At 30.5% G+C, this 72,089-nt stretch overlaps 5 protein-coding genes across 7 annotated transcripts; 2 read left to right on the top strand and 3 right to left on the bottom strand.

Annotated features, from left to right (window-relative positions):
• Positions 1 to 760: 760 nt before the first annotated feature.
• LOC105121871 (stress response protein nst1-like) lies at positions 761 to 6,087 on the bottom strand. 2 transcript variants are annotated; one of them, XM_011020719.1, is made up of 4 exons: positions 5,890 to 6,087; positions 4,065 to 5,724; positions 2,308 to 3,380; positions 761 to 1,301 (listed from the first exon to the last, which is right to left on the bottom strand). In XM_011020719.1, the coding sequence occupies exons 2-4, from the start codon at positions 5,565 to 5,567 to the stop codon at positions 1,190 to 1,192; spliced, it is 2,688 nt and encodes an 895-aa protein (XP_011019021.1). In that variant the 5' UTR covers positions 5,568 to 5,724; positions 5,890 to 6,087; the 3' UTR covers positions 761 to 1,189. The 2 variants fall into 2 exon arrangements, with proteins under 2 accessions (XP_011019021.1, XP_011019020.1); XM_011020718.1 differs by lacking the exon at positions 5,890 to 6,087 and having other exon boundaries at positions 761 to 1,307; positions 4,065 to 5,732.
• A 15,990-nt stretch (positions 6,088 to 22,077) lies between these two features.
• Positions 22,078 to 24,479, top strand: LOC105121870 (U-box domain-containing protein 16-like). The gene has a single exon (XM_011020717.1). The coding sequence runs from the start codon at positions 22,305 to 22,307 to the stop codon at positions 24,342 to 24,344; it is 2,040 nt and encodes a 679-aa protein (XP_011019019.1). The 5' UTR covers positions 22,078 to 22,304; the 3' UTR covers positions 24,345 to 24,479.
• Positions 24,480 to 41,038: 16,559 nt separating this feature from the next.
• On the bottom strand, positions 41,039 to 42,605 carry LOC105121869 (transcription repressor OFP1-like). The gene has a single exon (XM_011020716.1). It carries the CDS (start codon positions 42,431 to 42,433, stop codon positions 41,204 to 41,206), a length of 1,230 nt encoding a protein of 409 aa, XP_011019018.1. The 5' UTR covers positions 42,434 to 42,605; the 3' UTR covers positions 41,039 to 41,203.
• A 15,365-nt stretch (positions 42,606 to 57,970) lies between these two features.
• Positions 57,971 to 62,396, top strand: LOC105121868 (MACPF domain-containing protein CAD1-like). 2 transcript variants are annotated; one of them, XM_011020715.1, is made up of 8 exons: positions 57,971 to 58,571; positions 59,247 to 59,485; positions 59,571 to 59,766; positions 59,866 to 59,943; positions 60,669 to 60,852; positions 60,971 to 61,134; positions 61,460 to 62,112; positions 62,225 to 62,396. In XM_011020715.1, the coding sequence occupies exons 1-7, from the start codon at positions 58,302 to 58,304 to the stop codon at positions 62,090 to 62,092; spliced, it is 1,764 nt and encodes a 587-aa protein (XP_011019017.1). In that variant the 5' UTR covers positions 57,971 to 58,301; the 3' UTR covers positions 62,093 to 62,112; positions 62,225 to 62,396. The 2 variants fall into 2 exon arrangements, with proteins under 2 accessions (XP_011019017.1, XP_011019015.1); XM_011020713.1 differs by having other exon boundaries at positions 61,460 to 62,396.
• A 2,270-nt stretch (positions 62,397 to 64,666) lies between these two features.
• Positions 64,667 to 66,183, bottom strand: LOC105121867 (expansin-A8-like). Its single transcript, XM_011020712.1, has 3 exons — positions 65,768 to 66,183; positions 65,241 to 65,553; positions 64,667 to 65,108 (listed from the first exon to the last, which is right to left on the bottom strand). The coding sequence occupies exons 1-3, from the start codon at positions 65,913 to 65,915 to the stop codon at positions 64,805 to 64,807; spliced, it is 765 nt and encodes a 254-aa protein (XP_011019014.1). The 5' UTR covers positions 65,916 to 66,183; the 3' UTR covers positions 64,667 to 64,804.
• Positions 66,184 to 72,089: the final 5,906 nt, after the last annotated feature.

Here is a 72,089-nt window from a genome sequence, read left to right as displayed (position 1 = left end):
CTACCAAAACTAGGATATACTTTGCATAGATTATGTTAAAGGTGGCGAGCTGTTCAACAAGGTTGCCAAGGGAAAGCTCAAGGAGGATGTTGCGAGGAAATATTTTCAACAGCTGATTAGTGCGGCTGATTCTGTCACAGTAGAGTTTTGCATCGTGATCTGAAGCCAGAAATCCTACTGTTGGATGAGAACAAAAATCTAAAGGTTTCTGATTTTGGATCAAGTGCTCTTGCTGAATCCAAGCGGCAAGATGAGCTGCTTCACACAACCTGTGGAAACCCTGCTTATGTTGCTGCAGAAGTGACAGCACAAGAGGCTATGATGGAACTTAAGCTTGGTCATGTGGGGTGGGGTGGGGTGGGGTGATAACATGTTCTACCGGCTGGCTATCTTAAATTCCGGGATCCAAATATTATGGGGAGTTTAGGAAGACAGCGCAGGGAGAATTAGAGCTCAGAACGGTCGGTGAACGTTGCTGCAAATCCAAACAACTAGCAGTTCTTAATCTCAACTCAACTTCATGCTTTATGTTTCATAATTATCAGCTCGCCAATGAACCCTGCTCGATCGATATAGCCCTTTTCCTGGCCTCCCATCCCAACATTTGGGAGAAATACAGGGAGATCGGGGCTCCATGACACGTTCTTTAAGAGGGAAATTTTGGTTTCCATGATTAGATAGCCTTTGACTTGGGATGGAGGGGGAGTCTCCCAGGTACATGTAAAAGTGAACCAAACATGAAAAGAAGGCCAAAATAGCTTTTTCATAAGCATAAGCAGCATGCGCTAGCATCATCTCATTGGCATTCATTCAGATGAAGATCAAGAGGTTTACAACTACGAGGAATAGCTCCATCTTCAAAAGAAGAAATTTTCCTCAAAAAGGGGACACACCCCCCTCTCCCCCAGGCAAAACCTAAAAAATTTTGAATTGTAGTCAACCTAACTGTTACCTGATGCACACGTGAATGCATGTCAAAGGTAATCCTAATTTCCTATGCATGCTAAGTACGTAAAGATCAATGCCCCTTTAAAGAACCGATGGAAGAAGATACAATCGTGTCCAGTATTCTAAGCTCCCATCCAAAGGGGACATTTGCCTCTTCAGAACAGGAGGTCTGATCAGGCGACTCATACTGTCACCCTTTTTTCTTTTTTCTTTTTCCTTTTTTTACTTTTCTTTCCTTTTTTTAATCGAACGACCACTGTACATCTGAGGTGGGGAACAAACCACCAAAATTGGGTCTTGTGACAGATGACTTCCCGAAACCTTCTCCTGAACCTTGTGCACCCCATTCATTCCTGCCAGTGGAAAAGAAATGAACCAGAGAGATTAGCATTATCAGTTTCAACACTGTAGCCAAGCAAATAGACAAACTAGTACCACTCAAAGGTTGATTAGTTGTTCTAATCATTAATGAACATAATCGTTCGTAATCAAAATATTGTATTAGTTTTATTTACATATTCAAATATAGTAAATACATCTAATTAGTGCATATATAATTATCAAATTATGTTAAATTTTATTAGAATTGTGCTTATTTTTATATATTGCTGCATCACCCGCCGAGGAGAATATCAACAAACATTTATTGCCTATGCAAATTATTTTTTTGGATCTGTATTGTGTATTTAAGTTTTGACTCAACATTAATCTTCAGTATTTTTAATAATCTTTGAAATATTTATTCATATTTCTTTCTTTGCATTCGGATGCTTCATCATGGTGTTGATTAGTTTCCTAATACTCTTGAAAAAATAGATTATTATATATATTCAGGCGGTTTAACAGTTAGGTGAGTACAAGCTCAAACTCTACAATCTAAGAGAACGAAGGCTGCAGGAGATACCTGCATTACAACAGTTTTTCTTGGTCCTAAGCCACTCCAATTAATTGTGGCCAGGAATTAGAATCCGGCCCAAGAAATGGATATTGTACATGAAAAAGCTAAGTATGACAAATACCACCGGGTGGTTATTTAAATAAGCAACCGAGAATAGTGACCATAGTAAAGGTTAAAAACCACAGTTCACTCATGAATTTATGATTTAACTGCGAAAAACTTGGGAATCCAGAGTCAAATCATTCTTTTATTGTCCAAAATAATGGAATTATTTCAGTGCATCAATCTAACACAATATTCTTTTCATCTCAGTTATCATAGTTTTAATTGATATCAAATGATCTTCAGACGTTTCAACAATGATAAAAGTCAGACTGATGGTTCCTCGTTTTAGTCATATATACATTCCAATTCCAGATTAGAGATCTAATAAAAGAGAGTTCAAATGATGATGCACTCACTTGGAACAACTATGGACTGGAGATGACCCAAAAGCATTGTCGGTTGCAGCTCCAGTGGGACTCCGATAAATCACTTCATTCTGAGCACATTCCTCCTGAGATTTCAAAGAGAATTGGCTAGTGCTGCTTGATAATGGTGGGAAAAAGGCATTCTGTAACCATGGTTCATTTTCACTTGCACCAATGACTGGACTGAATACCCCACCATTCTGACCATTGCCAAGAAAAACCTTCTGAGGAGAAAGAGTACCAGAAAGGATTTGATCATCTTTTGTAAACAGCGTTGGCATAGTTTTCTGAGATGGAGGTGGTATAATATCTTCCTTGGTTGATCTGTTTCGTTCTGGGGGTAAAAGCCAGCTTCCTGGGCCACCTACTAAACCTAAACCATCCTGACCAAGAGGAGAACTGTTCCACATTTGCCATGTTCCCTTCTCATTCCCATGCATATCATCCATAGGTAGAGTGTTAAAATCTTGGGCTATAGGAGTAGTTGGGAACCAGTTAGAACCATTATTCTTTTCATCAGCAGTTCGTAGTCTTGACAAAGGGGATTCAATTGGAGATGGCTTGTTCACTTCAGGAGATGCAGACACATTCTTTATAGCATAAGGCCTTTCCAATCCCAGTCCCATGTCTGGTGCAAAACCAGTTCCCAGGTCTAACTGAAAATTATCAAGCGACTCTGAAACAGGCCCAAGCAATGATATTGGGTCAGGAATATAACATGGATCTTCAAACAGTTCTGGTTCTTCAGGTATAAAATCACAGGACCCTTCCACAGAACGCGGAAAAATTGGTTCAATAGGAGGTGAGAAACCTAAACTAGTGCTAGTGGATACATTTGGAAATGCAGAGACTGGAAATGGTGATGGCAGCCCAAAATTGATTGGGTTATCAAATGATTGCATTGGTGATGATTGCAGAGGAAACTGTTGAGCATGAACTTCTGCTTGTTTTGAATATGGTCTACAGATGACATTTGCATTTGAGGATGAAGGAGCAGGTGATGAGCGTGCAAATAATTGCTGCCATGTTTTCTTAGGTTGGCTTGGTTGCGTTTCAGAGAGCACCTGTTGTGAATAGCAGAGCATCTTAACACTGTTTTTCTTATAAATGCATTGCTAATCCACAAGCATCCAAAATAAGCTTTCTATCTTTAACAAAAACCCTAACATGCCTTTCAATCAAAGTTACCCAGAAGTCTGGGCAAATAACCAATGATAGGAGACAAATCTCATCACAAAGCAAAAGGGCAAGCATTTAAAAAATCTAGATCGAACTTATGCACATATGACTAAAATAACAAGGAGAAATTCAATATGGGATTAAAAAAAAAAACAATTTCTGCATAACTTACTTAGCCAGCATGCCTGTAAACATAATAAAAAGAAATTTAATAGGAGACAATTTCACCAGAACCCTAGCATGCTTTTCAAACAAAGTTTCTAAGAAGAACAGGCAACTAAGCATTAACAGAAAATTTTCAAGGCAACAACACAAACATTTTAAAATCTATCTCAAATTTTTGCACAAAGTTGAAATGACAATCAATCAAGCCGGTTAACCATGACGTTCAATCAATGTTGCAAAATAAGTGCTAGACAATCAAAATTTATAATCAATAGATGGCCAGTGCAGCATGCCATGAGAATAAAATCAATATAAAGAAACAACAAATTCTGCATGCCTAAATTTTTTTCCACCTGTCAACAAGTGAAAATTGAAAAGGGTAAACATGCAGCAAGACAACTTACAGGACGATAGATGTTCCTTTCATCTCCGTTCAGACTTGCTTTCCCAGCCAGACGGTCTGGTGCATGTATCTCTCTCCTATAGGCAGAAGTATGAACAGGATCTATAGAACTGTTGGGCTTATTTTCTTTAGTGACAGTAGCAGGCGTGTTAGCAGGTTTTCCAAAGAAACCACCTCCACTAAAAGCTCTGGAAGAAGACAAAAATGTACCCTTCATTCGATCAAAATACCTAGATCCAGTATTGCCCCGGTTAAAGTTGCTTCCAGATGTATTCTTAATCCCATGTCCCAATTCAATGTTCTGACCTTTTACACTCTCTGTTCCAGATTTTTGATGTTGACGGCGCTCAATTTCACTCTTCTTCTCAACATCCCGCTTCTGATCACTTTCCTTTCCTGCTTTCTTTTCCAACTCTTCTGCATCAGAGTTGCTCTTACTAGACTCCTTGTCTTTCTCTTTCCTTCTTTCCTGACGTTTCTTTTCTGCTTCCTTCCTACTATTTCTCTCCCTGGTCAGTGGTGATGATCTACTTCGATCCCTTTCAGCCTCTGTTATCTCATCCCTCAGCTTCCTGCGTTCCTCTACCAATCTAGCAACCTCCTCCCTTTGCTTTTTCTCTCCCCCCTCTAAGAGCTCCTTCTCTACCCTAGCCTGTCTCTTCTCTTCAGCTTTCCTGCGTGCTTTCTCTCCTCTACTCTCATGAAAGTTTTCCCCATTTTCACGCCTCTTAGCCAACATCACCCTGTGCTCAGCATCAGAAGAGCCATCCTCAGAGGAACTAGTCCTAAAAATTTTCCTCCAAAGCCACCGAATGCTCAAGAAAAAAGATGTCAACAACTTGCAAGCAAAAATTACAACCCCTGAATATGATGTCTTAGTCAAACAATGTCCATCCCCTCCAAAAATCTCACTCCCATTCTTCCTCCAATAACTAGACTTCCCAGCAACAGACCCACCAGCCCAGCCACCATTATCTAACCACTCCTGACTACACATCCATCCATTATCACTCCACGCCTTGCCATTCAGTAACTTCCCACCTTTCCCCACCAAATCCTTAATAATACCAGAATTTGAAATCCCCAACCCAGGTGGTACAGGCAAATCCAAAACTGGCCGTTTCGAAATATGCCCACAATAAGAACACATAAACTTACCTGCACCTGGATTCTGATCCTTATATGGAGTCAAACAATTCCTACACTTCCTCGTAGCAGTTTTCCTAAGCTTCTGCAATTCAATGGCTTCAAACCTTTTCCTCTCCTTCAATCGTGCATTTCTACGCACCCGCCAAGCAGACAGCTGTGGCATCAAAACCTCGTACCAAAATAAAGTAACCAGGAGCACAAAAACACACGCCAGTCTCGGCGATGTAATCTCAAAACGAAATGCCGGCGGCAATAGCTGTGAAAGTGCCCATAATCCTATCAAAGGAATAACTAACCAAGGCAGCATCGTAGCAACCCGGCGAGACCACTTTTGTATCACACACAGTATACACATTATCCTCCTATTTTCCCCGTCTTTGGAAAACAATCCAACACAAACAGATGAAAGAAAGAAAAGAAAATCCCCAATTCAAAATATAGCAATGCTTCAAATTCGAGACCCTAACCCTATTTTCTCCTATTCAAACCAATTCGCAGATACTTCAAGAACCCTAAAAATCAATAAATAAATAAAATCCCAAATCAATTAAAATTTAAAAAATAACAAAACCTAATCCAAGATTAATTGACTGATTAAAAATAATTGCTAGATTAGAGTTTGATAAAACGGCGACGTAATGAGCTGGAAACAATGCGAGAGAGATTCAGGGACTTACAGGTTGAGAGACCATGGCAATTGATGGAAATGAGAGGCAGAAAATGAAGAAGATGAAAAAAGATTTTGATAATCGGGGCACGCGGGTTCGGATTTTGGAAATCGGTTCGTCGTTGTTGTTGTAGCAGCTTTTGTGTTTGTTTTTCTGTTTTAACAGAGAAGAAACTCGAGAAAGAGCGGAGAAGAACAAGAAACTATAAAAATAAATGTATGAATAAAATTTTTATAATAAATAAGATAAAAGGGAGATTTTGTTAAAAGATAAATAAATAAATAAATAAATAAATTGAGGGAATTTAAGGAAAACAAATTATACAAGCAATCTTTCAAGTTTTTTAGGGTGAATTATAGTATAGTCCTTGTAGATTATGAGATATTCCGTTTCAGGCTCTCACTGTTTAAACTTCTCAAATTTTTCAGAATATCTCAATTCATTTATTTATTGTGAAATAGCTAATAATTAATTTTTTTTGTTGTTGAGTATTTCTGTACCTTCAAGGATTATTTTGTGGAATACTATAACAAGCTTGGAAGACAAATACCAGAGAGGATCAAGAGAATATTGAAAAATAAAAAGCGTTTATCATTGTATTAGCAACGCATTTAACAATAAGAAATTGTACTGGAAAGATGATAATAAAAAAAGATAAAATTTAAGGATTGAAGTGAAAATGCTAAGTGTTTATTCCACTTAAACTAAATTGATATCCCGTGTGATTTTATTTTTAATATAAAAAATATTGCTTAGATGCTTCTCATGTATGTTAGATAAACTAGAAAAATTTATGGGCATAAATTTGATTAAATTGAATAATTTTTTTTATTTAATTATATAATAAGGGAAAAAAACAATAAATTGACTGAATTAAAAAAAATAACAAAAAGAACCCCAAAACAATAAAATATTAGCAAGCCCGAATAAGTCCACCAAATCCTATCTCATGAGTTAGATCATGCGAACAAGATAACCTAATAGATGAAAAAATAAAAAAAAATTATAAAGTTTAATTTTTAAAATAATTAAATGCTGAATGATGAAATAGAAAAAATATTTGATCTTAAAAAAAAACCCTAAAAAATACCTGAGTTAACCTGAATTAACTTGCCAAACTCGTAACTTATGTCATAATATCGATGTAACCCTATAAAAAGGAAAGCAAAGAAAATCACGAAGCTCAAACCATATAAACTCAATATTAAAAGATGAAACTGAAAGAGCATATTATTATAAAAATAAGATCTAAAAAAATTATCAATGTCAACCTGAGTTAATTTTTTAAATATATGTCTCGATTTATGAGATCAAGCCTAACTCATAAAAAAATAATGAAATTAAATTCTTAATCAACCTAGTATTAAAATAATTAAATTGGAAAGATAGTTCTATTTAAAAAAATAAATAAAAATAAAAAAATGATAACCAGATTCAATATAAAAATAAAAGGATGGAACACCTTTTAATTTTGGCTAGGATAGCGTGATTCTCAGAGAGAAGAGAGAAAAAAAAAAGAAAAAAAGAAAAAAATCATCAAAACTTCGTCGTCGCTCCTCCACCAACACACAATGCCTCACTTGAAAGTTGTCACTACAATGCTTTTAATGCCACTAAAAAATCTTTTAAGGCTTAATTATTTTACATCAAATTTTATCTTATTTTTACAAACTAAGCATTAACTAGATACCAACTTTTTATGTTGATTGAGAGATTGTCATTTCTATGCAACCAAAATAAACAACTACATTAAATCATAAATAAAAGCAATGTGAAATGATTATTTTTTAAAAAAAAAGTTAAGTGATTAAAAAAAAAAGGATATGAATTTTTTCTCTGCTCATGCAAATCAGTCCTCAATGTTATAAAAAAATAAGATTGAATATTTTGAAAAATTTCAAATCCAATTCTTGAAGCTTTAATTTTTTCAAATCAATAAAATTAAATTTTAATTTTTCAAATAGAGAAATAACCAAGGAATAAAACACTTCTTTGACACTGTGAGATCTCCGTACGCAAGCATAAATAATATATTACCCTAACCAATTTCAAATCATCGTAATTTTAAAGGGCAAATAAAAAGAAAAATAAATAAATGTCTATAGGAAAAAAACAAAAAAAAAACAAGAGACCAAAAAAGAATTCATATTAATTCCTGTCGCAAGTCATACTAAATCACTTATGGCTCTTAGTTTAATTCTTTTTATATATAATAATTGGGTTAGAAAATTTAGTCCGAAAATAATAATAATAATAATAATAATAATAATGAATACCAAGTCTAAAATGGGTGTTTTATTTTTGCATATATGCCAAATATTAGTGATTAATATCTTAAAAGGATACAAGTGCCTTCAAAATAATAATAATAAATAAAAACCTCTTTGCAATCAATTGAAGCTTTCTCTTTATTTAATTTTCTTATTCTCTATTTTATAATATCACTAGTTTACGTAGCCGTTTATAATAAAAAAAATTAACCATAATAAAAAAATATTTAGATTATAAAGAATTATTTAATATTTTTATTAAATCTAATCTAACAGATCAACCTTAAAATTTCTTCATTTAACTATTTAATTAACTTGAGTTTAAAATTAAATCATACAAGAATTGACTTGACATGACCTAATAATTTTAATTAGTTTAAAGACAATCTGATTGACTAGTTAAAATATCTAAGTATAAAATTGAGAATAAAAAAATGAAATTGACATAACAAATACTTTCTGATTCAATTTCTTGTCTAATCCAACTTTAAAATAAAATTATATGAAAATTAACCTGACATGACTTAGTCGACTTAGTTAATGCAAAAATAACCCAACCAATCCGTAAAAAAAATTCATAGAACAAAATTGAGGGGAAAAAATGTAATTAACAATAAAAAAAAATATATCAACTCAACTTCTTTCCTAGCCAAAATTTAAAATTAAAATCCGTTAGAATTGCTCCAATATGATTCAATCTACTTGACTTATCTAAAAACAATCTAAGTGATGATTAAAAAAATCTGAAAATTAAATTGAAAAAAAAATAAAATCAAAAGAAAACAAAAAGGAGAGAGCTAAACTAAATAAAAGGCTAACTTAAAAAAGAAAGAAAGAAGGAGCCAAATGAAAAAAAAGAGAGGTTGAATTAAAAAATAAAAAAATAAAGAAAAGGAGAAGTTTCACTATTAATATGAGTCGTTAAGCTCCGTTAAGTTTCCTAGTAGGGTAATAAGAAAAAAAAATCTCTCACCTTGATAAAATTATTATGTATTTGCGATTTTAAATATAAATTTGTAGACAGTACAGTAAGATTAACTCATATAATTTATATATTTCCTCGACTAGAAGCCTCCAAGGATAAATACAAGGTTTCGTATTTATAAGATTTCAGATTCAACGAAGTAAAGATCTATTTTCACAAATATATTTGACCCGTGTGTGCATGATGCACGCTAAGATTTAGGAATTAGAGACGTCTTAAAAAGCATCTTGACGAAAATGGGAGAAAAATTCAAGTTTTAGAAGAAATAGATATCTGACCCGTCTTTTATTACTGGTCAAATATTTTTTTAAAAAAAAATTAAATATATAAACTTTCTTAATATATATTTTTTATATAAATTTTTTTAAATATAATCCCTTTTTTATCGTAGATCAAATATTTTTTAATAAAAAATTAAATATACATATTTTTTTTATATGTATTTTTTACATAAAAAACATTTTAAATATAAATTTAAAAATTCATGCATATGTCTAATTAAGCAAATCAAGAACCATTTATGTTAATAAATAAAAAAATCATTAAAAATAACTAAAAATAAATAAAAAATATTTAATTTTAAAATGTAAATTATATGCCCGGTAATAAAAACCAATATATATATATATATAATTGATTGAATAAAATAAAAAGAAAAAAAACTACACAATGTTGCATATTTTATAAATATTATTTAAAAATAAATATGTTTTATTTTTTAAAATAAATTTTACTTGTATAAAATATAAATAAATAAATAAATCATAATAAGCTCTTTAAAAACTTTGTGCATAAAAAATAATTGCTATCTAAAAAAAGACTAAATAAATAAAATAAAATTATAAAGAAGGGGTATTAATTAAAATATAAATTAAAAAATTATTTAAAATAAAAATATATAAAAAAGTATTAAAGAAAAAAACAAGATTAAAAATAGAAAGAGATTAGATATTATTACGCCTGATAAGCCAAGCTAACTTAGTCCATTAGAAAAAAGATCACACACGAGCCCTTATTATCTTAAAGTTGACGGGGGTGAATGGTAAATGTTTTTGACAAAAAAAAATATAAAACATGTGCGGGTGTAGCATGTTTTTCCAAAAGGTGTCTTCTATGTAAGTGACGTGTCTTCATTGGTGTTGGAGACAATTGTATTAGTTGTTTTTTAAAAATGTTTTTATTTAAAAGTGCATAATAATATTATTTTGTATTTTAAAAAAATTATTTTTAATATTAATATATTAAAATAATCTAAAAATATAAATATGATTTGCATAGCATTTTCAAATGGTATCTTAAAGCAAGCTTATTCCCAAACTTGTGCAGGTGTGGTGATGTTCCATCGTTACTTCTTCTTCTTATAGTTTTTTCAAATTTTAAATATTAAAAATTATATTTCTCACTGCAAAATGCAAAAAAAATAGCAACTCATAAGATCTTAATATATAAAAAAGTAAGATTTTTATAGTTGTTTTCAATTAATCGTCAATGGAAAACTTTATATGGAAAAGATTTTCCATTTAAGAAATCTCAAATTAATTTTTAAGATGATCAATAAATCTTGATCGTCATTACATTGACACATTGATGTCTAGAGAAGACCTATGGAGACAAATACCATTGAGTATTAATAGTATTAATCCTGTATTCCAACTTTATAAAAGTAAAATATTCATAACATTATTAGAACCACTTGATGGAAAAACTCCATTTAATAAATTCTGAAATCTATCTCGAGTGGGTTAATAAAATATCAATCTATTTTTTTTTTAATTCAATGCGTATTATGGAGTAAATTTATAAAAGAGAAAAAATATAATCAAAATGAGTTAATTAAGATAGATTAATTGAACTTTTTGACATAGTCGTGCTACCATACAATCAATATTAATAAAAAAATAATTGTATTTCAACACGAATTAATTAAAAAATCTTTTATAGAGAGCGGCAAGTCCCATCCGTTTAACATCTTTGTTTTTCTTTCTTGGACGGCTGGAACTTCTTTTAATCTGGATTTCCTCTAACTTATCAAGCACTTGTGTGAATATAAATAGACAAATAAATATTTTTCTATCGCTCCGAGCTTTTTTTCTTTCATTGAAGCATGACGACGGTTGACTAAGGTACAATTAAATTCATAAATGTTAATCAGCACCTCTCTTGTTTTTTTAATTAATATTACTCTCCGAGCTAGCTTCTATATATTTTAATTAATTATATAAATTTTAAATTAATAATTATATAATTAACAACTAGGCTTGAACTTGCAACCTCTTATTTTAGTTCCTACTTGATGATGATAACAAGGCTAAAATTGAAGGAGCGAAACTCGAAACTAACTTGTTAAATGAAGACAAGCAGACCGGTTTTTTTTTTTTTAAATCCTTTTTAAGCACTTTGATTTTATATTTCACATCATAAACATAGAGTGAGAGAAACAAGGTCAAACTAAACAGCTTATCAAAAAAAAGAAATCAAAAGAAAAAAGAAAGAAAGGGTCAAACAATGCCTGCTCAGATAAGAAGAAATAAACGTCAAATCATGATCTTGGCTTTATCGGATTGTTCATGATCCAGGCATATTTTGCATCACATCAGGACATGGTTTAGTATTTTTGTTTTAATTATTTTTTTAATATTTAAATATTATTTTAATGTATTGGTATTAAAAATAAATTTTAAAAAATAAAAAAAATGAATTTTAATTTTTTTTTATTGCACTAAAAAACACGACCCCCAAGAGAAGGGACCCTACAGCTAAAGCCCGGTGTGGCAAGACAGAATTGCTAAAATCTGGATGGATACCCGTCTATGCATCCATGTGGCCCATAAAGGCCCAAGGTAGGAGTGAAGATACACATATAAACCGTTCATTAAGCTTCATAAATTGAAATCAAAGGGCCTAACTTTCATGAACTGTCTCAGCTATGTGGTTGGCGATGAACATTTTTGTGAAATCATGGATTACTCGCTTGAAGAAGAGGCATGTCGGTGAGTTTTAGAAAAGTAAACATTCTAGCAATCCAGATATGCGTGGGCTTAAACAATAAATAGCTTTAGATATGCATGGGCTCAAGCACCAAAACTATAAATAAATATCCAAAAGATGGAGTAGATAGATTCGGATCTCAATGTGGTGGGAGATGTTTTAGCTACTGTTTTTAGTGTTTTTAAATGTTTTTATATATTGATATCAGAATCAATTTCTAAAAAATAAAAAATATTATTTTAATATATTTTAAAATAAAAAATACTTTAAAAATAATAACTATATCAGGTTGAAACACCCATGGTATTGTAGCCACTGGGCTGGATATTGTAAAATAAATAAAGCAGCAGAAAAGGCCGAGAGAGAAAGGGCGAGGTTGTGAATAATATTATAATCTCAGTTTTCAAACGCATGGGAAGGACAGATAATGGCTTGGATGAAGTCATGCCTCTGTGTTTTTGTCTCATTGGAAAGCAAATCCAATTCTCTGTCTGCCATAGCAAGGGATAAATGATCTTTAGTTGGCACACCAAACAAAGTTAAAAAGAATATTAAATTAACTTTATCGTTCATGTAGAGTATTGCTTTAATAATTAATTAGAACAATTATTATCAAAACACTAAAGGGTAGTCACACTATTAATTGAATTTTTTTCTGTTCTTGTTTATATTTTCTTATATTTTCTGTAGGGCTATTTGATTTCGGAACTTGAATTATAGATTGGAGAGATTAATTTGAATTGATTAAATTTATTTTTTAGATTATTTTTAATTTAATATTTATTTATTTTGACTTCATGATTTTTTTTATTTACTTTCCATGAGATTATCTTGATCTCATAACCTGGATTACGGGTTAAAAAGTCGACTCGGGTTAACTTAGTTTATTTTTTTGGTTTTTTTAATTGAATATTTTTTTTTCAATTTAACTCTCCAACAACTCATTTTTTTTTCTTTAATTTCATCATTTAATATTAAGTTGGTTGAGAATTAAGTTTTGTAATTTTTTTCAATTAGCTTTATATGAAGTTATTTAATCTTAAGATCTGAATCATGAGTTTGACAAGTTGACTTAGATTGACTATATTTATTTTTAGGTTATTTTTAATTGAATATTTATTTATTTGGCTTCGTAATTTTTTTCAATTTATTTTTAATGAGGTTATCTAGATCTTATAATCTGGTCTCTGGGTTGGCAGGTTGACTCAATTTATTTTTTTATTTTTTTAATTGAACATTTTTTTTTCTATTTCACTCTCCAACAACTCAAATTTTTTTTCTAGTTTTTTTTTCAATATCATCCTTCGATATTATGTTATTTGAGAATTGAGCTTAATAATTTTTTTTCAATTTTCTTTTTATAAAGTTATCCTGATCTTATGAATTTAATTCTTTTTCTCGATTTCAATCTTCAATGTTGGATCTGTTGAAAATTGAGTTTTATATTTTTTTAATTATTTTTTTTATGAAGTGATCCTAGTTTCATTATCTAGACTTCTTATTTGAGGCAGACACAAAAGAACTCGAAACAAATGGTAATCATAATGGAAGTGTCATATTTTTTCTTTGAAACTATGGCACCGAAAAGTCAAAATTATCAAAAAAATTAGAAGAAAAAAAAGAATTGGTGGATGTTCTTATTGAAAAAAGAAATAGAGAATCAATCATTTTAGGATTAGTAGTAAAAAATAAAGACGAGGAATACAAATTTATAAGTGTATAAGAAAGATACAATTTTTAAACAAAGGGTGGAACAAGTTGATAAAATGTTTGAAGAGATATATAAGCTTATTTCTAAATAAATGGAGGATGGAATTTATGATATTCTAACAAGTCTTTTGTTAATTGGAGAGTCTGAAAGGAAAAGGAAAGTCTCTCCAAATAAATAGACAAATAAAATAATGAAACACTAAAAAAGCACAAATCCAAACTATTATTCAAGTTACTAATTTATTGAATATTCTAGACTCTAGAAAAAGGAGATTTGGAGTTTGAAGAAGAAAAACTAGATTCAAGTTAAGGATTAAAGACAAAAAATAAAATAAAATTGAGCGCAATCCAAAACCAAAATCATCTCAAGATTTAAGAGAATAAAAATTAAAGGTTTTCAATAAAAAGAAAAACTTAAATTAGAAAATATAAATTATTGTAAGAAAACTAATTGATATAAATATACATGAAGACGTTAAAGTCTCTTTAATTTTTTATTAACTTTTAATTAGAGAAATAAATAAGTTATTAATGAGCTGTTTGAGGGGAGGAATAAGTATAATATACCGAAATTGACTAAAAAGTTACAAAGTTTAAACTAAAAAAAACATGTTAAACTTGAGCTCAAAACAAATTTGATAAAGTCTAAACTATAAGATGATGAAAGGAATATATAAAGAGTTTACGATGGTGCAAGATCTTTAAAATAAGGAATGGAACATGAAGAAGTACTTGCCTTGAATAAAGTGGATATGTTGTTAATAAAACTTATCTTAAATTTTTCTATTTAAAAAAAGAATATAAGGTACATAATCAAAACATAATAACAAAATAAAATAACAACAATAATTATAATGCAATTCAGCTAAGTTCTCATAATCTTCTAAACTTGTTTATCAAGTAGGCATATAATTGCAAATTAATAATAGTAGGCTTGTAACAATAAACTTGTATTTGTAGGCAGTTTCCATTATAATTCAATTGGTTTGTAATTTTCATAATCGAAAAACCCAAAAAACATAAAAAAGATGTTTTTTTATATCAAGAACAACTCCATAATTAATTCAAAGTTCTTTTAGTTAAGATAAATATATTTTTTTATGTTAATATTTTTTTGACCTAACCCATAACACAATCAATTCTATGAAATTTGTATTAACGATTGTTTTGTTCGTGCATTTGTTTTTGTGAAGCTTTGTTCGTGCATTATCTTCAATAACCTCAGGCCAGGATAGTCACATCTGTAACGAGATTTATACCTGTATCATTTACTCACTTAATAAATATTACTATGATCCATCAACACACATGACAAGCCTGAGCTCGCGCAAATTTACTTGTTAATTAGCAATGGTCCCAAATTAATTCTATACAATTTTCTCAATAATACATGGTAGCGTCTGACATAAATCTCTTCTAGCTTTATATCAATATCAACGCACTTGCTTTTGTTAAAAGAGACAAGGAAGGACAAAATAAAACGGGGGTCTCCACATGCCTAGCTAGCTAAGACCCTATTAAAGCATGCAGGTATATGATGCCATAGCCTTTCCCATTAGGTATCAGTCGCTCTGTATGTGGAAGCAAGAATTATTGCTGTTTTGTTCTGTATGTATTCTTGATGGTATAAATACCGTATTTGTTCTTAGCCCTAGTTTGCTTTTCTGGTAAGCTCATTAACGGGAAAGTATATTGTATGAAACCCACCCCATTCGTTATAAGCTAAACTTAATTTTTGTCCCTATTGAACTATCAATGTTCCACTTCTACTCCTATATATAGTTTAAAACACCTTTTTAGTTTTCAAGAAATCTCAACGTTATCCCTAAATATTAAATAACTCAATTTTCTTTTTGGTTTTTTGTTATTTGTATGATATGTTATAATATACATGGAATTCGAGAGGAGAAATAAAATAAAAACATGAAGCGTCTGATCAGCTTTAATTAGTTATTTAGTTATAGAAACCAAGTTGGTTTATAGAACTTTTGAGACAATTCGAGTTGGCTATAATTCATATGAAAGAAAATTGACCCAAGTAATAATCCAACATTAGGTTTCTTAAGTCAATTCAAATTAATATAAAAAATATCAATGTAAGAGAAAAGAAGGTTAGAGTTTTCATTATCATTTTATTCTAAATTTCTTGTTTTAACCTAAATATAAAAAAATTATATATAAACTAAATTAAAAATAATATTTTATCCTTAACAAATAAAGCAAAATAAATATATTTATTAACATCTCTTCTCAAACTCATAATACAATAATTACAAATATTAAGAGTTTATCAACTAGAAAACAAAAAATAAAATGCAATTTGATAAAAAAATATGTAATTTGTTAAAAAAACAAAAAAACAAAATAATAATAACATGTTTGAAATAATGATGAATAAGATGATAATTGATCTTTATATGCTTGGTGTGTTTATAAAAAAATTATAAAATTAAAAAAAAAACATAAGAAGAACAATCCAAATTTAGTTTGTATTTGGTTTTATTTATTACAAATTGACTTGTATCATTTTTTTAATTTGTGTTGGGAGGGAAAACTACAAGGATGTTTAGATGCTTAAAAAAACTAACCTTAATTAAAAGGTCATTTATAAATCTAGTCTATATATCAATCAAAATCTAAAATTCTTAACTTCAAATTAATTTTAAATTTTAATTCATGTTATTTTAATTTTTTAAAAAATGCTTTTAATAATATCATGCCAAATATAAAAATTGCTTCTGATACAGTTATACCATAAATTATTTTTCAGATATAAAAATTAAGATTGAAGAAGTATGATTAAAAATCAAATTAAGATTAATACAGTCCTCTCGCACTTCAATTCCCTTGTTTGTTTTTCTGCTAATTCTACTAATTACTAATAACTTGTCATTATTAAACTCTAGAAGCCCACCAAAACAAGCAGAATAGATTGTGATTTTCGTTTCCTGGACTACACATGCTGACATGCTTACGTGGATAGATAAGCCACTGGAGGCGTAAGCCGAAAACCACTTTGCTGGTGACGTCTAAAGAAAGAAACTCTATACCTGCCGGTGCCCGTGCCCGTGCCCGTGACTTCTACGAGGTAATTTCATGTCTCTTTTAGCCGAAGGAAACGTGACACTGACAGATGATAAGCTCAAACAAGGCCTTAGGAAACAAACGGAAGCTATCAATTCGGCTGTGATTGTTTAATTACGTGAAAGAAAGATTTACACATATTTTATACAATATACATATTTTTATAAATATCTTACATATTTCTATTAAATATTTTATAACTTAACTATTTTTTAAGATATTTATTTTTAAAAAAATCTATATATATAAAGCTTTATATTTTTAGATAATAAATATGCTAGAGCTCATCTCTCTAAACAACATATTTCTAAAAAAACAAGTTTAATACAAAATTTAAATAAAGCTTAATAAACATTTCAGCTTAAAAAATATTTATTCTCCTCATAAAAATATTTATTCTCCTCGTCACATGAATAAACACTATATAGACTTAAGTTTCAACATGTTTTTCTTACAAGTTTTATCGGACCATTAAATTCTCTAGATCCAATTTTATTAGTCCATAAAAAGCATTTTTATTTTTTTTATTGAGGATTTTTCCAGCCTCATCAAGTGGCATCATCTATAAGAAATAAGTAAAAAGCCAGTTCATTCTTGTTTCTCAAAAACTCTTTCCATAACTAACGTTACCTTGATGCAGTGATAACTGACAGTTATGCCAACGACCATGTCTAAGGTTATGCCAATGACATACTAGCAGCTATGTCTAAGGCTGTGTCAATGACATGCTAATGGCTAAGTCAACGGTTATGCTTGAGCTATGCTCCACGTGACTATGCTAGAGGTTACGTTTCACTTGGTTACTTTAGCAATTATATATGGCGACACCCATAATTACATCTATGACTATGTTCTTGGCTATGCGCTAAGGTTACACCCACAAACTACTTTTATGGCATATTGTACATACAAAAAGTGTCATTAAGACTTGGGAAGCTTTGATGATACACAAAATGTAACATTACCAATTATAAGTATTTTCTCTTTCATTCTTGTTAGGTCAAGTCTTCCAACCACATCTGTTTGCAAGAATTGAGGGGCTTTGATGATACATGAAAAAACTACATGGATGTTTTATACAATAAACACACCATCATAGATATCTCTATAAATATCCTACATATTTATATTAAATATTTTATAACTGAAATATTTATAAGATATTTGATGCAGGTGGAAACTAAAAATAGCAACAAATAAAAAAAAGAACACAAGAATTTTAATGAGTAAAAGGGAAAAACTATAAAAATTTGAGTGCAATCCAACAATTGGATTAAAAGTTATGATCATTTTAAACTGTTATTCTAGTCTGGCATAACTAGACCTTTTCTTAGACCTAAACTTGTTTCACTGGGCCGTAAATAAAGAGAAAGAAATTAAGTAAGTTTAAGGACTCCTAATTAGAAGAAGAATCATAATAAAAGACAACAGTTAATGGAGGGAATAAATGAAGCAAATTGTAATAGAAACAACTTCTTTTTTTTGCACCATTTTGTTTCTATATTTTTGTTAATTTTTGAGTAGTTTTGAACTAAAATCTAGCTTTCTATTCAGAGTAGTTTTGTTCCATTATTGTTTTAGGCTGTGAGAAGAGAAGTTTCCAACTTTATTTCTAGAAATTTGAGTACTTATTTTGTCTAATTTGGTATGTAATTTATTGTTTTCATTCAAGTTTTTTGATGGTTTCTACGGTAAGTATGCTTTTCTTGTTGTGAATGTTTCAATCCATGAATTTTTATTTGGATTAAGAAAGAAGTAAAATAAATGAATTAAGTTGATTTAATTTTTAGATTAAAAGAATAAGACAAGTAAAAATCTTTAAGTTTTTTAATGATAATTTGTAATACGTGATCATTTTTTGCTCTTAAAGCTTTCATCATCGAATATGAAAATTACTTTTCAATATTTAATTCAATTGACCATTAAGGAATTAATTTGAGCCTTTTTCTAACTAATTTAATATTTTTGATCTTCTTTACTTGAAGGAATTTAATTATCTGTTTAAATTAAAAACAATACTTCTTTTACTTTGATGATTAACCTAATTCGTTGAATGGACAATCTCTTTGAACTAATCATATAAACACTAAATTATCTTTTATATTTTTCATGTAAATGTTTAATTTTCTTTAGTTTCCTTATTAATCCTCAATCTTTTATTTCAGTTTCTTGTAAGAAGAATTATAATAATTTTTCTTGAGTTCGACTTGGTTATCACTAACATGCTATAAAAATCAATTTCTTAAAAAGAAATAATAATTAGAATTAATTTTGTGGTTTCGATAGTGACCAATTATCTGCTTGACCTGGTTATGAATGCCAAGCAAGTAATTTTTCACGTCAATAGCATGGATGCCCAAGTGTCTGATGTAAAGTATGATAATTAACTCCAATACTCCAAAATGATTCTACCCATATACAATCTTAAAATGACTCAATTAGGTGGTCTGATTTCGAGAACTATTATAAGCAAACTCCGTATATAGCAATGTCATATCCTATCTTTTTGGCTTATCTCCAACTAGACTTTACAGTAAGTTGTTGAGATTGCAATTAACTACCTTTGTCTGCCTATCTATTTAAGAGTGATAAGCATTGCTAAAGTTTAACTGAGTTCTCATCCTTTTCCACAAACTGTTCTGAAATTACTTATGAACTTGATATCCCTATTCAAAGTGATGGACTTAGTAATGCCATGCAAACTAACCACCTTATTGAAGTAAAGTTGGGTTACCTGAGATGCCTTTATGGTTTTTTAGTAAGTTATAAAATGGATCATCTTTAAGAACTTGTCAACAATAACAAAAATAAAACCCATGACCTATTGTATATGAGGTAAACCTAATACAAAACTCATGCTCACATCTAGCCATGAAGTATCAGAAACTAGTAACAAGGTGTATAATCCAGCATTCAATAAGGCTCCCTCAGACCTTTGACAAACAACACATCTCTTGAAAAAATTAAAAACCCATCCCGATAACTTAGTCCAATAATAATCTATGGATACTAAAGCCAACGTCTCATCCTGTCCAAAATGCCTCTCACAATGCAATTTACTTATGATATACTTTTGCAACAAAAAAAAAACCTCCAACATAAAGTTTTAAACCATGAAAAAAAAAAACATTTAAAAGCCCATAGTTATCTTATTTGCCTTTCTTTATTAACTCAATATAAATCTGACCGAATGAGATATAACCTGAATATGTCTTATAGAAAGTATCAAATTCTAACACATAGGTGTGTATGGCACTGAGTAGAGTCACATGTCGATTAAGAGAATCAACCACCTTATATAAATTACCTGATTGGTGCCTCAATAAAAAAAAAAATTTCTGCAAAAATAAACATTTAAGTCTAGAAAATATTTATTCTTTCCATGATCTAAACAAATATTATACTGACTTAAGCTTCGGAGTGTTTTTCTTACCGGTGTTATGGATTCACCAAGTCCTTCAAATGTAGTTTTACTAGCCCATATAAAACATTCTTAATCTTTTTAACGAGAATCTTTCTGGTCTCATCACCATCAACTAACAATATAGGTCAAACATTGGGTTTATAGTGTGATTAATAAAAGTTTAAAATGGGGAAATTTCTAATTATTACAGCATTTTATCGCAATAAACAAAAAAAAAAGACTAATGTATTAACAATTGTGTCAAGAATAACTATTAGCCGAACCTATTAATTAATTAATTAATTGTTATTGTGATTAAAGGGCCGTTTTTTTTTTTTTTTTGATTTACGTGGGGTGTCCGGGCCAGCTTACGCGCACCACGACTAATCCCCACGGCCCACTGAACACCCTGCAAACCCAGCAGGCAGGTAAGGCAGCGCGGGGCTGACAGGCATGCAACTCCAAGGCTCGAACCCGTGACAGCAGAAGGCGCAAGACGCCATTCCACCGCTGGGCCGTTGCGTTGGGTGCTTAAAGGGCCGTTTCTGCTTAGCTAGGATATTACCTTACATTGACTGTAGCAGCTTGCTCATAACATATTGGCGTGCTCGTATTCTCAACTTGGCTACCCATTGGTCAGATAATCGAAGTTAATATTTATCTACTGCGCATTCTTTTAAACATTTATAACCTTATCTTTTAAAAAGAGAAAAAGAAACAAAAAGAAATGGAAAGAAACAGAGGAAAAGTGTCTTTAAATGCCCCAGCTGGCTATATATGCATGATAGAGGAGACCGATAATAATGCATTTTATTAGCGTATTGTTGATAGGTGACGACACAGATCCAGTCCCCAACTACCCCACACCAACATTACTTGCAACTTGTATAACATTATACATATAATTAATATCATATGATGAGTCAGTGCATACCAATCCATACGTTGAACAAAACACAGAATTTTATATCTAATGCACATGCCGGCGGCTACTACGGTAGGAATTTAATATTGATGGACTCTTCGTGGATGGCCGAGATGGTAAAATGAATTTGAACTAAGGTGTATGCTTTTTATATGGTTTTTAATTTGATTTTTTTCCCACTAATATATCGAGGTGTTTGAGAGTGTTTTTTAAAATTAATTTTTAAAAATATTATTATTTTTTTTATTTTTTTTAAATTAATATATTTTTAATATTTTTAAATTGGTTTAATATGTTAATTTTAAAAATAATTTTTTTAAATAAAAAAATATTATTTATATATTTTTTCAAATAAAAAATATTTTAGAATACAATCATGAATACACTTTCAAACACTTATATATACAAACCATTAAGTGTAAATTCTATTTGTAAACTTTGTTGGAGGTGTAGGTGTAGAGATCTAATTCAATGATCCTAATTGAATGATTTTAATATTAAATCCATTTAAGAGGATTAAAAGCATTAATTTAATAGTTTTTTAATTTAGATATATTTTTATTTAAGATATAGTTCAAACTCATTAATCAGCGAGCCTAACTCCCAAAAAAAAAATATTTGTTTTGTTTGGTGGACTCAATCCAAGGACACAGCCTTCCTTGATCAAGTTCAGTTTAATATGAACTCAAATCAAAACGGAAGTTGAAAATTCTTGTTAATTGCCTAGTAAACGGCCTGCCCAATCGAATACATTTTTTTTTTTATTAAAAAAAACAAGCAAAAGCAGTAAAAGGAAACACCTATTTGGCTAATATCCTTTGCAGTCTCAATCAACAGCCGACCTTTGCTTCGTTTGTTAGGTTATATTAAAAAAAATACTAAAAACAGAAGAAGAAGAACCCAACATTGTACGAAACAGCTTGTTTCAACTAACGAAACCAAACCAATAATCTCTTACAAATCTTCACCTTCAATCAAAAGCCAACAAAACTCTTATCATCATCTCTTACAATCATCTTTCTTTGTTTCTAAACAAAACTCCCTGTTATAATTCTTTCCATGGCAGTTTCTCCTCAAGTTTTCCCGCCAAGAAAACGGCGGCCGTCGGCTGGGGCATTCATACCACCAAGATTCTCCGACCAGAGACTTCTCCAAACTCTCCTTGAACTCTCCCAAGAAATCTCTTCTCTCAAACCTCTTCAATTCCTTCTAAAACGCAACTCTTCTTCAATCTTACGGAAGACGAAGATCCTTGCAATCTTATTCGAGGAACTCCTGAAAAACCCAAATCTGTTTTTATCTCCTACTCTCTTATGCTTGGAAGAAATGTACTTAGTTCTTCAAAGATTCAAGACTTTGCTTGAAGACTGCGTGAACGGAAGCAGGATGTGGCTATTGATGCAAAGCGATTCGGTTGCTAATAATTTCCTCGAGCTGACAGTAGAACTAGCAACCCTTTTGGATATCTTTCCTGTCAAGGAAGTCGAGATTAGCGAGGAAGTTGAAGAATTGTTTTTGTTGTTAAGAAAACAATGCTCTAAGGCTAAATCCTTTGTCGATAAAAGAGATTACAATTTGCGCCAAGACGTGTTAACAATGCTCGATCGGATTCAGAAAGAGATTGTCCCTGATCATTCAAAGCTAACAGAGATTTTTTATTTGTTGGGGTTTCGCAATTCCTTATCCTGCAAAGAAGAAATTGAAAATCTTGAAGATGAAGTTCAGAGCCAAAAAGATGAGAAATCGAAATCCGACTTGATTGCTTTGATAGGACTGGTTCGTTACGTGAAATGCGTGTTGTTTGAACCATCCACACCAGGCGCCGATTCCAGGAGTAAGAAATTAGCATCGGATGTCAACGTACCGGTGGATTTCCGGTGTCCGATAAGCCTGGATTTAATGAGGGATCCAGTTGTCGTGGCCACAGGTCAGACGTACGATCGTGAGAGTATTAATCTCTGGATTGAATCGGGGCACAACACTTGTCCGAAAACAGGCCAGGCCCTGGTCAACACCAACCTGATTCCTAACCGAGCTTTGAAGAATTTGATGGCCATGTGGTGCCGAGAGCAGAAAATACCGTTTGAAACCGCGGAAGGCAACAACAGAATAGACCGCGTTATAAAAAGCAAGGCGGCTCTTGAGGCCAACAAAATGACAGTTTCGTTTCTGGTTAACAAATTGTCGGCCTCACAGTCAATGGAAGCAGTTAACGGGGTTATTTACGAGCTTCGTGCACTCGCGAAGTCTAACTCGGATTCCCGAGCCTGCATCGCTGAAGCTGGAGCTATTCCCATGCTCGCACGATTTTTAGGTCCGCATATAGGTTCAGAGTTTCCAAATTTACAAGTTAATGCCGTTACTGCTATGCTAAACCTTTCCATTCTAGAAGCGAACAAAACAAAGATCATTGAAAACGGCAGAGCTCTCAACGGCGTTATCGAGGTGTTACGCACTGGTGCCACTTGGGAGGCTAAAGGGAATGCGGCAGCAACTATATTCAGCCTATCTGGCGTGCACTCGTATAGGAAAAGACTGGGGAGGAAGACGCGTGTCGTTAAAGGATTGGTGAATTTAGCGAAAAGCGGGCCCGCGAGTTCGAAGAGAGATGCATTGGTGGCTATTTTGAATTTGGCGGGAGATAGGGAGACAGTTGGGAGGTTAGTTAAGGAAGGGGTGGTGGATATGGTTAATGAAGTGATCAATGAGATGCCGGAAGAAGCCGCCGCGGTGCTCGAAATGGTGGTGAAGAGAGGAGGAATAGTGGCAGTAGCTGCTGCATATAATGCTATTAAGAAGTTGGGTGTGTTGATGAGGGAAGGAACGGATATAGTAAGAGAGAGCGCTGCGGCAACACTTGTTACCATCTGTCGTAAAGGTGGGGCAGACACGATAGCAGAGCTGGCGTCCATCATGGGAATCGAGAGAATTATATGGGAATTATTGGCATCAGGAACAATGAGAGCAAGAAGAAAGGCTTCCATTTTGTTGAGGATTCTTAGAAGATGGGCAGCTGGTTTGGATGTTGAATTTTTTTACGGGCATAGTACTGTTGCAACTGTGAGTAGCGCATCATCAACAGTGGTGTTACCAGCTTAACACATTTACGTTTGTTATTTGCTTCTTAATTGTAAATAAATCTCAGGAATTTGTAAAAAAAATTCTTCTTTAAAGTGACAGTGTGTGTATTTTCTTCATCGGTTCCTCATTTCAGCTCGAAGCCAATTTTTTCTACCTTATTGCGAATAAGATTCATTGAGAATTTCGGTTTCTTTTATTTCTGGTGTCTCAATTATATATTAATGAACAAGCCCAAGTTTTGCATCTGTTGTAGGAGAAACTAAACAAGTTTGACGCTTTCCGAGAGAAACTTGAACTTGAGATCAAATCAAGCTGTAGAGAAAACCCAGAATGTGAAAGCCAAATGAGACCACTACTGTTTTTTGAATTTCAACATTTCAGCATCAGTATCTTTCCTGGGTATACTGTTTAGAGACTTCTATTACCCTCAATTGATCAGTCTTTTATAGGGAACAATGTGCTTATGGCCATATACACCGACATGAAAACGGGCATCTTGTAGAATTTATCATCAGGCGCCAGGGATTCAATGGAAAAGATAAAAGAGTATGGAATGCAAAACCTCATATCAGAAACACGTTATTGTTCCTACCAAGAACCTTCAGAATGCTGACTTTCCTTTCTGAAGATAAGAGCTTGCTCCTAAAGTCTCCTGGAAAACCGTCTCATAAATTGCTTCAGCATCACACACACACAGTCCAAACGAGGACCAAATATTGCTCTTCCAGGAGGAAATGGTGCCCAAGAAGGGGAGGAAGTGGTTAGCAAATACAGGCCTTTGCTGCTTAATCTCCTCCCAAAGGGTCCCTTACCCTCCTCTGGTCCTAGCAAGCGCACCAACAATGTCATTAACTGATTTTTGTTAGTATCATCCATTACTAGCAGTGGATTATAGCTATTTTTCATATTTTATTTCAAAATGCCTCCAAAACCTGGAGGCTGATGTTAGATGTAGCCACTGAATTATCTAAAAACAATAGAATCCAAACCAAGAAACTAGCTGTTGTTTGCGTGCAATCTGATTTCTCAAATGGGAGTGAATTTTGATGTTTGGTTAGAATTGATGTATTTAGCCCATGTAATTCTTTGACTTCAATTTATCAAACTCGAGAAAATAAGAAATGGATAAAGGGTTAAGTGTGGTCTCATGTAAACGTGCCGGTTCCTACCTCGATTAGTCTTTGGATACTTGGGCTTGGCCAATGTTAAAATATGAAAACCCTCGTAGAACATTTGTATCGATAAACTTTCTATGTTGAAATTTAGTCGCCCAGTCCATGCATGGAGCTACTTCTTATAAACTTGGATGCTGAAATTAATTTTCACCTCCCAAGGAGCTAAGTCCATGGTCTCTCCTCTCTACACCAAACGTATAGAACTATAATATTTTGAAATATAATCGTATTAAATTGAGAGAATGTATCATGGAAATATGATTTATGTGACATTTTCATTTTGTAAATGGTGTTTTTCATCATGTTTTTTAGTTGTCATGGAAACATGTCATCATATCAGTTTTCACGTCATCAGATTAATTTTTCTCTCAACAATCTTCCATGCTCATTTAATTAGAACTTAGTAAAATAACTTATAATAATTTTATAATTTAGGAAAGCATAATTTTGTAGCTCACTCAAGTGGATAGGTTGGATAGTCTAGAGTATATTACTATAATGTTTTCTTAGTTAACAGGGTTTAATGTTAGATCAAATTACAAAAGATAAAATTCTATATATATAAATGAAATTGTGTTTTTCTATATATGCAATTTCATTGAGATGTTCAATAAGATTGTGTTTGGTAAGAAGGGAGACTTTTGGGGAAAAAAAAATGTAAAAGAGGTAAGACTTAAAGGTGAAGTATTAAAAGTATAAAAAAAAGTTTAGAGATAAAGTGTTAGAAATATTTTATCGGAGGTGGAGAAATTATGGATAATAGTAGATTCTTTGTGTTAATTTCAATAAATTCCCAAAATTCTCACAAATGTTTGATTTTTTTAATAAATGTTTGATTTTGATTGGCTAGCATTAATGTTAAAAAAGTAGTAGAAAGTATCATATTAACGCAAGGTAGTAATTCCAAAAAATTTGATCGAGTACTTGTGTTATTGTTTAAGTTAATTTATCTAATCACCCAAAATATTTATAAATTTTAATTATATTAATTTATTTTGTAGAGTATGGAAACTGGTACTATACCACGTGATGAGCATAGTTTTTGAGTGAAATAATAGTAGAGAGCGATCTTAATGTAATTCTTTCAATTTTAATTTAATTTAATGAATTTAGAATATATTAGATATATTATCTTATTTAATGCTTAGATTAATGAAGAATATATTTTAGATCTTACTAGATAATTGGTCAGCACTACACACAGATTCAAATCAAATTTTTTTAATGTAAAAAAAAAATTTAAATATTGCTAATGAGGTTTTTAGTAGAAAACAATTATGTAAAGATTAATTTAATATGATTTAGTTGATTTGATAGCTTCAAAAATAATCTGAATGACCATTAAAATATATTTTGACTTAAATATTTCAAGAGTACATCTTTTTTTTTAAAAATGAGACGATAATATGTGAAGTCGACCCAAATCAATTTATCAAATTCATAACTCAAGTCACGAGAATATGATAACTTCATAAAAAATAAATGAAAACAAATTATAAATTTTAATATCTAACTAGGATAAAATTAAAAACAATCAATTAAAAGAATGATATAAATAAATAATTTAAGTCAACTTAAGTTAATTTACTATACCTATCAAATCTATAATCCAAGTCATTAAACCATGATAACCTAAAAAAAAAAATTAAAAACAAATATAGAGCTCATTGCTTATCAAACCCAATATTAAAATATGAAATTGAATGAAAAACCTAAATTGATAACCTCAAATAGAAGAAGTACTATTCTAGCTTATGGTGCTTCATGAGAAGCAGAATAATGAATTCATCTCATCTTTTTTATTTTATTAATTTTATTAAATACCATTTAATTTTATTTTATTTTTGAATTATAATGATCTTTCTATAATATTAGCAACAATTTTTTTTATATCACCCACCATGATTTTCTTAAAATTTTACTTGGTTGTTTTTTTATAAATAAAATTTTATTCAACTCATCTGCTTGGGTTGATTTTAGATGAACCAAGCGTGTTGGGTCACCTAGCCCATGTGCTTGACTTTTTTAGTTTTTTTTAATTGTTTTCTAAAATTTAAATTTAATTTATTTAAAATTAATTAATTTAGAATATATCATATATATTATTTAATTTAATTCTTTAGAATTTATTATATATATTGTTTTATTAAACATCATTCTATTGTTACTTTGTTTTTGAAGAAGACTATAATATTTTTTTATAATGCCAGCAAGCTTTTTTTAAACCCACCATGAACTTATTTTTTTTTTAAAAAAATATTTGATTACTTTCTTATTAACCTTTATTTTTCTTATATTATAATTAAATAAAAAATTATTTAAAAATAATAATAAACCTAGTTAGTTTTATGATCTAGGTCATAGGTTTATAGAAGTTGAACTTGATTAATCTAAATATTATCATCTCAATATTTTATAAATATTATTATGATTTTTTGAGTCAAATCAAGTTTTACTAACTACTATGGTGCCTTTAGCTCCGGTCAATTCAACCAAGTAATATTAAATCAATTTTCAAATAAAGTAATTTAAAATTTAGATTAAGTAAAGTCAAGTTAAAAAATTTTAAGGTTATTTTGTTGCATTAGGGTTAATGTTATTACTAGAAAGTTTATTGTGATAATATACCAGTGAAGTGTTATTCTTATGTTTTTTTTGATATAATTGTATTAAAATTATCAAAAAAATATTTATAATTGAAACTTGTTTTTAAAATAAAAATAAAATATTATTTAAAAATTAAATACTCATGTGAAACATTTCATGAATTCTATGCATCACTAAGAAAGTCGCCAACCACTAGAAGCTCGGGCACCATTTAGTGCCAATAGCCTAGTGACAAACCATCACGAAAAGCAAACACAACGCCGTGGCATCAACCACCAAAATGACCATTGATCACTATCAATAGGTCCACCGCCATAAAAACTCAGTGCCACCCTCCACATCTTTTTTAACCTCAGAGCAACATCAACAACTAAGAAAGAGAACCAAAAACAAAGAAAATTGAAGCTTTTCACATGTTGATCTCTCTACCGGAGAGACGGTAAGGGTTACCCCCAGTGTAGAAGAAAAGAGGGAAGGGATTCGCTCCCAATAGCCAGCCAAACAAGCAATAATAATGTCAACAGAAGTGAAGTGCCACGCGCCGATACTGGGAGGGCCAATTCTAGCAACTCTGGCCAACCCAAAGAGCTCTTAAAGGCCTACTTTGAACCCTAATTCGTTGATTTATCTACTTTTAATTTGTAACGTATAATGTGTGCAAGTATTTGTTGATTATTGTGGGATTTGAGTTATAATAATGTGATCATACTGGTTTCTAGTCTCTAGATTTGTGTGTGTGAATATTTAGATTTTATAATATGCCTCGTTTTATTATTGCTAGAGAAATTCAGATCAATATGACTCCTTTAAAATCCATTAAATATGAATGAATGTTTTTAAGTTTATTTTAAGCATAATCTAAGAAAGACACAAGCTCAAAATCTAATTTATTGTGTATTATCCTTTTAAATTTAATATTGGTCTTGTTAATTAGATCCTTATCTCAAATCATAATCTTAGAATTAATATTTTTTTTATTGTAATTTAGACAAGAGTTTTAGAAAGAACATAATAGCTACTTTATTATTGAAAATAAATACAATACAAGTCACCTTAAATAAATAAATAAAATATATATAATGATTGTCATCTTTTTTACTGTGTAATCAACCCTTTACTTGTAAATTTAAAAACCAATTAGTATTTTTTATTACAATAAGTGGAGAGTCATATAATCAACTTTATTAATCCTAAATAAATTGAGATCACCGAAATGTGTACTATGACGTGCGAAAAGGACAAAAGTTACCAAAGGAAACCATAGAACTCCGAGTATTAATCAAGTAATGCTCCATCACCACTAACCCACCCACCTTGGCCTCTTCTACTTCGAAGGGTGAATTGAGAGCCTGAAAGAAGACTTAATCAAGTACCATACAAGACCAGCCTAATATACACACAACACAGACACCTAAAAGTAAAAAGTAAAAGTAGGTGAGTTAAGTGGTAAGAATTTAGAATTAAATTTTTTTTTTATATAATTTCAGATTTGAATTCTTGGTTGCTTATACAATAATTATTAAAAATTTACATGATTTTAATTTTAAAATCAATAAAATTAATCATGATAAACACAAGATGCATGTTAACCTAAAAATAAAAATACTCTACAGCCTCGTATGAATCAACCCATACTCCTTCAATCTTCACATCACGTAAATCAATTGAGGGACCCATTATCGAACAACACTATCTTCCAAAAAGATTTGTGATTGAGAAAATCATTAGGTTCATTTGCATAAAATATATGAAGTTTCATTTGGCACAACATTGTCCTCATCCGGTGCACTGACTGTTCTTCACCAAGAGGTTTTTAGTTAGCTGAGATGTCCCATTTTATTAGTGAGGCCCCTCTTGAGTCCAATGATTAAAAAACTTCAGATTTTGTTTAATCATTGATGGTTTAATTTATTTTTATTTTTATATTTTTATATTATTTTAATATATTGATGTTCGTAAATAATTTTTTTAAATAAAATAAATATATTTTTAAATAAAAATTATTTTAATAAACAACCATTATAATACACAAGTGTTTAATGCCAAATACGCAATTGGCTTGTAACGAGGGGAAAAGAAAGAATCCCACCTAAGATCATATCATCTTTAAATCACGTCCATCGTCTTTCACTCTGTAATAGATTAAGACTACACGATAAGGCCTTCCGCCATTGAAGTCAGAAATTTAAGTGGTGGTCGGGTGGCTTCCATTCGTCACAGATGTTGACAAAAATCTTGGTTTATCTTTGACGTCTTATCATTAATAAAATCCTCAATTGCCATTGAAACAACTGGTTTTTTAGACAGTACCGTTGGTCGTGAGGTATACAATAAATGTTTGTTTCGTCTTGTTGTTTTCACCGTCCAACCCCTCCCCTTGTTTTTACGTTTTATTTTATTTGAGTAAATTATAGTTTATTTCGTGTTATATACTGTAGTTTTGAATATCACCGTTCTCTTTATCAAAGTTTGACTGTAATTTTTTATTATTATTACTTTTAAATGGATTTTAGATTTTATAAACTTAACTACAAATAAAGGATATTTTTCATAAAAAAGTTAATTGTCATGAAAATACAATAAAAGGATTAAGTTATAGTTAAAACAAAATATAGAGATTCGGTATTGGATTTATCATCTAACTATTTCATTAAAAACACAAGAGTCAAACAATAATTTACATTTTCTTTTTCTTTTCTTTTTTTTCTTTTGGATTGATGGCCAAAACTATATTAACAAATAACTAAAGGAGCTCGGATAAAAACACTATGAACCAAGACTATGAATTGTTTATTGATTGTTTTGTATGTTGTGCATAATTTTTAAAATACATTTGTTTTGAAAACAATTAGAGTTGCACAATATGAAAAATTAAGAAAAGAGATTTTTCCATGTTTTTTATGTAAAAAGTTAATAAATATTATGGGACATCATAATGAAAAAATGGATAACTAAATGCAAGTGCGAAATGAACTTAAAATACTCAATTAATTTTTTTTATTTTATTTTATAACATTAACTAATAATTGATGAAATTTAATTGCAGGCATGACATTCTCAGAAATTGCAGCGACAAATGCCAAGGTGATTACTAATAGTTTAAAAGATTTTGACATCAAATTCAAGCAAAAGGGTCCTTGTAAAAGCGATAATGACTGTCTTTCATGCATTTTCATCCTTCTTATTCAAACAGTTCAAACAGCTTTCTTGCTTTCTTTTATGCATTTTCATCATTTTTCAATTGTTGTTACATTTCTTCTTTTTTTTTTTTATAATGATTGGGTATTCAAGTTAACTTATACTCGACTAATCTTTTAAAATTCTAAAATTAACAACCAAAGTAAATTTCTAATTAACCAAGGTTTGTGTCACTATTGCATTTGTGCTCTTTTACATTACACTAGTGGTTTCACTTCTCCGTTTGGGGTGTTCGATTCCTTATTTTATTTTGTTGATCGTGATGCTCTCTTTGTTTGTCGTTTGTGTATTGATGCCAACAGGTTCTTCCAGCTAGGATTGGGAGAGTGTGTTGGGCTTATTCTCGAGGTATGTTTTGTTTTGTTTTTTTCTCTTCGTTCTGCCATGTTCTTACGTTTATCTAGTTATGTTCTTCTTCTCTCTTCATCTTTGTTCTTTCGGAGGGTTTTTGCTTTATCTAGCTAGTTTCCCCCCATGTTCTAGAGCAGTACATGGATCGTGCATGAATCGTACATGACTTTAGAGCACCATCGTACGTCAAATTCCAATTCATAAACCTCCACCGTAGACATGAAATGCATGTGATTTTAGAAGGCAAAAAATCTGCATTTAAAATAAGGCATTTTTTTAGCTTTCACGGCTTTCCTATATATGTGATTTGCTTCTTCTTCTTTTTTTATTTGACTATGGTGTTGCTTCCATGCTTTTCTACAGTTGATCTTGCCTAGTGTCTCAAGTTGTGGTTTTTTTTTTTTTCATTTGTCTTCTCATGGGTTGAACCTTTTCTTCTAAATCATTAGAGGGTTGTCGGTCAAGTTGCTTAAAAAAAAAAAAAACTTTGGACTTTGGTCACTTTCCTCCCTGTGGTTTGTTAATTTGGTTTTGATATAAAATGGAGTTTTGTGAAAAGAAAGTGGCAGGGCATATAAGCCCTTGCATGTTTATTGTGATTCATCTCTTTCTCTCAAGATTGGTTGTTCTCCATCTGTCAATTGAACATGTTTGGGTTTCAAGGCCTCATTGGAGTAGGGATCTTTCTTTTGCTTCATTTTCTGTTTATTTTTGCCTGTAATCTTTGAGATTTTCCTGTAATTTTCTGTTTATGTGAATGATTAGTTTTCATGGAGTTGTCTTTTTTTTTTTTTTTTTTAATGCCTTGCACATTTTTAGTCTCCTTTTGCAATCCCTTTTTGTCCTCACCTTGGTGTTGTTCTGGTCAATTATTGCACATTCCAATCTCGACACAGGTTTGACATTCTCTTTCACGTTGCTCTGTTTTTTTTTTCAAGCCATTGTTGGCTCCTAATTGCTAGTGCTTGTTTAATGTGGTGTTTGGATGGATTCTTTCATACTCTTCTTTTCTTATTGATATCTCAATGTAACTCGCTCAGTGTTTGACATTCATAACGTTCTATTATTGAATTCACATTGTGGTTTCCTACCATTGTTTGGTTTGATTTGTTCCACGGAGCCTTTGTTTTTCTCCTTTCTGGTATAATTTATTCTTTTTAAGATTATATGATTTTTTCCCTCCATTTCATTATTTTGAAATTGTTTCCCAAATCTAAGTCTTTTCTAAGTCAAATATATTAATCTCCCTGCAAGTCTTCTATATATATATATATGTAATCTCTTACCTTTTTATTCTAATGTGTCAACTAGTTAACATGTTAAAATATCAATTTCTTATAAAAGATTTATGGTATATTTTTTTTATGATAGAAAAATTCTTTTATAAGATTGATATATTTAGATTCCATAAAAAACCTTCCAGGGACGGATATCTTTTATTTTAAATTCTTTGGCCAAGTGTTCTTGTAGTGCTTTCTTTTTTTTAAGATCATTTCCAATATTTACCATATCATCTATATAATATATGATTTGAATTGCTTTGGTAATAACCAAAGTACTATTATAGATTTTATGAACTTTTTAAACCATGCTCTCAGATATTATTTTAATCTATACAATGATTTCTTTAATTTACACATCTTATAATCATCCCTTTCAAGAATCATGCATCATGGTGAAGATTCATATATACATTTTTTTTAATAATTCACCATGCATAAAGGAATTCTTCACATTGAATTGTTGTAATGACCAACCTAGATTTTAGCTAAAGATAATAAGACTTGAATTATTTTAATTTTGGCTGTAAATGCGAATGCCTCTATGTAATCAATTCTATAAGTGTGAGTTAACATTTTACTATCATTCTTACTTTAAAATGTTCAATTATGCCATTGACTATGTACTTGATCATGTAGATTTGTTGGCATCTAACTGGTTTCTTTCCTGATAAAAGATTAATAAGTTTTTGTGTTCTATTTTTGTAAAAGAATTTCATCTTTTTTTTTTTTATAAGTGTATTCCATCTCAGGTTAGCTAAAACTTATTATGTATTATTAAGAATAAATATGGTAAATGATTTATTAAAACAAGATATATTTGATTTTGATAACAATGGCTAAACACATAATGACTCATTATATTTGTCTTTACTAAAAAGTTTGGTCTCATGTATGGGTTTAGGAATGCTTTTGGTGTGATGATATAATGATTTTCCTTACTACTCAAATTTTAAGTCATGAACATCCTCAATAATCCATTGGTTTGATAAATTAATTATGAAAAATTCTAAATAAGTTGAATTATTTGTTGGAAAAGCATTTTTAGAGTCATATCTTCAGCTTCTAGGTGTTTATCACCGTTTTGATTAAAAAATAGACCAGTAAAATCCAGTTCATCATTTTCTCAATTATCCAATCTAGATTGTAAATCATTTTGACTGAAATCCTATTTCATGAATCCCACAATATTTAGCTTAGGTTATTTAAAAAACCAACAAGAAGTTATAATATAATGATGGGATAATTATAATGAATTAAGAGTTATGAAAAGTCTGGAATTAACACCATAATATATTATTTATACTCTAAGAGGAACAAAATACAGAAATATTTAAAACATTATTCCCATTATTTGGAACTACTAACCATGCTGAGTTTTTTCGAGCAACATCATCTCTCTCATCTTCCACGCATCTCAAAATATCGATCATTCAAAACAAAGTGATGATGTTTTTGTGCCTAGTGGGATTTGTTTAGTTAACCGTGGAAAAAAAATTCAAGAATTTAAGGATTGCCAGAAGAAAATTCAAGTTCAAGAATTTTTAGTAACCTAGCTCCGCTACCATGTTTTCTATAGAAAAAAAATATTTTTCTAATTTATTTATTGAAATAATGAGAGAGGAATTAACTTAGAAAAATAATTATATAAAAAAAGAACAAGTATCTAAATATATATTTAAAAAAATCAAAATATTATCACATATTTTAAAACACTTGGAGAGAAAACTGTAGCTTTCCACGCCTTTTAATAATAATAATAATTATAATTATAATGATAATTATATTATATATATATATATGTATCTATATGTATATGTATATATTTTCATTTTCATTTTTCTTTTTTGTTTCTTTTTGTTTTTATGCCTTTATGGGTTTTTTTTTGCTTTTTTTTTTTAATAATTTGTTTTGTTTAATTTAGTTTGTTAATGAATCCCAAGTTTGACGGGTTAACCTGATTTGACAAGTTAACCCGGAATTTTACTTTTTTCTTTTTAATTAATTTTTTTTCATTTAGTTTAGTTTGTTAATGTTAAATTTCTTTCTATTTAATTATCAGACTTTCATGACATGTATCCCAAACTTGACAGGTTAACTCAGTTAATTATGGGTTAACCCCCCAATTTTTTTTTTCTATTTAGTTATCAAACTTTCATGACATGAATCTAAGATTTGACGAGTTAACCTGGTTTGAAGGGTTAACCCAGTTAATTCATATTTTTTTTCTTTTTTTTTTCATTAGTTTTTTTTTCCTATTATTATTTTTAATTAATCTATTTAATTATCACACTTTTATGACACGACATTGAAGCCAGACCCATATCCAAGGCTTTTGAGTCTAGTGTTGCAACCAGACTCACTTAAACTTGAGTCATGTAAGTTTAATATTATTATAAATATTATAAATATTACTTTTGAGTCAAGCGTTGCAGCTAGACTAGAGGCTCTTTGATATATCTTTGTAGAAATACATAACATTTTTAGATCTTAGTATTTTTTGAGATTTTTTATGCAAGAAAAAAAATAACCTATGGTGTATGCCTTTGTTTTTTTTTTTCTTTTTCTTTTTAAGCCTTTTACATGGATTGCACAGTGCAATCCATAGTGAAAAAACTAATGCCTTTAGTTTTTTTTTTTTATCTTTTCTTCTTCTTCTTCTTTTGTTTTGTAATTATTCTTTTAATTTAGTTTCTTAATATTAAATTTTTTCTGTTTAATTATTGGATTTTCATGATACGGATCTCAGGTTTGACCGGTTAACTCGATTGATTCAGATTGTTTTTCTTTTTCCTCATCACTTTTGTTCTTCTGATTTTATTTTTTAATATTATATATAGTTCACAATGAAAAGGCTGATATTTTTAGTTTTTTTTCTTTTCTTTTTATGTCTTTCACTGTGGGCTGCATAGTATAATCCACGCTGAAAAGGTTGATGCTTTTTTTCTTTTTAATTAACTTTTTTTATTTAGTTTGTTGATATTAAATTTTTTTCTATTTAGTTATCAGACTTTTATGTATGAATCTCAGGTTTAATGAGTTAACCCTGTTAATTTAGATTTTTTTTCTTTTTTTTCATTAGTTTTTTTTTCATGTTGGTTTTTTTTTATTTTGTTTTTTAATTAATATATTTAAGTATCATATTTTTATGACATAACTTTATAGCCAGAATTATATTCAAGATTATTTGGTTTGGTATTACAATAAAACCCACTTAAACTTGAATTTTTCAAATTTAATATTATTATAAATATTATTCTTAGACCCGGTGTTATAGTGTTGTAGTGAAACCTAAAACTCTTAAATTTAACTTTATAAAAAAACCTAATATTTTTAAATTTTAATTATTTTAATATTTTTTATATAAAAAATTAATCTGAAACATAACACGATTCATTTAATTAATCTCAACATCATATTTCGTAGTTTTTTACAACTGCCAAAACATCATAGTCAAATGTTTTAAATTAGTTCACACCGACGGAATTTTTTTTCCTCTGCATACGGTGTGGAATAATTAAGGATGCAAATGTTGATTTTGTCCTTCGTTTTGGCCATTGAGCGGAACGTGTGCATGGTTACAAAGTTAGAATAGAGACATGAGCACATGAGAGGCTGCCATTTTTTACTGAACTGTTCATCTTTGAATCACCTATACACAATACTTCCCCACCACGTTAGATTTTCCTGTGATTTTTGTCTCCCACACGTGCACTTATTTTAAGCGTTGTCCCATTTCTTAATCTAACAGTCAGAGCTCGGTGTTTATGGCAACAAAAGAAGAAAAAGAAAAAGAAAATAGAGGGCGGGGGAGTTTGAGGACAATTTGTTATTAATTATGTTCTCCATGAAAAATCTCCTTACGTGAGTCTTGACTTAGTTTATAATGCTGAGCATATTTTACTTTGGGCTAATAATAGAAAGGGAAGGGCTTTGTAGCTTTTAATTTATATATTAACTTCTTGTTAATTACTTGAATATGGAAGTGATGATTTTTTAGGGTGGTGTTGTTTCTTTTTGCAAGTTATTCATGATATGAGTTTATAGTCTCAAGACCTTGTTGATGTCGTTTCGTATTTGTTATAGGAGTAAAAAGAGCATTTTCTTTTCTTTGTTTTACATTTATTTTTATTTTTTTAATTAATATTTTTTTTTCTTTTGTAGTTAGTCTCTTGATGACCGTTTAATTAAACCCTCAATCATTGTAAAAACAAAAATGGTGCTTTGTTGTAATAAGAGTGAAAATTGTTTGGAGTAAGGGTGTTTAAGAAACTTTTTTGAAGCTTGCATAATGTTTTACCTTGGGTTATTGGACTATATCAAGAGTATGTGTAGTTCTTGATGAATTACCTAATTTAGAGATGGATATACAATTTCTTTTTAAAAAAACATACAGAAAATTACATTCAACAAATTACTAGCACATGTGAAATTAATGGTCTTGTTTATTGCTATTTTGTTGGTTAGAATAATCTTTGACTCTTTGTACATTTAAGGTTTAATACAGTTGTAGCTTTTGTTGTAACTTGTGATGTTAGTTGTAAATATGGTAACTATGACATTAATAGTAAAAATATTTGATAATGCGTGCCTTTGATTTTTAGTTTCCAAAATGGTTTCTAGAATAACTTCAAGAGTTTCATGTGTTTTTTTTATTGATAATCCATATGCAATAAATAGATAGTAATTTTTATCACAAATAAATAGATTATATTACTTCATCTCTCTCTCTCTCTCTCTCTCTCTCTCTCTCTATATATATATATATATATATATATATATATATATGGAGGAAACGTTATCCAAATAATTTCAGAAATAATGTGTGTTAGTGCATTTTTGCGCGATCCTTTAAATATTGGACAAAAAGCATCACAATCCAAAAAAATCTCCCAATAATGAATTATAATCATTCATTGATTTATCAAAAGTTTTAAACTATCCATAACGTGAAGATTAATCACCTTTCTTAATGATATTCAGGACTAATTACTTGAGACGAGTAAATATTGTTTGATTTCCGAAAAGAGAATCAAATTGCAAATTTGTAAATGATAAAACAAACCAAAAAATTGTAGTGTATGCGAAAAAATAAAAAAATCGTGGCACTCCCCATGATCCCATATAATTGTGACTCTCTGTCACTCTTTACCACTCGATGTACATATTTCTCCAGTTTAATTACATTAAATCGATTTGAAAATTGACTTTGACATGGGATCGTGACAACTCAGATGTTGGAATTGATGTGGAGGTGATAAGGACTGGAAACAAAAGAATCTGTGACTCCTGTATCTTAACACAAAAAGATAAGAGCACGAGCCACACACTCGCAAAGGCTTGATTAAAAGTCTTGCTGATCTACAATATATACTAGGCATCCATTGCAGTAGTAGCCCTTAGGTCCTAGCATGCTATGCCTTCTCTAACATGTCATAGGTCTTAACCGAAAGGCTTGCCAGGAACTTGGTGGGGGGCAAGATGCCAGTATGAAATGGTGGTCGATTCCCCCTTGAATTACTATCTTAAAACCCTTTATTTTGTTGTTCTTGACTTTGTCTCTTCTCTAGGCTCGCCGACACACTCCTGAAATGGCACATAAGTTCTCTTATATTTTACAATCATTCTAAAGTCAATTATGCATGAAGGTTCTGCGTTTCGACAGACACCAAGCCACAGTGCCGAATTAGATCAACCCACATCAGCAGACTGAAGGTACATTATGACATGTCACATAGAGCAAGATGGGGGAATTTGTTTTTGGAATCAAAGATAAGATATTGGATGCCTCATCATAATAATTTGTCACTAGTTTGATTATATCTTCAAGGGTTAATGGTCCAAATACATTTGCGGTGGAGGAGTTTCAATGGATAAATATTATAAGTTTCTTGCTATACATTTAATTTAATCCATTTCCTCCATGTAACTGGGTTTCTATTCAACAAAGTCCTCCAAAAAGTGTTTTTTTTGCTGACCCAAGACAAGCATTGAGACCACCATTTCATGTGCTCTGAAAGAGTATTCAAACTAAGAAATCGAAGTCCAAGCCACTGGCTAGGGGGTTATTTTAGGCGATCTATGGATTATTTTAGGCTAGTTTAACTTTTACTTGTTATTGTTAAACCTATAGTTTCAGAAAAAGTCCCCCCAGCGGCCATTAACAGCTAATGGAATCTAATGGTGTGCTCTGTTTTTATCACTTACCCTCTCTTTTATCTCATAGACCCCCCAGCGGCCATTAACAGCTAATGGAATCTAATGGTGTGCTCTGTTTTTATCACTTACCCTCTCTTTTATCTCATAGATCTTTCCGTATTCAACACTGCATTTGGGGTTGTTGTTGCGGTTGAACTGTATTTTGTGAGACGCTTTCGTCTTTGAAAAGCAAATTCATAAGTTATTTAAGGTTAATATTCACTAACGATGAAGATGGATTAGCAACTGTGAGTCCTGTCCTGTCACCCTCTTGTCTTGCCCAAGATAGCACTTCTAGTCGGTCTATGAGACAACTAAATCATTATAATTTCCCATTTGGTTTGTAAATCTTAAAAGAAACTTGTGAGAAGCTATGATTTCCCCGGTTATGCATGCAAAATCGTCAGAGAGCTGGTAGACAAACACTAAATTACCTTCCACTTCAACAAAATTAAAGCATGAAAGTCAATGGCTTACGGATTCCAACATGCAAATTTCTAATCATAAAGTTGACAACGCAAAATCAGGGACCTTTAAACACGGGTTTTGAAGTAAGATAATATAATTTCCCCCCCTTTGGTTCGGTATACCAATCAAGCATGGAAGTCGTTGTCCAACACTCAACCTTGGTGCCTCTAATCGAATATTGAACAATTAATAATGTATGTATTACTTGACCTTATGCAATTTAATTCAATTTTGTTAAACTGGTATTTCTTTTTTCATATGTGACTGGATTTGCGCAAGCTCTAACCCAAATGTTTGGGTAACATTTGTATATACCAATACATATTACTTTTCAAAATATTTTTTACTTAGAATTAAATTAAAATAATATTTTTTTTATTTATTAAAATTTATTTTTAACATTAATATATTAAAAAAATATAAAAATATTAATTTTTTTAAAAAATTAATTTTTGGTTAAATAATACCTATTGTCATATACCTTATTTGTTTTTGCAATTAAAAAATATTTTTACAAAAAAATTAATTTTTTTAATGTTTTTAAATTATTTTGATTTACTAATATCAAAATTAAATTTTAAAAAATAAAAAAAATACTTCAAAATATATTATTTATCACAATATATTACTTAAACCTGCGTCGAAAGTGAATTCAGCTTTTGACACCTCCTATGCAACTTTAACTTTTTAAGAGGGCAAAATTTCAACTGAGGCAAAGTTGTGAACATTTTGAAAGCTTCTTGAAATAGCGTACAATATATAGTGCTCAACAAAAGTTGTTTTGGTTTCATACCATGTGTAGAAATTTGAATTTAGTACCTTCTCTTTATTAACCATTGTTGATCAGCTTTAAACATTTTTGAATCAGCAGCTTTTGTTCTCTTTCTTTAGTGTTCTCTGGAAAAGGGAGTGTTACGAAAGCTGAATATACTGCCTAGAGAGAGAGAGAGAGAAAGAGGGCTTCTCAGAAACAATAAAAACTGAATCTTGTCCTTAAAGGTTATCTTCTTTTGGTGGAAAAAACTTTAGTTTGAGGCAGTTCTTGCATCCATTTATATTGTCTATGATTTACAGTGCTATTATTTGTTCTTGTGCGTTGAAAAAAGAAGATTTATTGTCACACATGACGATACTTCTTTTGGAATAACTAGTAAGACTCCGGGGAGCTAAGCCTTAAGCCACTCTTAAACGAAGATCTTACCTTTAACTTGTAAGTAGATTCACATGGAGTCGCACAACTACTGCAAAGATACAGAATCAAGTGGAAATGAACAGTAAGGCTGATTTTGGGACAGTAATATCTAATAACTTGTTGGTTTGCTGGAAATTAGTCAATTGAGGTGCTTGCTAGCCATCATGCATGATATATCAGGGCAATCTTGCGTTTTACCTTCTTGTCCCCTTTGGAAAGATAGGGGAGCAAAAAAATATAATATAACTACATTAAATCTAATTTATTTATGCTAATCTCAAGAATTGCTCATGATAAAACTATACACTGTACTTAATTATCTGATATTCGATTTGGATTATATAACAACGACAATAAGGTTATTTGGAAAAAATAAAGAAAGAGGTAATATACAATTGAAGATCTATCTCACTTCAACTTGATGTCTGTAAGATCAAACCAAATTTGCTTGAACACCTTGATAATAAGGTCATGATATTCATCAGAATTGAGTGAAAGATAACAAGCAAGAAGGTCTTCTAAGTCCTTTGATGCCTTGATATTGTTCTCCACTATCATCTCCACCATCGATTCCCTGAAATCTTTCTGGGGGTCAAAAGAAGATTTCACAACTGCCATGCTATCCGACAGGCTTCTTCGCGACCGCGACGATGAACTTGTCGTTGATGACACACTCTTTCGACCATTATTATAAGCCTGGATTTTCTTATTTGAGATTCTTGGAGAATTGACTCTTAGCCTGACTCCTGGTGAAGTCACAGAATTTCTCCGGACAGAACTCGTCTTGTATTCTTTCATTGCAATGCTCTCTTCTTTTACCACCTTGACAGATAAAGACGCATGAGCATTTGTTTCCTCGTATTTAGCTGAACTCCTTCTATACTTGTTTGGTTCGTGGGTTTCTTTCTTCTTGGTATCTTCAAGTTGATCATCAAATTTAGCAGGCTTTGTTACGATTGGAGGAAGATCAAGATCAGATATGCTATGAAACACTTTCGGGTTATCTAAATTCCTAGCAATAGACTTCTTATCCGCACTGATAACAATGCCATCATTGTCAATAGAATCAAGTTTGCAGTCACAAGAGCTTGACCAAGACAACATTTTATCAAATGAGACCATAGCAAGAGCACTGTCAGACTTGAATTCTGGTGGGAATGAGTCAGAGAAATCCGTCTCCTGATCAAGAGAACCATCATAAAGAGAAGCTGGGTAATCTGGAGGAGGATCTGATTTAGTCCAGAGCGTACTGCGGCAGTTACAACCTGCAGAGACAGAGGAGGTGACACGCTTAGGAGAGGCCTTGATGGTTCTTCTCCTGTTTCTTTGATTCGATGATCTTCTTGGTGGGTCAGGAAAATTGGTGCACGTGGATTTTGAGTTTCTTGGAGAAGTGTGAGGGTTTTGGTCACTTGAGATAAGCTCTCTAGTGATGTAGTATGATTTTCTTGGATAAGAATTGTATTGAGGATGTTTTGGTTTGGATGGTGGCTGCTGAGTTTCAGCAGCTGATGTAGCTTGTCTTTTCTTTATGGAATGAGTGGTGGTGTTATGGTTTCTTGTTTTGCCCATGTCTTTGAGCTTGTAAAACCAAGCATTAGGCATCATATCTGATAATCTGAACCTATTGTTGCCCATGAAAAACCCCTCCCTTCTCTTCTCCCAACTCGTTTTCTTCTCTGTGTTTCTGTGTTTGTGAGTGAAGATAGTGGCTAGTGGAACAGAAGAAATTGTTGGATTGTCTATGCCTCTGCTTTGGCTGAAACTCAGAGTGTGTGGAGAGGATAAATAAAGGGGGACGGATTGGAATTGAAGAGAGGGGGCTGTGGTCCATAAATGGTGAAAAAGTAGGCATTAAAGAAATGGGAATGGGGCCAAGGGTTAATGACTTTCAGTGCCTTATTAAAATTAAATTAAAAATAAAAACTAAAATTACATGTATCATTTCCAAACAAAATCATTTAACTAAAAAAATAGTATTTTTAATAAAATTTATTTGTTATTATAATATTGACTAGGAATAAATCAATTTTTTAATATTTTAGATTTATAGTAAAATAACTTAAATATACTTTAAAATAAAAAAAATTAAAATTAAAATCAAGGGGCTTTTCAGTGTTTTGATTACACAATAAAAAAAACTAATGTCCAAAGATTTTTTATATTTTCATTATGTTTTTTTAATTATAATCAACTTTTTAATAGAAATAAATATAATTTAAAAAATAAAAGTGGCATGCACCACTTAATGGGATGTTAGTGCTTTTTGAGCAATACATGTAATATCTAATGATAATCAAATATGATCTCTTGTATCAACGTTGCACCGTTTTTTTCTTGTTGGCAAGACACATGTGCATGACGAAACAATTATTGTTCTCTGGTGGATTTTGTTTTTTTATTTTTTATATTTTTTCTCTTTTTATTTTGTTTTTTTGTTTTTTTTTTTATTTTTTCTCTTTTTATTTCAAATTTCACGCCAACCTTTTCAAATATTAAATATATTCTCTAAGTTTGTATTTGTATTAAGTTTGATATTTATTTTTTTGATTGCTATATATTTTTCTTTTAATGTTTTTTAAGTTGATTTTTATTTTTAATTTCATCAATTTATTAAGTTTGATATTTATTTTTTTGATTGTTATATATTTTTCTTTTAATGCTTTTTAAGTTGATTTTTATTTTCAATTTTATCAATTAATATTTTATTTTATTTAATTTTTTATTCAATTTGGTTCTCATTCTTTTGATTGCTATTTTGATTTTTTTAATTATTTTTTTTATTCATTTTATTTTTCAATTTAGCCCCTCAATATTTTTTATTTAATTTTTATACCATATTTGGTTATTGTTTTGATTGTTACTTGTTTTGTTTCTTTTTTAAAAGAAAAATTTGGATGATTAGGAGTTTTCATCGTGATTTTTTTTCTTTGTTTTCTATGGGGTAATAATGGTCTTATGATCAGAGTCATATGTTTTGTTTATCTTTAGGTTTTTTTATTTATGTTTTTTTTATTAAAATTAATTTTTTTTATGATCAGAGTCATATGTTTTGTTTATCTTTGAGTTTTTTATTTATGTTCTTTTTATTAAAATTGATTTTTTTTTAATTTTATTATTTGATATTAGGTTATTGGACCTTATGCTTCATAATTGTTCTTGTTTTTTTGTGAAGTTATCTTAATTTCATATCTCGAGTAATGGATTAGTAAGACAATTCAAGTTGATATTAGGTTATTGGACCTTATGCTTCGTAATTGTTCTTGTTTTTTTTATGAAGTTATCTTAATTTCATATCTCGAGTCATGGATTAGTCGAGACAATTCAAGTTTTTTAATATATTTTTTTAATTTTATTTTTTTATTATTTAGTTTGCCCGAGAATATTTAACTTTCATTGTTTTGTTTAATTTTCTATATGCGGGGTTCTTCATTCTCACAAGTGGACCGTGAATTTATGATTTTAACTTGAGTTAAGTGTTTTTATCCTTTTTTAAAATTGATATTCTTGTCCTTCAATATTTATTTTACTAGTAATTGAGCTTTAAATTTCTTTTATTTTTTTCTTAATGAGGTTATTTTTTTCTTATTTATTTTTTATTTTGTTATTAAATAAGATCATTGAAACCTTTTAAGAATATTTAGAGGATATCTTTTTCTAATATATAAAATGTTTTTTTATTAGTTGTTGGTTTTTTTTATTTTATCATATTATTAAGAAATGATCAAAATCTTAGATTTTTTTTACTCTTTTAAAAATGCTATTATTTTCTAAGCTTTTTTATTTTCATATTAGGAAGAATGTAGCCTTGTCCATGGCATATGACGTGACATCTATCTGGTATATTACAAAAAAAAAAAAATCAAATCTGTATTGGGTTCGTATTTGATCCTTGGTTACCAGTTATTGATCACCAATTTAAACCCAGTGATATGTATACTTTTATATTTCAATTATTGAAGGGTCTCCTGCAGCGAACCTCTGGTTTGGAGAGAAACTAAACACACTGCAAGTATAGTTTACAGCAAATGCAGAAGCTATCTCGTTAACAAACAAGCTTGACAAGTATCATTTACGTTTGGATGGACACTCTGATGTTGTGTTGTTTATCAGTTTTGTTTGTTTTTATAAATTGATGTGAAGAGTAGGGACCATTGTTTTCACTAAAGTAAGCACTGAGGGCATAGTTTTGAAGTCGTATCATGATCATTGGCATACATGAAAGAAACCTTAAAAAGCAAGACCTTACCTTAATTTTCAGGGCTTCAAAATAAGCACTGAGGACATATTTTGGGCTTTCCTTACTAGAGGGCTTCAAATTTATATATTTTTTATAGGTCTTCAACATCACAATGGATTAAAGTAGCTCATGCATGCCTAAAGACGGCATGGACTGCTAACAGGGACTGCACGGCCTCAAGACGGCGCAGGTTTCGGCTACTCGCAGCACAGATTAGCTGCCTATGCATGATGTTGTGTACAGTGACTCGAACAGATTGGAGGCACCAGGCTAAAACGGCTGAGGAGCTAACTGCAGCTGTTGGAGATAATGATGATCATGGGGATGATTTGGAAACAGGGTCACTTTCAAGCGATAATTGAGTCTCCAAAATCAAGTGGGTGAATGGACATCATCTAACAAAGAAAGTTAAGAGGCTAGTTTACGGCATACAAAATGAACTAAACATTTTCCTTATGTTCAGAAACTACTGCAGGGTGATGATATTCATTGTTTTTTATAGTGGAAAGAAACAAAGAATAACTCTGTTAGAAATGGTTGAATGTCTTACAAGCAGGATCATCATTTACCTCTTAACTGATATTACATCTGTATACGGAAAAGCAGAAAGCCACAGCTTCTAAATCCCACGAATTCCCTACAGACTATATAGTATACGGCACGTTCATTGCCCACTGTAACAAGGAAAATCAAGAAGCATTTCCTTTTACTTCCAAAACAAATTAAAACACCAAGAGTATGCATGAAATAATTCTTAGCATGCACGACGAGCAATTCAGCAATGTCGCCTCTGAAAACAAAGAGACAGGCAAATGATACTCAAAACTCCTTAATTGCTCCAAATTCATTTTCTGAATTTTAAATTAGAAAGACGAATTTCAGCATCACAATCCCTTTGATAATACAGTCAAGCTTATTAGATGTGTTCTCAGACATTGGCATTGATCAAGTACTAAGAGCAGCAAAACTAATTTGGTTAACAATAAGTTCGGATATTTGTATTAACGTTCAGACATTATTAGAATAATGAAAAAAAATAGAGCCTGGAACTGATGGACTTGGATTTGCAGCATTCTTCGAACTCCTACCATTCATCGTTGCAGAGAGTGTGTCCACCTTCCGATCTTTCTTTTACGAGAGAGGTCATTTGGATGTGGAGACGCCGATCACTTCCTCTACTTATTTAAAGGTGTTTTTTTTTTTTGTGTTTTAAAGTTTTTTTATTTATAAATATATTAAAATAATATTTTTATTTTCAAAAAAAATATTTTTTATATTAATAAATTAAAAAAATCTAAAAATAAATATTTTTCAACGCAAAAACATTAAAAATTTAAAGAAACAACACATTTTCAAACTAATCCTAGATAATGACATGTCATGCTCTTATTTGGATCCGACCACATCGCCCACGGATTTTACTTTGAACCAAAACTTAATATGCTTTTGTTTTTAATTTTTAAATGTATTAGTAGAAAAAATAGTAAAAAAGAATATACAGTTCAACAATATACATACAAAACACATAATAAAAAAATAATATATATAACAGACCTATTATCCTACTACCTAATAAAACAGGTTTGATTTGGATTTTTTTTTCCTATTTAATTTTTTAGACTTGATTTGATTTGGACTTCTTGGTTATTAAATAATTTTAGACAAACAAGCAACATTACATGTGAGGTTGTCCATAAATCAGATCTTAACCCAATTTTTATAATTTAAGACTCGAATTCTTTAACATGTTTACTAAATACTAATCCAACTTAATCCACTTTGATAATAATCCAACCCAAAATCAATATTAATATTATTTTTAATAAAAAATATTTTTAAAATATAAAAAATAATTAATAACTATGGCATTGGGTTCAATGTGAGGGTTTATTTACTCAAAATGATAAGCTTTTTTTATTTATTGATGTTTATTTTTATGATAAGTTTTTTTTATGTAGCATATTTAGGAGTATTGGTTACAATTATTTTTTAAAGTGTTTTTTTTTTAGAAATGTATCAAAATGATATATTTTTTATTTAAAAAAAATTATTTTTAATATCAGCATATCAAAATAATCTAAAAACATCAAAAAAATATTAAATTGAAATAAAGAAAAAAATAAAAAATATTTAATTTTTTTTAAAATATTTTTAAAACATAAAAATAAATATAATGCATACTGTTCATTTTCTATTTTTTCTCTAAAGTTTAGGGCATTCTTTAATACTTAAATATGTATCACTTCTTATGCTAGGAGCATCTATAATTTTACAACTTTGCATAAACAATCATTCTAGAACCTTCTTTATTTAAGTCTCTTGGGAAAAAGCCATAAGCTGCTTCTTCTTCTTTTTTCTTCTTTAATCTCTAATGATTTTAGCATCAAGTACGTAACTTGCTTCACCCATATTTTTCATTTTAAAGTTTGGAAACAACCACAACGATCAATGAGTCATCCATATATAATAACATCTTTTTTATTATTATTTTTAGCAATAAATTTATCTTCCATATAAAATGATAAGATGATGAAACTCTTATTAAATCATTTAACATACACGTAATAATGTTCTTCAATCATCAATAATGATGGCTCAATGAAATTAAAAATACCAATTTTTGAATGATTGTTTCAATCCATAGATTGTGAAGTCCGTAATTTTTGCATTTCTGATATTTTATGACAAACCAACTCCTAATTGATCCATATAAATCTTTTTATTCAATTTTCCACTGAGAAATTCATAAAGCTCCAAGTCCAAACTCACAATGATCACGAATAATTAAGGCAAACCTCGCTATTGAAGAAAAAGTTTCATCACAGTTTATATCTATGTATTGGGTATCGCATTTTACAACCAAGCAACCCTTGTATCTTTGTATGTAATCATCCAATTACTCTAACAATTTGATTTACCAATTTTGTTTCTTTTCATGCAATTTGGGTCGGGGACTGGCCATGGCCGCTAAAATATAAAATAGATTCAGAGAGTCCAAACACTAGTAGATAAACCATTTTGGAAGAATTAATGCTGATAATTGGTGCGCACTATGACATCAATAACTTAAATTTTAGTCAAAATCATGTCCCATGGCTCAAGTTTTCTGTCTCAATAAGTTTTAACATAGCTAAAGAATTTTTATGAACAAGTAAGGTAAGCTGGATGAAATTACCAAAATGCAATAATTAAATACAAATCGAATTCATAAAATTATTTACACTTTTGATAGAAATACAAGTTTCCGGAAGCTAAAGAAACAAATTGGAATAGTTAGATGATGGGTTTGAAATTTAAATTCGGCTAGAGCTTCATTTTGAACAAAATAAACTAACCTTCACACATTACAATAAATACTCAAAGGAAAATAACGATCCTATCCCATTAATTCCCACCACCAGTCAACCGAAGGAAGATCGATTGTCTTTGGAGAGACATGAACATCGCCATCTACATCACTGGAGCAACACGCAAGTTGCATATGAAAATCCAATTTCTGTAAATATATATTAGACTAATATTTAGCTCATCATCACAAAAACATATTAATTAAAAAATATTCAACAAAAACCTAGATTTTATAAATATTTAAAACTATAAACATATAAAAGCATAATTAATGATAAATATGCTTTCAACATAAAAACTTAATAATAAAATTATAGTATGCATACGAAGAAGTTTATAAATAACAGAGATGAGGTATCTGTTGTAAGTTTATTTTAAAAAAATATAATTGTTATAATTCTTTTAATTATAATTAAGTATTTTTTGTAAAAATTATATAACACCACAATGTTTGAAAAATATAGGGAAGACACTGTCACCCATCATTTTCATGATTTTTAGTTATGGTTAAAAGTTAAACAACCTGATAAACATGATAGAAATCAAGTTTATAAAATATCAATAATATCAGCTAAAAAAATAAGGTTAGGTTATAATGCTTCAACTCTAGACACACAATAGTCCGACCTAGGCCAATCAACACTGAAACTTAAAGCGAGGATCCTAGAACAGGTCAAAAGAGAGTAGTCAAATTAGAAAAAGAAATGAAAGCCAGATTGGAATTAAGAGAAAATGATGGAATACATGGTTTCACAATATCCTACTTCTCATTTTAGTACTTTTAGTTCATGATTTCTCCCCATCGAACATATATCTTTATCTGTGTAATGATATATTTATTATTATAAAATTAATATTTTAATGAATATTAAAATTAATAAAATTTTGATGTTCACTTTGTTTTGCTATTATTGTGATTTTTTTTGTTTTTTTAAATTAATAACTACATAACTAAAATGGAATTACTAATTTTTTACCGGAATTCCCATAATTTGTTTATTTATTTATTGATGATTTCATCAGAAATATAACGTTATTTCATTGAAAAGTTAAAAAATAGTTAAGAAGTTTTAGACTGTGCGATGGACATCCTCCAGTTCAATTGATGGACATCCTACTGCCAGTTCAATTGCTAATTTCATAGGCAATATTTAGATTGTACCGATGGAATAAGTAATGTAATATTTTATTGGTAATTTATTTGCTGAAATAATCTAGTCGATGCATTTTATTTTCTTGGTGTCAATATTTCATTGTCATTGTAAATTACCAACTGATAGAAATTTCTTTTTAGATTAACGTGGGTGTTCGGGTCAGCTTGTGCGCACCATGACTAATCCCACGGGTCCTGAAGTTAACAACCATGTAAGCCTCCAGTGGCCATCATATGAGTAACCAAGGACTCGAACCTGAGACCACAGAGGGAGCAAACCCCTTAGTTCCAAGGCTTTACCACTTAGCCACCACCTAGATGGTTACTGATAGCAATTTCTTGATAAAACTTTTCCTGGCTATGTGTTCTTGTTGATAATTCCATCAGCAATGTAAAATGATCAATGTAATAGTGTTTGTTGGCCAACAAAATATTTAGTCGGTGTTTTTCAATTTTCTCATGGTGTTAAAGAGCATCTTCAATGAAATACTAAATGAAAAGCTAATAATAATAATAATAATAATAATAATTTTAAGAGGTGGCACTCAACTGATCAGGCTTTAAATTTACTTCTTAAAAGTCATCAGTTTAAGTTTCACAAACTTCTGAGTTACTAGAAATTTATATAGTCATTAACTTTAAAATTCATGAAATTAGTCAATGTATATATAAGTCGGCATGTACACACATATTTATATAATAAATAACAATAACAATAATAATAAATAATAAATAATATTTTTCATACATACTCCAAAGAGTGCTAAATAAAACGATGTTTTACCATTTTTCTTGTAAAAATATTATTCCTAAATATCTTGTAATAATGTTAAAACACTAATCATTGCAATTACCAACTGATAGCAATTTCTTGATAAAACTTTTCCTGGCTATGTGTTCTTGTTGATAATTCCATCAGCAATGTAAAATGATCAATGTAATATTTAGTCGGTGTTTTTCAATTTTCTAATGGTGTTAAAGAGCATCTTCAATGAAATGCTAAATGAAAAGCTAATAATAATAATAATAATAATAATAATTTTAAGAGGTGGCACTCAACTGATCAGGCTTTAAATTTACTTCTTAAAAGTCATCAGTTTAAGTTTCATAAACTTCAGAGTTACTAGAAATTTATAGTCATTAACTTTAAAATTTATGAAATTAGTCAATGTATATATAAGTCGGCATGTACACACATATTTATATAATAAATAACAATAACAATAATAATAAATAATAAATAATATTTTTCATACATACTCCAAAGAGTGCTAAATAAAACGATGTTTTACCATTTTTTTTGTAAAAATATTATTCCTAAATATCTTATAATAATATTAAAACACTAATCATTGCAATGATAATTTTTTCTTCTCATTAGATTGTTTTTTTTATATTTTTTATATTTTTTATGTGATTATCTTGATCTCATAACCTTAGTCATGATTTTAACAAATTCACGTAGACTAACTCAAATTAATTTTTTATTATTTTTTTAATTGATTTTTTTAATTTTATTCTTTAATATTGAGTTTATACCCTTCAAGTTAATTAAGTCATATCAAATATATTAAAATATAATTTGCTATTCTAAATACTTTTTACCATTAAAGTTTATATAAATAAATAAATAAAATTATATTTACACTATTTAAAAAAGAAGTCTTATTACCTATTTGAATCTTTTTAATGCCCCGTTTGTTTTCTAAAAAGTAATTTTTTTTAGAAAGTGAATTCCAGGAAAGTAAATTATTTTCTGATGTTTGATAGTATAATAAAAAATACGTTAGAAAACACTTTTCAATATTTGGTTATGTTAAGAAAAATGAGTTGGAAATGAACTTATTAATATTTTATTTTTCTTAAATTTATTAAAATTTTTATTAATTAATTTTTTTAATAATAAAAAAATATAATGTTTTTTTTTTAAAATCATTTTTTTTAAAAAAAAAAACCCTAAATATCATCTAGCATTGAGAATTCTCTAATGGGAGTCATGGAGTAAGATAGGGAAAGGAACCCACCATGTAGCACTCACCATTATATCTTTTCAATAATGAACAGCTTTTCTTCACTGAGAAAGTTACTGCTCTATATACATGGTTTCTGCCTACGGTCTTGTCTAAATTAGAACATTGATTGTGATGGTGAAAACTCTAAAGGTGCGCTGTCTGGCATCAACCATGGCCCCTTCCCCCTGATACATGGCTTTCCCTGACACATACAGAATGCTGCTTTGTGTCTGCAGCATGTTTTACAGACTTGGAGATGGGTAGATGGAACAACTGTTCAAAGATGACGACGACAATGGTGAAAGTCAGCAATGGGGTGTCCTCGTGAATGTAGCTCTTTTATCATGGTTCAACTTTCAAGAGGGAGATAACCTTTCTTTGGTCATGCGGCCATGACTTGGCAATATGGAAGTATCCATCTGCAATTTTAAAAATGATTGCTGCCATTTATTTGACTACTTTGGGCTTTTAGTAAAATAAGTCTTTTATTGCATATTATTTTTTATGATATTTTATAACAATTTTTTTCTTGAAATAGTGTTTGCTCTAGTTTTATGATATTTTATAACAATTTTTTTCTTGATATAGTGTTTGGTCTGGTTTTTTTTTTTGGATAAATAACACATCTCCATAGATTGTGCTATTGAAAACATCGCAATTTAATTTTTTATTTTTAAGTATATAGATTTTGTTGTTTTAGAATATCACAATCTGTATAATTTTTTAAAGTCACATTGTTCTCAACGGTGTAGCCTCAATTATTATGTTTTAGAATATCACAATCTGTATAATTTATTTTAAAAAAAAACAAATAATGTTGAAAATAGATTTAATAACTTGAAATTGATTTGAGCCATATTTGAAATTAAACCAATCGAAAACAAATTCATAAGAAATAGAGATAAGAAAAGAAAACCATAGAGATCTTACAATGTTTGTTCATAAAAGTAACTAACACTAGAGGACATAGAGAAGTATACTAGCAGAGGCCTATTGTCTATAGCTTGAAACTTGAACTGTATGTTATTGTTTGTACAAGAAGTAGAAGACAAAAGTTGTGGAGAAAAGAAATTAGATGGAGGAGTTCATTTAGAAATCTTGACGGGGGAGGATGAAGACAGAGATGGCAAGTAAATGATTAATATTATAGTTGTCAAACCTAGCTTTAGAGTTCACTAGTTAAAAAATCTAAGTCGTGAATTTTATGGATCAATCTAAAGAAATTAAAAAAATATATTTAATATTTTAATATTTTATATTAAAAAATTATGTGAATATAAATTATACATATTATTTAAATAATGAAGTTCAAATAAATATTTTTTTAAAAAATTATCTCATATTAAAAAGATATTATATTATACTTTTAAGTTAAAGTATTTAAAGCAAAAATATTTTTTATCCTACATTAAAAAACTTAATTTTTTTTTATGAACATAAAATATATATGCTAAAGGGTTTAAAATCTCACGTTGAAAAAACATAATTTTTTTCTTGTGAACATAGAGTATATATACTAAAGGGTTTTAAATCCCACATTGAAAACATATTATGTTATCCTTTTAAGTTGAAGTATTTAAATCAAAAATATTTTTATTCCACATTGAAAAAATAATTTTTTTCTTAAAAATATAGAGTATGTATACTAAAAGATTTCAAATCCCATATTAAAAAAAATAAATCACTTTTCTAATATTTATATAGTGAACTTAAAAAGTGTTAATAATCAACTAAAAAAATATAGAAAAAAAAAGGGTATAGAAGAAAAACCACATTTAAAAAAAAAAATACAAGTCTCGTCCGGGTTCTCCTAGGTTATTCAAGTCATGGGTCACCAAGTTTAGCCTGGTCATTACATTAAAAAGTCTTTTAATAAATTCGGACCGGTCCAGCTATTAAATTAACCTGCCATGTCAGTCTAAAGTTAATATTTATAATTAATATGACAATGTTGGTAAATCAATACTTGTATAATATAATAATGATAGTGTAATGATACTTGTGCTCTTTCAAATAAAAAGCTAAATATAAAAATATAAAATTAGTTATAAAAATAATTAAAATAGCAAAAACAACATTAATTTGAGAGTTTTCTAGAACCCTTAACTAGTTTCAACAAGTTTCACCTATAAAACTAGACATGTTGAATTCATTATATTGATAAAATTTAAAGTTATAATTGTTTCTGCGAGACTCCATATTTAACGCGTTTAGGTTTTTTCACAAGATTTGCCTTATATGTTTGATTCATGAATGCATTTGCAACACATTCCACACCTCTCTAAGTTGAAAGAAATTTGGATAATTTTAGTTGTATTGTTAGGAACAACACAACATAAAAATAGTGTTGTTCTCCATTACGTATTATGTTGGTTTACATTTATCAAACTGTGCTATTTTTTTTTTTAAGTTTTGCTACTTTCTCAAAGCTTTTAATTATGAGAAAGTGCTATCTAAATATATATATATATATAAAAAAAAACACTCTTTATTACCTTCATTTCCTGATATATTAATTATTATTTTGTCCTTTGGTTTGTTTTAGTTTGGTTTCGTAGAAGATCCAATATAATATTTTTTTTTCCTCCAATTGTTACTTTTGATTTTACCTAGTTGTAAAATCCAACTAAATTTGACGAGTTGATAGAAAAATAGAAGATAAAAACCTTAATTAGATTGACTTTTGTAATTGAAGTGAACAATTCTTTTGACCTAGTTAAAATACAATCCATTCAGCTAACTAGACCTGCAGCCAATCAACAATAAAATATTCAAACCTAGTTAATTTACCAAACCAAATTATTCTTTTTCTAAGTTAAAATCTAGCCAATTCAATTGATTAGTATTAATCCTGTCAAAACCATAACATGATCAAAAATAAAATATTAACTTTTATTTTTTCTAAAAAAATTAAACTTATGAATCAACCTAATGACATGTTAATTGACCAAATCATTTGATGATCTAGGCAATTAGACTATATCTGAGATCAATAACTATGATTTTGTTCATTTATTTGTTTTTCTTATTTGTTTTGTTGGATGTCGCTTCCTGAGCAATCTGCATAACTTGCAATTTAAGGGTTCATTTGTTTTGAGTAAAGTATTTTATAGAAAAACATTTTTCATGTATTTTTTAGAAAAATATTTTCTTGTGTTTATTTCTAGTAAAATATTTTATAGAAAAACTGGTTAATAAAAAAATATTTTACAATTAATCTTCAAATTTAATTTATTTACTAGAAAATATTTTCAATTTATGAAGTTTCGTAATTATTTCATGAATAATAATCTCCTTACAATATAATTCATCTAACTATTTCAACCATCATCTATAACTCGTAATTATTATCATTTCACAACCATCTTGCCCCCGCATTCTTTTTCCTCCATTATAATCGGCTTCAACTCATCACCATCTTTTTTATAATCACCACCACCATCTCATGATCACCTCTTCTATAACTACTATTATATCATCACCATCATCATCCTACAAACACCTCCTTCTTCACAACATTATCTCACCACCACCTCCCTCGTTCACCACAATCATTTTGAAAAATAGTTTACATATAAAATATTTTATAAATCAAATATTGTAAAATATTAAAAATAAAAGACATGTAACATTTAAAATATTCAGCGCAAATAAAACATGCTCTTGCTATTAATGATTTTGTCGAGATCAAAAGGAAAATAATATCCTATGCCCTATGCCATAACATTTGACAAGCGGGTTATAACAGACAAAGGGCCTATCTTAAAATATCTTTCGTATAAAAAAATGGATTCCTAATATTCTATTTTTTTTTTATGGGGAATGGTCTTATTTAAAGAGTCACCACCATATTCTTTGATGGAGAATGATCTTGTTTAAAGAATCGTTACCTAGTATTATGATCACTAGAAACCCTAACTCAATAACGATTATTTGACATGAGAATGGTTACGTAAAAAAAAAGATATTATCATCCCTTAAATATCCTGCTTAAAACAGACTACATTGCTGGTTCTATTTTAAATTGTTAAACGTTTATTAGTTTATGTTATGATAATTTTCTTATAATATTCATGACTCTAGCGCTGGTGAATATTAAATTATGAATACTTCCAACTCTAGCGTTGCTAAATATTATATAGTTATAAAAAAAAATTTAAATCAGTGTTTTTATTCATAATTCTGATATCAATAAATAAATAAATAAAATAAATTTATTTTTATACATGCATCATTTCTTCTATTTTTATTTTTTTTATTTTTAGATTGGGTTTAGCTCAGTCCATATAAACTAGACTAGACTTAGCCAGCCCAACCTGGTCACTGGTCCAATCTGGTGACCCAACTGGGCACTGTGCGGGAATTATTCACGCATCCTTTGCATAGTGCGAAGATAATTAAACTTACCTTTGCACATTGTCGAAACAAATGAAATGCAAGGTGGAGAGAGACGAGGAATGACTTACCTGGCGTAGCGAGGCGTAGCCAAAGACGATGGTGCACTGTGTTGGACGAACGATGATGCCTCCTCTGCTCTTTTTTTTGCTTTTACTTTCTTTATTTACTCGTTTTCTTTCTCTCTGGATCTTTTTGTCTCTCTCTCTCTCTCTATTGGCTTTGATCCTCTGTTTTTTTTCTTCTTTCATCTGTGTTTGTTCACCTGTGTTTCTTTTCTGATCTGTTGTTCAAAGAGGGAAGGGGTTGGTATACTTAGAGGCAAAGCTGGTGCTCGTGCGTTGGTTGGCCAGTGCTTTCCTCTCTTTGTTTCTCCTTTTCCTTCGCTTACTCTCTGTTCTTCCTTCCCTGAATCTTATTTTTCTTTGTCCTTTTGTTCTCCTGTGTTTGCTCACCCTCCCTTTCGCTTTCTGTGTGTATCGTTCACTCCTTGTGTTCTGTGTGTCCACTTTTTGTTTGTCCCCTGTTTTTGTTTTTGTTATTCCTCCGGTTTTCCTCTGTTTATCTCTGAGGTCCCTTTTTTTTTTCTTTCCCTTTGTTTCGTTCTTCTCGTGACCTCCCCCACTTTTATTCGTGGCCTTCTCTAGCTTTTATAAAGCCAGAGAATGGCTTCTGTTCGTGCATTTGTGAGGCACGTTCATCTCTATTATTATTATTATTTTAAGAAGAAACAAAGGAGCATTAGTCTTTTAATCAACTTCGTGGCCCTAGAAATAGCAACATGGGGATAACGGGCAGAAGACATGTTTTGGTTCATTTCCTGTTGAATCGGTCTCTGATTTGAAAACAAGGTGACGGAGATGATGAATAATGGTTCAAAAACGACGCTGTTTATATTTGGAAATGGCTATTTTCAACTTGACCCCTAAACTTTTGACATTTAACAATTAAATCCCTGATTTCATTAACTATTTTTTTTATAAAAAACAAAGGAGCATCAGTCTTGTAATCAACTTTGTGACCCTGGAAATAGCAACATGGGGATAGCAGGTAGGAGACGAGTTTTGGTCCATTTCATGTTGAATCGGTCTTTAGTCTGGAGACAAAGTGACAAAGATGATGAATAGTGGTTCAAAAACAGCGTTGTTTATATCTAGAAATGACTATCTTCAACTTGACCCCTAAACTTTTGACATTTAATAATTAGATCCCTGATTTTATTAATTAAACAATTTCAGTTCAATTAAATCCCTAAATTTTCAATTTATGTTGTCCTGACCTAAATTTCAATTTATTCCTCATTTTTTTCTTTTTATATTTTTTTGTTGTTTTTTTAAATAAAATAGGAGTAAAAAATTGAGTTATGAAAAAAGTAATTAGGCTAATGCTTAGCCGGCATGAACCAGTGCAGGATGCATCAATTTGATATTTTGTGAAAGTAATTACCGTTTAAGAAATAATTTTGGGAACTAATCTTTTGATAAAAATGGCATTTTTGTTAGGGGAAATGTATACTTTGCACAAATACATGCATGATACTTGTAAAAAGCTTTGGCATGTCCTTCCTAATCAAATGGTTTCAATCATCATAAACAAGCCCAGGAACTACTATAAGAACAGCATGAATTCTATCACTCTCTAGTAGAGATGTGACAAAATTCATTTTACCATATAATCTATTGAATTTGCCTTGCATTATTATTTTGAAATTATATTATAAAACAAGATTCCCATCAATGCTTTAATTTAAAAAGAAATAACTTGACTAATACTCTATCACACAATTTCGATACACTAAACTCTAAAACTGTTCAGAATATCCTCTAATTGTTAGGATAAAAAAGAAAAAGAAAAAAGAGTATGATATTTACTGTCAGACTACCTATGATTTCTTTATCAACACATAGCACCATCGGATGGATAAATTACCATCCACATGTCAGAATCCCAAATGAATTTGGAGCAGTCAGTTTCTTAGGCAAACCAACACGCTCACATTAGCATTCCCTCAAAAATTTAAGACTTGGAGTCAATGCCTTACGTTAGTGCATTACGTAACATAGTAGAAGTAGAAGTACATAAAAACAGAGAGAGACAAAGAAAGTTGCATCGTAGTTAGTGGATTCATTCAAGATTACTGTTTTTTTACTACTTTCTTTTCATGGATTCAAGATCTAGAGGATCAATCCATTGAAACTTCTTCGAAGACTTCTTCGCAGTCAATTCAAGAAACTAGAAAAATGGGTTTTGAGGAGTTTGACCTTTCGAGTTTCTTGACAAACCCATAAAAAATATTGAAGGAAAAGATTGGTTTTTGGGTTTCTAAATGATTATCAAAGAATTGGGTTCTTAGCTCAAATGGGAGAGGGTGTAAGTGTTAATGCGGCAGCAATGCGCACAGCTATGAACGCTGTGCAAGCGCTTGGGAGAGGGTTTGTTGTGAACTATGATACGAGGTTGTTGTATTGTAAAGGAGTTACTGGGTCTAAAGTGGTGGAGATTGATCAGGAACATGCTAGAGATCTTTTGTTGTGTGGTGGGATTGTATTGCCTAATGTTTCTAGGGACATAAAAAACTCTTTGGTCCCAAGTGGACGCCAGAGTTCAGGTGTTTGCACTTTTTACGAGGTTGGTTTTTTATTTTTTTCTGGTTTTGATTTTGAAATTCTGTTCTTTTCCTGTGTTGTGAGAATCCATGTTTAGTATTGGAGGCTTTGAGTATTAGGCTATAGTGGTATTGAAGATAGCTTGAATTGAACTTGATCAATTTAGTTGCTTTTGCCATCAGTACCAAGTGGATGGAAAGTTTAACTTGTCTCTTGGATCATTTCTGCAGTTTATTGGCACTTGGTTATTTCATATGTCTAAAGCCTAGTTATTTGATATTTCCTTGGATTGTTCTTATAGTGTTAATTGATGTTCCTTAGAGCATCAGTCAAGACCTTGTGTTAGAGCTTTTGGGTTGTAACTTGACAGAGGGCTATAACCATCTTGAGTGCTCAAGTTTCTGCAGTGAATGATGTCTGGAGTTACAAAATGCAAACTGAAATTTAAGACATCAGCTCTATTGGTTGATTAGTAGTGAGTGACGCTTAATTGTCTAGAGTTTGATGAGGATTTTTGTTTTTAATCTTAAAAATGATTGAGATAAAATAACGCTCGCCAAACTTCTGTGGTGCTAAGAATTGACTGCTAAACGAATTGTATTGATATTTTCCCTACTTCAAATAATGATACAAGCTGTTTTAAATGAGCGAAATCATCGTAGTTGTTCTAATGTTCTTCTCATGACGAATAATGCAGATGTTGGAGTACTTCAATCAAAAGGCCAGCCTATCAGGAGGTCTTCCTCTTGGCTGCTTCAATTCTGCTTTTAGTTTTACTGGTTCAAAGCACATCGATGCTGCAGTTTCAAAGACCCTTTCTATGGATGGATATTATATCCCACTTGCCAAGGTCCAACTTATGAGATCCCCCTTAGTGTTGCATGAAAATGTTAAAAGGGCTGTTCCAACCTGTTGGGACCCTCCATCCTTGGCGAGGTATGAGTTTTAATTCTCTGAAGTCCGAAGGAATATTTTTGCATCACAGCTTTAGTTGTCTAACAACTGCTTCTTTCTTTTCCAGCTTCATTGAAAAATTTGGGACACACGTTGTTGCTTCTGTAACTATTGGTGGTAAGGATATGATATATGTTAAACAACACCAGTCGTCGCCTTTGTCAACCCTGGAGATTAAACACTATGTACAGGATATTGGAAATCAGAGGTTTTCTGACATGGAGGGTCATACGAGTTCAGGCCCTATGAAACTCAAGGATAAGGCTAGTCCCAGGATATTCCCTTATTTCGTTGTCTACCTTCCTTAACATTTCCTTACTTGGTCACCTTTGACTTAAAACAGATTATTCTTGATTTTGCAGGGTGGTGATTCTGGCATTTTTAACAGCCAAGGAATATACCCTCAGCCAACTAGTGCGCCATATCTTACTGGGAAAGAAGTATAGAAATCATTCATTTTCTTTGCTTCTTAGAGCTATAATCACTCTTTCACCTCACTGAGGTTATGATGTCAAATGTTCTCTTTGTTGAACTGTTTTACGACGCCTTTTGTTGTCATTTTAATGCATATAATACTTTTTATAGGAAGATGCTTGATGGAAAGTAGTATTCCATCCAAACATAATTTTCCTGAACATGTTAACCCTAATGCTTCAATTGAGCAGACGAGGCTTTACTCCATGTATTTGTAGTTCCCATTCGAGTTCCTTATTTGAATTATGTGTGTAGTACTCCAAATTAAACTATGTTTTCCTTTAAAAAGGTTTGCTTCCAGATGTCCTGAATTTTCCACATTTGTTCCATGTTTGGATTTGTAATCCATTTGCAATTGCAATGATGTTTTCCAGGATGCATCGGTTGGATTTGGAATGAATTAACAAATGGTTTTTGGCTTTTTTGTCTAGAAGGTTTACTTGCAATTGCTGTCATGATTTTTCAGGACAAAAGGATCGCTCTTTTGCAGTATTCTATCTCATTTTTTTGCATTTGTGAAGTTGTCTCTGTCTGCCAACTCTGTATTTGCATGACTACAGTCTGAATTCTACTTTTGTCAAGAAATCATCCCTACACTGTTAATCATTATTTATTCCTGAGGTTCAAGACCTTGCTTTGATAGATCAACTTGAAGCCTTAAACATTTTTTCGGTTATTCTTGTCTGTGCAGCATGTTACAGTCATTTTCTGCAGGAGGGGAGGAGATGATTTGGAACAAAATCATATTCAATGGGCAAGAACTGTACAGTCATCTCCTGATGTCATTGAGATGAGTTTTGTTCCAATCACAGATCTCCTTGTTGGGGTACCTGGAAAGGAGCATCTGAGTCGTGCTATTGCTCTATATCTTGAATGTAAGACAAGCGGACTGTTTAGTCAGAATCCTCTCTCTTATATGCTGTTTTTCTAGTAGGCAGTGGTACTCCTAACTGCCAGTCTTTTTTTTTTTTTTTTTTGAACAATTGTGCCCAGACAAACCTCAGATAGAAGAGCTCAGGTATTTTCTGGAGTTCCAGATTCCTCGAATTTGGGCTCCAGTACAGGACAATTTTCCTGGCCACCAAAGAAAGGAACCTGTTTGCCCATCTTTGCAGTTCAGCATGATGGGGCAAAAGCTTTATGTCAGTCAGGAGCAGGTACAATTATTTTGTTGCCTTTCTATGCATTTTTGTCCCCAGTGAAAGATGGCTCAATTATTTACATTATTTTGAGGAACAGCGTTAAAGAGTTTACTATGTACTGTTGAATTTCGTAAAATATATGTAGCAACTGAAATTTGTCAATAGTGTTCTACCACCAAACAAAATATGACTGTTAATTTTATGCTCTGTAGAGGGCTCATGATTCTTCGGGTGTGACCATTGGTTGTCTAATTTAACCAAAAGACAATCCTACTAGCTAATGGAAAGGGTAAACCTCGGCAAAACTTGGTTTTTGATTTTGACTTAAACTTGGCTACAGATATCAGTAGGACGCAAGCCTATCACAGGTTTACGACTATGTCTCGAAGGAGCCAAGCAGAATCGCCTGCATATCCATCTTCAACACTTGGCATCTCTTCCTAAAATCCTCTTGCCATACTGGGACACCCATTTTGCAATTGGTGCTCCCAAGTGGCAAGGACCTGAGGAGCAGGACAGCCGATGGTTTGAACCAGTGAAGTGGAAGAATTTCTCTCATGTGAGTACTGCTCCAGTTGAGAACCCTGAAACTTTTATTGGTGACCAATCTGGTGTCAATATTGTCACTGGGGCTCAGCTTGGAGTGTGGGATTTTGGTTCAAGAAATGTCTTGTACATGAAACTTTTGTATTCTAGGATACCGGGCTGCACAATACGAAGATCCTTGTGGGACCACATGCCCAATGACAAGTCAAAGAAATTCCCCGCTGTAAATAATACCCACTCTGGTGACACAAGTTCAGCTTCGAGAGGAAATGTTGCAGGGAACAAGTTGGCAAAGTTTGTTGATATGTCCGAGATGAGAAAGGGGCCTCAAGATCCCCCAGGACATTGGCTAGTTACAGGTGGAAAGCTTGGTGTAGAGAAAGGCAGGATAGCTTTGAGAGTGAAATACTCGTTGCTGAATTATTGAGCGTAGCGTTATGTTTATATGCTGATGTGCAATGCTGTACGATAGAGGCAGTGTTTTTGATGCAGAAGAACTCGTGGTCATCGTGTGTGTAAACTTTTGAAACATGATGATCTCAGTTGGATGGATGAGGAGATGTAAGTAGATGGTATTTTAGGGTTTCTTCCAAGGTCGAAGGTCAAATCTGTTTACTTGTAAGCCGTGAGTTTTGTAGAGAAGTTCTCTTTGATAAGGGATGTAGGAATTGCCTCTAAATGTGATTGTTCATATGCCTACACCATTATAGGGTTCCGAATTACTGTTTTCTGATCCTTTTCTCTTCTAAAGTATTTTTTGGCCCTTACCGAATGCAATTGCCCTCTTCTCATTAGTGTGCAGAGTTGCACCTAAGATTAGCCATGATGCTCGCAGTTTTGTTTAGTCATGTTATGATTGCCCTCTTTTCGTGTGTGTGTGTGCGCACACGTGTGTGAAAAAGTGTTGCCAATTTATTTGTTTTTAGTAGTAAAACAAAATTATATTATAAATTTAAATTTTGATTTTTATGTTTAATAAAGTAGAATGAGTAATACATACAACAATTAATGCTAAAAAAAAGATTTGGGCAATTAAAATAAGGATAAAAAATCTCTCAAATTAAAACCTTTTTGTTTTAGATTTTTTAATCAGAATATTTTTTTAAAACAACATTCAATAATTATTCTAGAAGTAAGTTTCAATTTTTTTTTTAAAATAATATTATGATAATTTTATTTTGATTCTATTAAAAAATATAAAAATAATATAGGGTTTGGGCGTTGATTCAAATTTTTTTTTAATAATATTATTAAATCTGATTTAATAAATCAATCTTAAAACCTTCTAATCTTTATCCTTCCATAACCTTAATTTCAAACTAAATCATATGGAGATTACTCCATTGACATATTTAACTTTGTGGGTTTAAAGATAATTTAGATAATTACTAAAAATATTATTTGGATTTAAAAATAAATGAATCCAAGATGATGTATTTTTTTTTAATATTTAGATAATGACATATTAAATTGATATAGGTTAACTTGTGAAACTCTAAATACTTGACTATTTTTCATAAATTTATTTTTTAAAAATACTTTTTATTTAATTATATAATAAAAAATAGATACTAATAGTAAAAAAACAAAAAATTAAAAAAGAAAACTTGCTAATATTAAAAAATATTTCTATAATCTAATATAAAAATAAAGGAAAAAATGATTGGTGTTTAATAAAATAATATCTAAAATATATTTTAAATTAATTTAAGAATTTAATAAAATAAAATATCTAATATATTTTAAATTAATTAAATTAAATTTAAATTATTAAAAAAACATAAAGAAAAAAGTCAGTCACAGTGGCTTTCTAAACGCATAAGCTTCTTCTTTTTTTCCCCTTCTTCTTTTTAAATTGAATAAATGACAGTGTAGTCTATCAATTGTTCTTTAGAAGAAGCAGATGATATGTTATTTACATGCCTAATTTCCAAACACTTGTGAAATAGCTAAAAAATTAAGTTAGAGAGTTTTTTGGATTAATAACAAATTCCTCAACACAAAAAACCCCAAGACAGTTAAGAAATACAAAGGCAAATTGGGAAAACAATCTCCCAACCTCTTTAGTATTTGTAGCAATATAGAAGCCTAAAAACACCACATTCCTCTCGTCAAGATGAAAACTTTAACACCAAAATTGACTATCTTTGCCAACAAAATCTGACCAGTCAACATCTCCCTCTTTTCTCCTTTGTTTTTTTTATGGCTCTCTCCCATTTTTCGAGCGAAATATGAATAAACTAAAATTTTAAATTAAAACATATAATTATCAAACTAAAAAAAGTAAAAGAAGAAACCCTAAGCAAAATGTTTCAAAAAGGAACTGTCACCAAAATTTAAAAAAGGACTGCAAATTTCCCATGCTTTAATTTTCTATCCTCTAAGTTTTAATTCTTAAAAACAACAAAATTGAATTTTTTTCATAAAAAAGCATTAATCTAAAGATATTTTTTATATATACTATAATAATTTTATAAAAAATAGATTAAAACAAATTATCGAGTTTAATTTTCAATGCAATATTAAGAAATAAATTTTTTTAAAAAAATCAAATATATATAAAAAAAACTAAAAAGAATACAAAATACTTGTGAGCTGTTGAAGAATGAATTCAACGGTTCTTTTAGGGTTTTTTTTAATAAAATCAGTCGGAGGCATGCTTTTTCCAGTCAGTTTTTACATGTTTTTTTTTTTTTCCAGAGAAAACATGCCAGCTGCTTTATTATAAAAGCAGGCCCTTTGTCAAATTTCTAGAAGGTGAATAAAAAACTGCTGAACTTATAATTAAGCGCAGCATCAGGATCATATAGAATCTTACTGAAGTCTTTTGCCGGGGCTGTGTTTATACCTGAACTGTGGTTTGGATGATTAGTTTTGGCTGAGTGCCGATTACTTTGAGCCGTAAAGTGCAAATATCAAGGGTAAAAGTAATTAAAACTGGTCTTCTTATTCCATACCATATACATGTTCCATTTTCTTTTTTCTTTTTTCTTTTTTTTTACAATTCTGGGAATTAATTAGTATACATACTGGCACTTGAAAGCCTTGGTGCCTTTGGGTACCTCAGCATAACCGGCCACACATAACAATATATTTTTTTTCAGCTTGAAAAACAAGTCTTGGTGGACATTTAACTTTACTAGAATTGGCCTCCTTCGAAAGTTTGTCCAAATTGCCAATTCGCAGGCACAATATTGTAGCTGGTAACAGTCCTGCCATCACTTGCTGTGACTCTGAAGGAGAGGCTTTGGCCGTTGAGATATGAGTTGCTCTGCCAATCTTGGCCCCAATTCCTTGACATGGCTTGCCACCCAGTTCTAGATCCCTTGACAGACACAGCATGAACATCCCCTGCACCAGCCACATTGGTTATCAAGACCAAGTTGAAGTAGGAATGACCATTAATGGTGAACCTTATGCCTCCTTTCTTCACACATGGGACCCTGTCAAAAAACCACAAACAAAGTAAAATGATGTTGCTTCAAATTGTCAAACATTAAGGAACAATAATAGAACTTCTGAATGGACTAGACAAAGGCACAGTCATGGCCTAATTAAGGATGTCTTGAAAATACCTTCTAAAGAGTACAGGAACAATCCCAGCTCGATATTGTGCGATTTTCAAGAAAGCTGGCTGCGCCAAATCAAAATGTTGTAGGGGGGGATTGCACCAACCACCATTGTCATTAGACAAAGCATAATTAGGAGGGCAAAAGTTGGTAGCTGTCACGGTGATGGTACTGGAATGGCACCATTTAGGATCATTGTTACAGCGTATCTGGAAGCATGCTCCACAGCTCAAGCCATTATTGAAAAGAGCAGTGCTTAGAGCTGCAGTGCTGGTTCCATACCCTTGGCTGTACAGGTTTCCATATCCGCAAGCCCCCCCTGCAACCAGTACCACATGCATCTTATAGGAAACACAAGACCAAGGCATGAAGACTTATTGTATGGAAATAATTGCAACATACAAGAAAATCTCCTGTGATTAATTGTTCAATCTCGATCATGCACGCTTGGAATAAGCATTCACGTGTTCACATGTGATACACATATAACCAAGATCATCTAATGTGGCAACACTCTAATGTGCTCAGCTTACCCATTGTGCCAGACGCATCACTGCCGCCGTAGAATGTGGCGTGACCCATCTGCCAGCCACCACGGTCTCCACAAGTGCCCTGAAATAACAAGCTGAATACAAGAAATAACTGAAGGAATACAGAAAATTGCATTGCTTTAGTTGCCATTATATATGTTTTTGTGTTGTTACTGTGCAAGAGAAACAAGTAGTGGCAAGAAATAAAGCTTGATTAGAGGAAGGACGCAAAGGCTAGCTTGAGCGTGGTATAGGATATGAGAAACGATGTTGGCTATTTATACAAGAGGGAAGTGAATCTGCTGAGGCAATTAGGAGGGGACCCTTGGGCTTTGTTTATTATTGCAGCATGCAAGCTGGCGGTTGGACGTTGGAGCTATAATGAGAACCGACCTAACGGCTGGGGGCATTTAGCATGCACACATGCCTGTGAATTTAACAAATTGAGCCCCTCCCCTTGAACCACGTCCATGGCCCCTCTCTCACCGCATGCATTTCTTTTAATTATCCTCGCATTTAACTCATTGTTAGGCACTGACAAAATATGACTTGAACAAATATATGCTTCTGATTTTTTATACTCACTCTTTAACACTAGAATAAAATAAAAAAACTAAAACTAGAAGCAATCAGCGAAGAACTATAATACAAGATATAAATTACTATGCATTGAAATAGTAAAATAACACCTTAGTTTATCTTCCTTAAAAAACTGTCATAGCTTGCAGTTGGAAGTAAAATCACATTTTCAAGGAGATGCGATTAGATTTATTCAAAGATATATATGTGAATGAAAGTACACTGCAGGAAGTTTGGTGAGATTATTTATAATTATTTTTTTTTTCCAAAATAATAATAACAATAACAGCAAAATTGTGAGCAGAGTCCATGAAATGGTTGGCTTTGATTTGTATCCAAAATCTTTGATGGTCCTGACAATCATGGAAGAGGTGTTTAGGAGGGTCACGGGGACGGAGGCAATAATAATATGGCTTATCCAAGCGTATCTAATCTAGTCTCGAAGAACTAAGAATGGATGTAATTGACATGTCAGCTAACTATTGGATGGTTGACCTCACACGTGAGCAAAAGATTTGTTTGTTTATCTAACATTACTATATTAATGGGTGGGTGTTGATACGCCGGCCCATTAAATAACACCTACTTTGTTTTTGTATTTAAAAATATTTTTAAAAAAATTAAAATTTTTATTATTTTTTAAATTTATATTTTTTAATGTTTTTGAATCATTTTGATATATTGATATCAAAAATAATTTTTAAAAAATAATAAAAATATTATTTTGATGTATTTTTCAGTGAAAAATACTGTGAAAAATAATCATTATCACACTCTCAAATATTCTTGATTTATGTGTTGAAGCTGAGGTGTATAAACTAGGTATCATGTGTCTAAAATATTTGGTCTTTATAGACTATATTAGTGGTTTTCTAAATCGCATTGCATATACAATTTTGATTATTTAAAATTAAACAAGTATATATATACAAGGATTTAATTATATATATATAACGGATATAATTTCTATCTAAAGTATTTTTTTAAAAAGAATAAGATAATTTTTTAATTCTTTTCTTAGATTTAATATATAATGGCTTGATTTATTTAAGAACTCAAGCCAAAATTTATGCTTTGTAAGAACATGAATTGAGGCGTGTGTTGCAAATAGTAGTGGAGCCAAGATTTTTTAAATGAGAGGGGAAATTACTAATAAATACTTAATATTATGTATTATGTAGATATTTATTATATAGAGAAATCAATTTGAAATATATGTACTAACTCATATCAAACAATATTAATTTAAGAATACTTTTAAAATGAGAAAACTTATGTTATAATTATTTTTTTTCTAAGTTATTATATTTTAAAACCATTTCATAATAATTTTATTATCAATCTCATTGAAGATATTTTTCTTCATATATATAATCAAACTATTCATTGAAGATATTTTTCTTCATATATATAATCAAATTATTATTCATCTATTTTTAGTTTAGGGTGGGTTCAATGCTTGTGTTTTCTAGATCTTTCAAGGACTTGTGAAGTTCTTCACAATAATTATATGCTAACATATTGCAGAGAGTAGCTAAAATCATAGCTTAAAATAATTTCCATGACAAATTGATATTGTTATTATTGACTAAATGTTTTCTACAACTAGGTTAATCGTTAGTAAGTTCATTACCATTTATTTTCAATATGAAATTCATAACAAAATATTTATCATTTCATCAAAACTCATTTCAATTTATATCCATATGTGTATAATATTATGTATATGTATATTACTTCAACAAACCCTTAAATTATCATAAATCCTAACATTTTTAATAACTAATTGTAAAGGAATAAAACTAAAATTAAAAAATGAAACAAATAGAAAAGATAAAGGAAACTTACCTAAAGCATAGAGCATGAGAGATTATTTGCTTAACTAATTGATAGTTTAGGATTTCAAAAGAAATTTTGCAAAAGAGAGAGAGGCAATAATAATAACTTGAAAGAAAAAAGAAAGGCTCTCAGTTAATTACTTAAAAAAAAAGATAGAAAAGGGAAAAGATTAGTAAAATGTGCTGGTTGTATATATTATATATTATATTATGTTGTAAGTTAACATTAGCTAACTTAAATTAATTAGTTGCCGGCAGAGAAAATTAAACTTATTAAGATATTATTAATATTATAATATAAAACGTATTTGAAAAAAAAGATTAAAGGGAAATTATCCCTTCTTGCCTTAACGTGGCTCCGTTATTGATTGCAAAGTAAGATTTGATGATTTGATATTTTAAAAAGTATATTTAATTTGTCTTCAAAGTGTTGTTGAAGAATTTTTATGGGACGTTTAGGCTTGATTTAACAAAACTTCATTCCTTATAAATTTTATATATAGATGAAAGAGACCTAAGAATTTTTTAGAAAGTTTTCTTACTTGAAGAGCTTATCTTAAAAAAAATTTATATCTCCAAAAATTCTCATTTTCTTGTCTAAGGTGAGGCTATTTATTTATAGAGGTTTGTAGAGCTCTGATGTTTTTTTTTTTTCAATGTCACATAATATTATTTTATTGATTGATTTTTATTAATTGAATTTTATATTTATGACAAGATATCTTAAATATCTCATCCCATATATCAACCTTTCATTGGCCAAGAAATGCATGAAGATTCATTTATTTTCTGTGTCATTTATTTCACTTTTATTTTATCTTTTCATGTAAAAATAAAAATAAAAATATCACATAGTAAAATTTAATTGGTAAAACATTTTGGTTTCTATACATGTGAAGGTGATTTTAAAGTTGTTTAAAAGTGTGGTAGTAGTTACTTTTTAAAGTATTTTTTATTTAAAAATATATTAAAATAATATTTTTTTATTATTGTTATTATTTAAAAATTATTTTTATATCAATCATCAAAACGATTTGAAAACATATAAAAAAAATTAATTTAAATAAAAAAATAAAAAAATAATTCTAAAATTTTTTCAAAAATATTTTTAAAATACAAATACAAATTCCTCTTTATTATTGCAATTTGAAGCAGCAAAACGGCTGGCATTCAACATTCAGCCATCTCAAAATGAGGGGTACGATATATTCACTAGGCCACCTTCAACTGATGACCGAATCCATGTATTAATATCAGTAGGCATGGCAAGACTCTGAGACTGCAGTCGAACCCTGGACATCAGCTTAACAAAACAAGCTCTTAGTCTAGAGATACTCGCATGCTCTCGTGGGGTTGTTTTTAAGGGCTGCTTGATATAATTACCAGTTTTTATATTTCCTAGATTGCCACTTGAAAATCATTCTCCTCACTGTATTCTCCTGTTTTCGTTGTGAGATGGGTCATTTGAATTTTTTTTATTTAATGAAAAGGTGATACCTGGTCTATCCTTTTCCCCCTTGTTGGGATGGGACGAATTGAGTATTTTGAAAGCCTGACGTGCTGCATTATCTTGCAAGAACTGAGTCTTAATTAACCCAAAGAGAATTAATGGGTATCTCATTATGAATGGTGGCCTCCATTGCTATATATCATAGGGCAAGCACGCCCTTGCCAAACTTGGGTTACGTCTCGTGAGAATTCTTCCCAAGTTCCCAGCAATGCTAGCTAGCTAGCTAGCTTTGGGGAGATCAGACTTCAATTGTTAGAATTATTCCTGAGAGCCTATATCTGAGCATGAGACTGACTGATTTGTTATTTCCTTCTGCATGCATTGATCCTAAAGATGATCATAAAAGGATTGTTGATCTATATCACAACTTCTTCACATGATTTAGAGGCTTCTTTACGAGATGATTATATATAGCGGGCGTTTTTGGTTAAAACTTTCAAAAGCTTCTCATGATAAAAGGCTTGAGAATGCTGATACAGAGCATAAGAGATACCGGATAAAGAAGCATGCAAGGAGGTTAGCCCATATATAGTCTTGATCCATGCCTTGAGCCCCAGTGCAAGTCAGCCACACTGATTTTGTTATTTTTATCTAAGAATACATGCCTGATCAAAACATTCTTGTGAAAACCGTGACCGTGCTCACTCTCCTTGGATTTTATTTTTCTTCCGAAAGAAAGAAAGAAAGAAGCTTCCCTGTTCAAGACTAGATTAATTCTAATTTCTTTTATGTTAGTTCGGTTTCTAAGTTTACAATCTTATGATGTGGAGGGTTTTTAGACAGAAATGTTTGTTTCTTTAATTATTTTTATTTCTATTTAGTTTAGAGAGTGATTTTGTGTTTTTATTCTTTCGGTTTAGTTTTGAAATTTTATTTTTTTTATTTAGTTTAGACTAGCATAAACATGGTTTTTAAATTTGTGTTTTAGCAGACTAATTGTGGGGTAACATATTCAGTTATAAGATTTAAATTAGGGTTTCGGGTGGTGATTCTATTTGGCAAAATTCTTTGTGTTTTGCTTGTTTTTCTTTTTTTGTATTGTTTCATCTACATCAATTAGTTAATTAGTATTAGAATTTAAGAACAACTATAACTAGAAGAGGTGATTGCAAAACAAGAGATAATCAAATTCTTTTTTGAGAAAAAAACATTTTAAAACTAGTAATAGAATATATACAAAAACAAATTATAGAATTAACACATCAATAGGTAATAATAAACTTATAAAGGTAATTTGAAGAATTATTTTGTTAATTGAAAAAGATAAAAAGAAAAAATTAAAAGAATTTTTAAAGAGTAATCATAAATTCATGGCAAGTTTTTAAAACATGTTTTAGAAGCAAGAGGAGAGGAGGTAACTTCTTTATCGAGATGAGTTTCATAAAAATTTTGATGATTTTATTTATGATAAAATAGATATAATTAATATTTTTTATCAATTTATAATATTTATTTTAATAATAATTATATTGATAATAATAACATAAATAACAAAAATAATAACAATAATAATGTCTACTATCAATAGTGTCTTCTATATATATATATATGTTAGAGAATGAGTGCAAAAGGAACATAAAAGATACTCAACCAAAAAAAAAAATTATTAACTTAAGTTTATTGATCTATTACCATAAATATAAATTTGACCGGGAATTATATTGATAAATTATATATTGATAAAATAAATTTAAGGTTTGCAATTAATTATTTTAAAAGCTAATGAAAATAAAATTATTTCTCAATTAATGTCTCTTGTAAAAAAAATTTAATATGAATTGATTGAAATAAATGTCGAAAAGTGAATCTACCATAGAATTTTGTGTTGTTTTGTGTTTATTTTCTTTTTATTATTATTGTTTCTGTTTGCGTCTGCTTCTAAGATTATTGATCATGATCTCATAAAAGTTATATAAAAAAAAATCATACTGTTTTGATCTTCTCCTTGCTGCTGCACGTGAATGATGCAATAAATTAATTCACAAAAAGACAGACATATCACCAAATGCAAGTACTCGAGGACACATATCAAGTTTACGGTACGTGTGCTATGCCCTTCACTCCTGCGTCGGTGCCCCTCATCTTCTTCCTGCATTAAATTCTCTCGCAATTATGTCTTGGGAACCGTGTTGCAGAAGAATTAGGCACGAGACTCAGTGCACAGTACACCTACTCCTTGGCTATTCATGGTCTGACGATTTTTTTGAAACTTATCAGTTTCGAAAAAAAATAGCACATGAAAAAAAAAAAACACAGGTGTTTTCTATTAATATATAATTTTAGAATCAAATCACATTATACATATATATATATATATAAAAGAATAAATAAAATAAAGCATTATTTGGACACCAAATTAATTTGCTTGCTATTAGATTCCCACCTCCATAAAATTAGA

The sequence above is a fragment of the Populus euphratica genome, unplaced genomic scaffold (genome assembly GCF_000495115.2).
Source record: "Populus euphratica unplaced genomic scaffold, PopEup_1.0 scaffold46.1, whole genome shotgun sequence".
Lineage (NCBI taxonomy): Eukaryota > Viridiplantae > Streptophyta > Magnoliopsida > Malpighiales > Salicaceae > Populus > Populus euphratica.
Note: the sequence above shows the minus strand (reverse complement) of the source record. Positions and strands in the feature narration are given on the sequence as shown.

Bases quoted from the DNA above. Each gene is read 5' to 3' on its own strand.
- LOC105121871 (XM_011020718.1), bottom strand. From the start codon at position 5,567: ATGTGTATACTGTGTGTGATACAAAAGTGGTCTCGCCGGGTTGCTACG. The intron at 3,381-4,064 runs GTAAGTTGTCTT...TATTCACAACAG, and splicing joins AAAGGAACATCTATCGTCCT to GTGCTCTCTGAAACGCAACC. The intron at 1,308-2,307 runs GTGAGTGCATCA...TTTCTTTTCCAC, and splicing joins CCAGTCCATAGTTGTTCCAA to TGGCAGGAATGAATGGGGTG.
- LOC105121870 (XM_011020717.1), top strand. From the start codon at position 22,305: ATGGCAGTTTCTCCTCAAGTTTTCCCGCCAAGAAAACGGCGGCCGTCG.
- LOC105121869 (XM_011020716.1), bottom strand. From the start codon at position 42,433: ATGGGCAACAATAGGTTCAGATTATCAGATATGATGCCTAATGCTTGG.
- LOC105121868 (XM_011020715.1), top strand. From the start codon at position 58,302: ATGGGAGAGGGTGTAAGTGTTAATGCGGCAGCAATGCGCACAGCTATG. The intron at 59,944-60,668 runs GTATAGAAATCA...TTGTCTGTGCAG, and splicing joins CATATCTTACTGGGAAAGAA to CATGTTACAGTCATTTTCTG. The intron at 61,135-61,459 runs GTACAATTATTT...ACTTGGCTACAG, and splicing joins TTTATGTCAGTCAGGAGCAG to ATATCAGTAGGACGCAAGCC.
- LOC105121867 (XM_011020712.1), bottom strand. From the start codon at position 65,915: ATGGCAACTAAAGCAATGCAATTTTCTGTATTCCTTCAGTTATTTCTT. The intron at 65,554-65,767 runs GTAAGCTGAGCA...TACTGGTTGCAG, and splicing joins TGATGCGTCTGGCACAATGG to GGGGGGCTTGCGGATATGGA. The intron at 65,109-65,240 runs GTATTTTCAAGA...GTTTTTTGACAG, and splicing joins GTTCCTGTACTCTTTAGAAG to GGTCCCATGTGTGAAGAAAG.